At 50.6% G+C, this 71,196-nt stretch overlaps 3 long non-coding RNA genes across 6 annotated transcripts; all 3 read left to right on the top strand.

The window, feature by feature from the left end:
- The first annotated feature begins 34,673 nt into the window (after positions 1-34,673).
- On the top strand, positions 34,674-42,222 carry LOC117095276. 2 transcript variants are annotated; one of them, XR_004441888.1, is made up of 4 exons: positions 34,674-34,686; positions 38,844-38,847; positions 40,751-40,932; positions 42,131-42,222. It is a non-coding gene; the product is annotated as an uncharacterized LOC117095276 (long non-coding RNA). The 2 variants fall into 2 exon arrangements; XR_004441889.1 differs by lacking the exons at positions 34,674-34,686; positions 38,844-38,847 and adding an exon at positions 40,133-40,143.
- Positions 42,223-44,523: 2,301 nt separating this feature from the next.
- Positions 44,524-64,035, top strand: LOC117095280. The gene is made up of 3 exons (XR_004441893.1): positions 44,524-44,536; positions 61,725-61,732; positions 63,906-64,035. It is a non-coding gene; the product is annotated as an uncharacterized LOC117095280 (long non-coding RNA).
- On the top strand, positions 44,810-53,302 carry LOC117095275. 3 transcript variants are annotated; one of them, XR_004441886.1, is made up of 4 exons: positions 44,810-44,824; positions 46,853-47,049; positions 52,141-52,286; positions 52,664-53,302. It is a non-coding gene; the product is annotated as an uncharacterized LOC117095275 (long non-coding RNA). The 3 variants fall into 3 exon arrangements; XR_004441887.1 differs by lacking the exons at positions 44,810-44,824; positions 46,853-47,049 and adding an exon at positions 49,509-49,993 and having other exon boundaries at positions 52,664-53,301; XR_004441885.1 differs by lacking the exons at positions 44,810-44,824; positions 46,853-47,049 and adding an exon at positions 50,049-50,149 and having other exon boundaries at positions 52,664-53,301.
- Positions 64,036-71,196: the final 7,161 nt, after the last annotated feature.

Here is a 71,196-nt window from a genome sequence, read left to right as displayed (position 1 = left end):
GTACAATGAACATTAAATCTAGTAATGTTTCTATAGTTTGTAATAATTCGTGATAATTTTGTGGGTCTGCATTTTAGGAAACAAATGGTAAGACCAGAATATTGAAGATCACTTCGAGAAACCTGGGAAAGATGTAAGATAATTTGCACTGAGAAGAGGAAATGAAGTCCTCTGAAGGAATCTTAGCTTGTCATGAACTTAAAAACAAGCAATCAAAAGAAGTAAGAGTCACTTGAAATTCATTTCTTTTTAGAAGAATTTCACCGGAAATGTAATGTACTTCAGTGTAGCAGTCAGTGTTTGGAAAACCGTTTACTTGAAAATAGCACTACAAAATTGTGTACATGAATGTTACTAATTTGGTTATAGCCATGCAGATGGTAGCTGTGTTTTCAGTAGTAACCATTTACTTTCAATATTCAGTCATGGCAAAAAAAAAAAAAAAAAAAATGCATTTTCCTTGGTATTGGTAGAGTGTAAGTCCAAGACCAAGCAGAAAGTTATTAAACCAAGCAATAATAATGTGCTTGTCATTTTTGTTTTACAGAAATCATATGATACAGAGACTGTGTGAAAGCAAAGACGGTAGTCAGTATGGACAGTTGTCAGCCAAATTCCAAAGCTTGATCTGAATGAGAACATTTCTTCTGGATTAAAACAATGTGAATGCAGTATTTGTGGAAAAGTCTTTGTACGTCATTCCCTCCTTAATAGGCACGTCCTAGTTCATTCAGGATACAAACCATATGGAGAGAAGCAATATCAATGTGAACAGTGTGGCAAATTCTTCGTTTCTGTTCCAGGTGTTAGAAGACATATGATAATGCACAGTGGAAATCCAGTTATAAATGTAAGATATGTGGGAAATCTTTTCATTTTCTCAATTCATTTGAAAGACATCAGAGAACTCACACAGGAGAAAAATCCTATCAATGTAAACAATGTGGTAAAGTGTTCACTGCTTCCGGTTCTTGTCTAATACATGAACGAACTCACACTGGTGAGAAACTCTACGAATGTAAGGAATGTGGGAAAGCACTCAGATTTTCTTGTTCCTTTAAGACGCATGAAAGGACTCACACTGGAGAAACCCTATAAATGTACCAAATGTGATAAAGCCTTCAGCTGTTCCACTTCCCTTCGTGACCGTGGAAGCATTCATACTGGAGAGAGACCCTATGAATGTAAACAATGTGGCGAAGCCTTTAGTGGTTTGAGTTCCCTTTGTAACCATAGAAGTACTCATACAATGTGAACAAGCCTTCAGTCGTCTCAGTTCTCTTCACCTCCACGAAAGAATTCATACTGGAGAAAAACCCTATGAATGTAAGAGATGCATAAAGCCTACATTCATTCCAGTCACCTTATTCGCCATGAAAGAAGTCATGATATAGAGTCTGGGTGTAGTGACTCAGCCTATAATCCCAGCACTTTGGGAGGCCAAGGCGTGTGTATTGCTTGAGCCCAGGAGTTTATAACCAGCCTGGATTAAAACAATGTGAAACAACCTGGGCAACATGGTGAAACCCTGTCTCTACAAAAAATAAAATAATGCCAGGCGCGGTGGCTCACGCCAGCTACTCGGGAGGCTGAGGCAGGAGAATGGCGTGAACCCGGGAGGCGGAGATTGTAGTGAGCCGAGATCGCACCAGGGCACTCCAGCCTGGGTGACAGAGCGAGACTCCGTCTCAAAGCAAATAAGTAAATAAAAATAATTAGCTGGGCATGGTGGCACAATTCAGTTGTCTTGGTTCTTTTTCAAGGACACAAAAAGCCACGGGGGTTTGGGGGTAAGTGCTGTGCTTGTGGATCATGAGGTCAGGAGATCGAGACCATCCTGGCCAACATGGTGAAACCTCGTCTCTACTAAAAATATAAAAATTGGGTGTGGTAGCATATGGTTGTAATCCCAGCTACTTAGGAGGCTGAGGCAGGAGAATCACTTGAACCCAGGAGGCGGAGGTTACAGTGAACCGAGATTGTGCCACTGCACTCCAGCCTGGCGACAGAGTGAGACTCCATCTCAAAAATAAATAAATAAAGCCCCTTGAATGTAAGAAATGTGGTAAAACATTTACTCTTTCCCATTCCCTCATAAACATGAAAGAGCTCACACTGCACAGAAACCTTAAGAATGTAGGAAATGTGGTCAAGCCTTCAGATTTTCGTGTTTGTGAAAATTTGGGAGGCCTCAGACTGGAGAAAAGCCTTTTGAATTTAAATTTGTGGTAAGGCCTTCAGTTGTGTTAGTTCCTTTGGATGACATCAGCTCATTCCTGAGAAAAACCCTACGAATGTCCAGAATGTGGGAATGTTTCGTTTCTCTCATACCCACTCAAGGACATGTGAAAATGCACACTGTAGCTGGCTGGACCTTGTAAATACAAGAACGTACACAGGATTAAAACTCCAATAGTTTAGAAACTGCAAGAATATTTTCAGTTTTCACATTCACTTGAAAAGTCATGTGAAATCTCCCACTGGAAAGAAATTCTATAAGTGAAGCTTTTCTAATTTGGAAAGCCTGATGCAAATTAATGATAGTGCAGTGCTTGGAAAAAATGTATGAAATGTTACACAGGTTACACGTAGCCAGTGTGTGGGATTTTCTTATCACTGCTGCTCATCAGCATGCCAAAAGTCGAATCTTCGGACTCAAGTCTTGCCGGCCTTAGACATAATGGCCTTACTACATGTGGAGCTAACCCCAGGAAGATAGAGTGGCACTCTCTGGAGGATTAGGTGGTCTCCACCAATGTGGCTTGATGGGCTCCTGAACTCTTTCCTGTAACCATGCAGAGAGTCTACACTGCCAGTGATCGTGTGTCTCAACTCTTTAGATGTAGAAACTCAAAATATACAAAATATTCTGAAACAGTTTCCATTGAAAGGAAAGAGAAAAGAGGTCAGGTGCCACGCTGCGGTCAAGAGAACTAGTAGGTGGCTCACAAGAACACTCTGTCGCTACTGTCTGTGCCTCTGTCACAGCAAATATCCTGATCCTTTCGTTTTAAGGGTACAGGGCCATTTTCCTCCCTTTCTTACTGGTAGTTCTCAAGATAACTGTATAATATGCTGGGAATGCAATATCCTGATAATCAGGTGACATTGGTCAGAACAGCCCAGGCTCTGTTAGAGTCCCTGCTCAAAACAGAATGTCCTTTAACGCTTGTGTCCAGCAAACCACATCGTGTGAGAAAACCCAAGGTGGGTTCCTTTCTGGGGTCCCTCAGTTGTAGCGCAAGTGAAGCATTTACAGTCAAAACTCCATCCATCTGCTCTGGGTAGCTTTCCTGATCTTGCGGTAGCGGTTCATATTGAATCCCAGACTGCCGTTGTCTTCTGTTTGCTGTTTGTAAGTAATACATTCACTTCATGGAATTTATGTATGAATGTGTTTGGTCTCATTGTACTCAGAAATGTTGGTAGCCATTGCACAGTGAACCCACCTCATAATTGGTGAAAACACTTACAGCCCCCTTATGCCACAGCAAGGTTAATTCAATCAAACATAAACTTCGTGTTCATAAAACCCTGTAGCACAATTATTACCATGCGGGAGGCCTTTAACAATGGTGATGCTGATTTGAAGAACTCTGAAGGAAGAAATTGACACAAATGGGGTGGGTACATGGGAGTCCCTGATAACTTAAAGCAACCCTTACTCCCCTCAGCCTAAAAAATGTGGAGAGGCTGGGCGCGGTGGCTCAGGCCTGTAATCTGAGCACTTTGGGAGGCCGAGGTAGGCAGATCACAAGGTCAGGGGTTCAAGACCAGTCTGACCAACATAGGGAAGCCACATTTCTACTAAAAATACAAAAATTAGCTGGGCATGGTGGCGGGCACTTGTAATCCCAGCTACTTGGGAGGCTGAGGCAGGAGAATTGCTTGAACCTGGGAGGCGGAGGTTGCAGTGAGTCAAGAGCATGCCACTGCACTCTAGCCTGGGTGACAGGGCAAGACTCCGTCTCAGAAAAAAAAAAAAAAAAAAGTGGATAAGAACTGAAAGAGGTTTAAAGTTTCACCTAATTGGAAATGCAAAGTTTACAAAAATAATATTTAAAATAAAAGGTTAAGTGAGTGCTCATTAAAATTTATGCCTCCACAAAATAGGTTGTGATTAACTTCCACATTTGTTGAAAGCCACCAAAATTGGGAAGCCTCCGTGTCTGAAATTCACATGTGGCTCAAATAAGAATCATCCCTGGGGATACCCCAAAGTTTCAATATGGTATCCCCTGTGATATTATGAGGAATGACTGTACATAAAACAGGTTGTCTTCCTTTAACTCTGAAAATCATATTATCTTGCCTAAATTCTCCATAACGCATTGCTCTGCAGTATCCTATAGTGGACATAGGTTTCCTGACCAATGAATACTAAAATTAAATGTGTGCAGTTCCCCTATGTTCTTACCAAAATGGAAATCCCCGAATTCCACCAGTTAGAATAACATGACAGAATGTCAGATTTTGGGAATACGTAAGTTTTCTGTAAGGTTATTAGGTATTGATTCCATTTTATTAATAGATATGCATATATTTAGATGACCTATTTCTCCTGTGTTTTAGTCTTAATAGATTGTGTCTTTTAATTCATCCAGTTGATCTAAGTTACCAAGTTTGTGGGTTATGGAGATTGTAATATTCTTTATTATTTCATCATCCATGGGCTCTCTAATAGAAAGATCTCTTTTAATTCTTATGTTATTAGGTTGGTGCCCAAGTAATTGTGGTTTTGGACCATAAATTTTAAATTTTTATAACTAGGCTGCAACACATCTTTATGAACCCAAATACAACCCATTAGAACGGGTGGGGCGCAGTGGCTCACGCCCGTAATCCCAGCACTTTGGGAGGCTGAAGCAGGCGGATCAGGAGGTCAGGAGTTTGAGAACAGCCTGACCAAGATGGTGAAATCCCGTCTCTACTAAAAAGACAAAAAGTAGCCGGGCGTGGTGGCATGTGCCTGTAATCCCAGCTACCCCAGAGGCTGAGGCAGGAGAATCTCTTGAACCCAGGAGGCAGAGGTTGCATAAAAATGAAGGTCCTCTCTTGTCTGCCACTAATTGCCTGTGTGATTTTTGGCAAATATTTAGTCCTCGGGCCCAATTCTGCTTCCTTATAAGGCTCCTTCCAGCTCTGAAATTTTGTAACTCTGGTTTCTACTCAAAGCTTCGCTTTGCAACTCCCCACACTTGGCTGTTCTAAAACGTTTGTTTTGCCTCCTGATTTTACTTTCCATGCCTTTTTTGTTCTCCTCCACTTCTCATTACTATCCCATAGCCTTTTGGATTTAAGTCCTTCTAGAAAAGTTCCTCCTTTCTCAGCAATTATTTTTCAGCTTCCATTGTCTCTGAAAAAAAGATTACAAATGGTCGATTTTATCTTGGAAAGAAGATCCAGAATGTGTTGGCTTCCTGTTTTGTTGGTGAAATGTCTAGAGCTTGGAGATTGGATTTGGGTCAGGATTCCCCACTAAAGCTTCTATGAGATAGCTTCAGAGCTGCTGGGCGGGCCGCTATTTCTATCTCTCTCTGCTCTGCTTTATTAAACTCAAATAATTTTAAATATGCAGGATAGGCCAGATGTGGTGGCTCCAGCCTGTAATCCCAGCACTTCGGGAGGCCACGGCGGGTGGATCACGAGCTCAGGATATTGAGAATAGCCTGACCAACAAGGTAAAACTCCGTCTCTACTAAAAACACAAAATGTAGCGGGATGTGGTGGTGCGCAGCTCTAGTCCCAGCCACTCAGGAGGCTGAGGCAGGAGAATGGATAGAACCTGGAGGCAGAGGTTGCAGCGAGTTGAGATCCCGGGAGTGTTCTCCAGCCTGGGTGACAGAGCTTCACTCTGTCTCTCTCTCTCTTTCTCTCTTTCTCTCTCTCTCTCTCTATATATATATAAAAGAAAATATAAAAATATATATTCAGGAGGAGGGCATATCTAATTCATCTGCTTTTATGGCTCAGTTTGAACGTTTACATGGAAGCCGGAAATGAAACTTCTCGTTTTTCATCAGCTTGTAGTCCCAAGCTGATGGCGACCCCAGCAGCCACCACATCACGCCACCCGGGGGATCGGGGCCCCCGATCGCCGGGGAGTGAGGCACCACTCCCGATGCAGGCCCAGAGCAGCTGCCACGCCACGTCCCCCGGCGGCTGGGGGACGCCACGCCCAACCCACAGCCGTCGCCACGCCACGCCCATTAGGCCGGGGGGCGTGGCACGGCGGCTACTGGGGGACCGGATGGGGGGCGTGGGCCCCCGCCTACCGGCGATCGGGGGCCCCCAACCGCCGGGGGGCGTGGCGTGGCGGGTACCGGGGGCCCCGGATCGCCGGGGGTGAGTCCCCCAACCCCCGGCGATCGGGGGCACCCAGCCACCGGGGTGCGTGGCACGTCGGCTGCTGGGGGCCAGGATCGCCGGGAGCTGGGTCCCACTCCCGGTCATCGGGGTGCCCCAGGAGCCGCCAGCGGGTGTGGTGCGGCGTCTGCAGTGGGCCCAGAACGGGGGGCGTGGGTCCCCCTCCCCCCGGCTACCGGGGGCCGCCTGCCGCCGGGGTGCGGGGCGGGGCGGCGGCTGGGGGCCCCGGATCGCGCAGGGGTGGGTCTCCTAACCCCGGATATCCCGGGCCGCCAGCCGCCGGGGGGCGGGGCGCGGCGGCGGCTGGGTGCTCCGGGTACGTGTACACTGCCTGTGGTATTAGGAGTTCTAATATGGTTATTATACATCAATGATCCATTTTAATAATTATCAATGGTAGTAATAATAGGATACCATTGTTAATTTTGGAGAATTATTTGAAGTACCTGATTATGCACGCTTAATATTAATAACTAATATTAATGTCATTGAAGAATATTATTAGTCCCTAATATTAATCATTATTTTCTAATCAGCATCACTTTGTATTGATTTAAGTAACCTTCATTGCGGATATCATTATTTGATTATTAATGGTGATATTAATATTAATTACCATTCCAAATCGCTAAAATTTTAATCCACTATCAATTTTTATGAATTTTGTTGTGATCATTAATATCGATTATTAGTATTAATATATATTATATTTATTACTACTAGTAATTAATAGACTCGTTCCTGGTATCCACCGGGGAGAGGATGATACTACTTTAAACATCAAAAAACTTTAAACAGGCCGGGCGCGGTGGCTCAAGCCTGTAATCCCAGCACTTTGGGAGGCCGAGACGGGTGGATCACGAGGTCAGGAGATCGAGACCATCCTGGCTAACATGGTGAAACCCCGTCTCTACTAAAAAATACAAAAAACTAGCCGGGCGACGAGGCGGGCGCCTGTAGTCCAGCTATTGGAGGCTGAGACAGGAGAAGGCGTGAACCCGGGAGGCGGAGCTTGCAGTGAGCTGAGAGCCGGCCACTGCACTCCAGCCTGGGCGACAGAGCGAGACTCCGTCTCAAAAAAAAAAAAAAAAAAAAACTTTAAACATCAAAAAAGGTGTACACGCACCCAGTGAGATTGTTTGAAATTTCTGGCTGAGACGGGAGGATGAGACAGGCAATATGGCTTGGAGAAGAAACACACCTGGGATAATGTAATTAATATTCAGGGGGAAGAGTATGATATGACTCCCAAAACAGGCGAGGCGCGGGGGCGTCCGGCGGGCCCCGGATCGCGGGGGGCTGGGTACCCCGAACCCCGGCGATCGGGGGCCAGCCAGCTGCCGGGGGGCGAGGCGTGGCGGCGGCTGGGGACCCACAGGTACTTGCACACTGCCTGCGGTATCAGGAGTATTAATATGGTTATTACACATCAATGATCGATTTAAATAATTATCCCTGGTACTACAAATAGGATACCATTGTTAAATTTGGAGAATTATTTTAAGTACCTTAGTATCCATTATTAATACTAATGTGATTGAACAATATTATTAGACCCTAACACTAATCATTATTTTCTTTGTTTTGTTTTGTTTTTTTTGAGACGGAGTGTCACTCTGCCGCCCAGGCTGGAGTGCTGTGGCCGGATCTCAGCTCACTGCAAAATCCGCCTCGCGGGTTCACGCCATTCTTCTGCCTCAGCCTCCCGAGTAGCTGGGACTACAGGCGCCCACCACCTCGCCCGGCTAATCTTTTTGTATTTTTTAGTAGAGACGGGGTTTCACCGTGTTAGCCAGGATGGTCTCGATCTCCTGACCTCGTGATCTGCCCATCTCGGCCTCCCAAAGTGCTGGGATTACAGGCTTGAGCCACCGCGCCCGGCGCAGTAATCATGATTTTCTTACCAGCATTACTTTGTATTCCTTTAAGTAACATTCATGGCGGATAGGATTATTTGACGATCAATGCTGATACTAATATTAATTATCATTCCAAATCGTTAACATTTTAATCCACTATCAATTTTTACGAAGTTTATTGTGATCATTAACATCGATAACTAGTATTAATATTTATTATATTTAATAATATAAACCATTAATAGACTTGTTCCTGATATTCACGCGGTAGACGATGATATTACTTTAAACATCACAAAATGTGAACACACACCCAGTGACATTGTTTCAAATTTCTGCCCGAGAGGGGAGGATGAGAGCGGCAATATGGCTGGGAGTAGATACACACATGGGATGATATAATTAATATATATGGGGAAGAGTGTGATATGAGCCCCAATGCTGGGGCGGCGGCTGGCGGGCCCCGGATCGCGGGGGCCTGGGTCCCCCAGGCCCCGGCGGTCGGGGTCCGCCAGCCGCCGTGGGGGCGTGGCTGGGGCGGCGGCTGGGGGCCCCGGATCGCGGGGGCCTGGGTCCCCCAGGCCCCGGCGGTCGGGGTCCGCCAGCCGCCGTGGGGGCGTGGCTGGGGCGGCGGCTGGGGGCCCCGGATCGCGGGGGCCTGGGTCCCCCAGGCCCCGGCGGTCGGGGTCCGCCAGCCGCCGTGGGGGCGTGGCTGGGGCGGCGGCTGGGGGCCCCGGATCGCGGGGGCCGGGTCCCCCAGGCCCCGGCGGTCGGGGTCCGCCAGCCGCCGTGGGGGCGTGGCTGGGGCGGCGGCTGCGGGCCCCGGATCGCGGGGCCTGGGTCCCCCAGGCCCGGCGGTCGGGGTCCGCCAGCCGCCGTGGGGGCGTGGCTGGGGCGGCGGCTGGGGGGCCCGGATCGCGGGGGCCTGGGTCCCCCAGGCCCCGGCGGTCGGGGTCCGCCAGCCGCCGTGGGGGCGTGGCTGGGGCGGCGGCTGGCGGGCCCGGATCGCGGGGGCCCGGGTCCCCCAGGCCCGGCGGTCGGGGGCCCGCCGCCGCCGTGGGGGCGTGGCTGGGGCGGCGGCTGGGGGCCCCGGATCGCGGGGGCCTGGGTCCCCCAGGCCCGGCGGTCGGGGTCCGCCAGCCGCCGTGGGGGCGTGGCTGGGGCGGCGGCTGGGGGCCCGGATCGCGGGGGCCTGGGTCCCCAGGCCCCGGCGGTCGGGGGTCCGCCAGCCGCCGTGGGGGCGTGGCTGGGGCGGCGGCTGGCGGGCCCCGGATCGCGGGGGCCTGGGTCCCCCAGGCCCGGCGGTCGGGGTCCGCCAGCCGCCGTGGGGGCGTGGCTGGGGCGGCGGCTGGGGGCCCCGGATCGCGGGGGCCTGGGTCCCCAGGCCCGGCGGTCGGGGGTCCGCCAGCCGCCGTGGGGGGGGCTGGCTGGGGGCGGCGGCTGGCGGGCCGGATCGCGGGGGCCTGGGTCCCCCAGGCCCCGGCGGTCGGGGTCCGCCAGCCGCCGTGGGGGCGTGGCTGGGGCGGCGGCTGGCGGGCCCGGATCGCGGGGGCCGGGTCCCCCAGGCCCCGGCGGTCGGGGGTCCGCCAGCCGCCGTGGGGGCGTGGCTGGGGCGGCGGCTGGCGGGCCCCGGATCGCGGGGGCCTGGGTCCCCAGGCCCGGCGGTCGGGGGTCCGCCAGCCGCGTGGGGGCGTGGCTGGGGCGGCGGCGGGCCCCGGATCGCGGGGGCCTGGGTCCCCCAGGCCCGGCGGTCGGGGGTCCGCCAGCCGCCGTGGGGGCGTGGCTGGGGCGGCGGCTGGGGGCCCCGGATCGCGGGGGCCTGGGTCCCCCAGGCCCCGGCGGTCGGGGGTCCGCCAGCCGCCGTGGGGGCGTGGCTGGGGCGGCGGCTGGGGGCCCCGGATCGCGGGGGCCTGGGTCCCCCAGGCCCCGGCGGTCGGGGGTCCGCCAGCGCCGTGGGGGCGTGGCTGGGGCGGCGGCTGGCGGGCCCGGATCGCGGGGGCCTGGGTCCCCAGGCCCGGCGGTCGGGGTCCGCCAGCCGCGTGGGGGCGTGGCTGGGGCGGCGGCTGGCGGGCCCCGGATCGCGGGGGCCGGTCCCCAGGCCCCGGCGGTCGGGGGTCCGCCAGCCGCGTGGGGGCGTGGCTGGGGCGGCGGCTGGCGGGCCCCGGATCGCGGGGGCCTGGGTCCCCAGGCCCCGGCGGTCGGGGTCCGCCAGCCGCCGTGGGGGCGTGGCTGGGGCGGCGGTGGGGCCCCGGATCGCGGGGGCTGGGTCCCCAGGCCCCGGCGGTCGGGGGTCCGCCAGCCGCCGTGGGGGCGTGGCGGGCGGCGGCTGGGGGCCCGGATCGCGGGGGCCTGGGTCCCCAGGCCCCGGCGGTCGGGGGTCCGCCAGCCGCCGTGGGGGCGTGGCGGGCGGCGGTGGCGGGCCCCGGATCGCGGGGGCCTGGGTCCCCCAGGCCCGGCGGTCGGGGGTCCGCCAGCCGCCGTGGGGGCGTGGCTGGGGCGGCGGCTGGGGGCCCGGATCGCGGGGGCCTGGGTCCCCCAGGCCCGGCGGTCGGGGTCCGCCAGCCGCCGTGGGGGCGTGGCTGGGGCGGCGGCTGGCGGGCCCGGATCGCGGGGGCCTGGGTCCCCAGGCCCCGGCGGTCGGGGGTCCGCCAGCCGCCGTGGGGGCGTGGCTGGGGCGGCGGCTGGGGGCCCCGGATCGCGGGGGCCTGGGTCCCCAGGCCCGGCGGTCGGGGGTCCGCCAGCCGCCGTGGGGGCGTGGCTGGGGCGGCGGCTGGCGGGCCGGATCGCGGGGGCCTGGGTCCCCCAGGCCCCGGCGGTCGGGGGTCCGCCAGCCGCCGTGGGGGGTGGCTGGGGCGGCGGCTGGGGGCCCGGATCGCGGGGGCCTGGGTCCCCCAGGCCCCGGCGGTCGGGGTCTCCGCAGCCGCCGTGGGGGCGTGGCTGGGGCGGCGGCTGGGGGGCCCGGATCGCGGGGGCCTGGGTCCCCAGGCCCCGGCGGTCGGGGGTCCGCCAGCCGCCGTGGGGGCGTGGCTGGGGCGGCGGCTGGCGGGCCCCGGATCGCGGGGGCTGGGTCCCCCAGGCCCGGCGGTCGGGGGTCCGCCAGCCGCCGTGGGGGCGTGGCTGGGGCGGCGGCTGGCGGGCCCGGATCGCGGGGGCCTGGGTCCCCCAGGCCCGGCGGTCGGGGGTCCGCCAGCCGCCGTGGGGGCGGGGCTGGGCGGCGGCTGGCGGGCCCCGGATCGCGGGGGCCTGGGTCCCCCAGGCCCCGGCGGTCGGGGTCCGCCAGCCGCCGTGGGGGCGTGGCTGGGGCGGCGGCTGGCGGGCCCCGGATCGCGGGGGCCTGGGTCCCCCAGGCCCCGGCGGTCGGGGGTCCGCCAGCCGCCGTGGGGGCGTGGCTGGGGCGGCGGCTGGCGGGCCCCGGATCGCGGGGGCCTGGGTCCCCAGGCCCCGGCGGTCGGGGGTCCGCCAGCCGCCGTGGGGGCGTGGCTGGGGCGGCGGCTGGCGGGCCCCGGATCGCGGGGGCCTGGGTCCCCAGGCCCCGGCGGTCGGGGTCCGCCAGCCGCCGTGGGGCGTGGCTGGGGCGGCGGCGGCGGGCCCCGGATCGCGGGGGCCTGGGTCCCCCAGGCCCGGCGGTCGGGGGTCCGCCAGCCGCCGTGGGGGCGTGGCTGGGGCGGCGGCTGGCGGGCCCGGATCGCGGGGGCCTGGGTCCCCAGGCCCCGGCGGTCGGGGGTCCGCCAGCCGCCGTGGGGGCGTGGCTGGGGCGGCGGCTGGGCGGCCCGGATCGCGGGGGCCTGGGTCCCCCAGGCCCCGGCGGTCGGGGGTCCGCCAGCCGCCGTGGGGGCGTGGCTGGGGCGGCGGCTGGGGGGCCCGGATCGCGGGGGCCTGGGTCCCCCAGGCCCCGGCGGTCGGGGTCCGCCAGCCGCCGTGGGGGCGTGGCTGGGGCGGCGGCTGGGCGGCCCGGATCGCGGGGGCCTGGGTCCCCAGGCCCGGCGGTCGGGGGTCCGCCAGCGCCGTGGGGGCGTGGCTGGGGCGGCGGCTGGGGGCCCCGGATCGCGGGGGCCTGGGTCCCCAGGCCCGGCGGTCGGGGTCCGCAGCCGCCGTGGGGGCGTGGCTGGGACTGCGGCTGGGCGCCCGGATCGCGGGGGCTGGGTCCCCAGGCCCCCGCGGTCGGGGTCCGCCAGCCGCCGTGGGGGCGTGGCTGGGGCGGCGGCTGGGCGGCCCGGATCGCGGGGGCCTGGGTCCCCCAGGCCCCGGCGGTCGGGGTCCGCCAGCCGCCGTGGGGGCGTGGCTGGGGCGGCGGCTGGGCGGCCCGGATCGCGGGGGCCTGGGTCCCCCAGGCCCCGGCGGTCGGGGTCCGCCAGCCGCCGTGGGGGCGTGGCTGGGGCGGCGGCTGGGGGCCCCGGATCGCGGGGGCCTGGGTCCCCCAGGCCCCGGCGGTCGGGGTCCGCCAGCCGCCGTGGGGGCGTGGCTGGGGCGGCGGCTGGGCGGCCCGGATCGCGGGGGCCTGGGTCCCCCAGGCCCCGGCGGTCGGGGTCCGCCAGCCGCCGTGGGGGCGTGGCTGGGGCGGCGGCTGGGGGCCCGGATCGCGGGGGCCTGGGTCCCCCAGGCCCCGCGGTCGGGGTCCGCCAGCCGCCGTGGGGGCGTGGCTGGGGCGGCGGCTGGGCGGCCCGGATCGCGGGGGCCTGGGTCCCCAGGCCCCGGCGGTCGGGGTCCGCCAGCCGCCGTGGGGGCGTGGCTGGGGCGGCGGCTGGGCGGCCCGGATCGCGGGGGCCTGGGTCCCCCAGGCCCCGGCGGTCGGGGTCCGCCAGCCGCCGTGGGGGCGTGGCTGGGGCGGCGGCTGGGCGGCCCGGATCGCGGGGGCCTGTGTCCCCCAGGCCCCGGCCGTCGGGGACCGACATCCGCCGTGGAGGCGGGGCTGTGGCCGCGACTGCGGGCCCACCGGTACTTGTACACTGCCTGCGATATTAGGAGTAATAATGTGGTTATTACACATCAAGGATGCTTTTTAATAATTATTAATGGTACTAATAATAGTATACCATTGTTAATTTTGGAGAATTATATTAAGTACCTTATCATACACGCTTAATATTAATTATTAATATTAATGCCATTGGACAATATTATTAATCTGTAATACTAATCATTATTTTCTTACCGGCATCACTTTCTATTGTTTTAAGTAACATTCATGGCGGATATCGTTATTTGATTATTAATTGTGATATTAATATTAATTACCATTCCAAATCGTTAATATTTTACTCCACTATCAATTTTTACGAAGTTTATTGTGATCATTAATATCGATTATTAATATTAATATTCATTATATTTATTAATATCAATAATTAATAGACTTGTTCCTGATATCCACCAGGGAGAGGATGATATTACTTTAAACATCACCAAAGGTGTACACGCACCCAGTGACATTGTTTCAAATTTGTGCCCGAGAGGGTAGGATGAGACAGGCAATATGGCTGGGAGTAGACACACACCTGGAATAATGAAAATAATATTCAGGGGAAGCGTACGATATGACTCCCAATACAGGCGGGGCGTGGCAGCTGCTGGGGGCCCGGATCGCGGGAGGTGGGTGTTCCCCCGACGATCGGGGGCCCTCAGCCACCGAGGGGCGTATTGTGGCGCCTGCTTGGGCCCGGATCCTGGGGGGTGACCTCAGCCCAGCAGCTCTCTCCTGCAGCCCATGCAGGTGAAACCTTTCTCTCTAGTGTGCGAAGGTGATGAACTGTGATGGTGATATCCCTTTACTTTGCCAGGCTCTGTGGTTTAGAAGCCAGTCACCGGTTTTCTTCGTACCCAAGGTCAGGAAGACTATGTAAGGGCATAGGTCATTAGGGGAGTCAGTCACTTTAGGGTGTGGCTGCCACCACTGAACTTGGTGAGACTTTAAGGGTTGGTAGGAGCTGGCCAGTTACAGGGGTGAGGGTGTGTCAGGCAGGGGTTAGGGCATGGAGGAGGATGCAGAGGCCGGCACCCTGGAATGTCCTTTCACTCCTTGAGGTTTTGTTCTCCTGATCCCTGAGTACATCCCAGAACACGGTGGGGCCCTAGCAGGGGAGAGGTAGGGAAGCATGTGTTGTTCATCTGGGGACCTTGTTAGGCAAATCAAATTAGCGGCGAGGCTTTCAGTCGTGGGTGTGAGCGTGGGAGTGATGAGTGTGCAGGTGTGTGTGGAAAGAGCAATGGGGATGGGGTGAGCCCCAGCCACCATGAAGACCTTAACTGTCCATCCACCCATCCCAGCAGCCTCCCTGAGTGAGTGCCTTCAGGGTACAGGTCCTGTTTTACACATGGAAGTGAATCAGAGTGGGACACTGCCTTGCCTTAGAGAGGTCACACTACTACTTCTCCTTCTCCTCCCCCTCCTCCACCTCCTCCTCCTCCTCCTCCCTCTTCTTCTTCTGGTTTTTTTTTTTTAATTTGTGACAGAGGCTCGCTCTGTTGAGCAGGCTGGAGTTCAGTGGTGTGACCTTGGCTCACTGCAACCTCTGCCTCCCACGTTCAAGCAATTTTCCTGCCTCAGCCTCCTGGGTAGGGTAGCTGGGATGATAGGCATGTATTGCCATGCCTGGCTAATTGTCGTATTTTAGTTTCACCATATTGTCCTGGCTCGACCCAGTCTCCTGGGCTCAAGTGATATATCCGCCTCAGCCTCCCAAAGTGCTGTGACTACAGGCGTAAGCCACCACACCGGGCGAGAGGTCACACTTCATGCCAAGTGGGTGGCAGCCACTCAGACAGCACCCCAGCTAGCGCTGGGAGTGAGGAGTGCTCAGTGTCCTAGGAAGGCAGAGGGCTGCATGAGAGGTTCCGGGAGGAAGGACTGGAGGAGGATTTGAGATTTTCACCTCTGCAGGTGGGTGGATGGAGGAGCTGTTTACAGAGAATCACAAGTATATGGATGAGCAAGTTAGGGCACTAATAAAGCACTCTTTTGGCCCACGGAAAATTTGAGATTCTTCCCTGTGTCCAACTGGCGCTTTGGGAAAGGTGAGGGCTGGGCATCTAACTGGGATGGATGTCTCTGGCAGGCAGCAGAGCATGTGGATAGTTTGTGAAGCCCAGAAGGGCATGAGATTTCCTGTTGCAGTGCCCACTGCAAATGGAAGGGCATTTGGCCTGAGCCCAGACATATACAAGTTGGGAAGAGAAGGGGGTGGGTCCCCGGGACCCACAGAGGAGCAGCTATGGAGGTACAGGAAAACCAAGTGTGTGGAGTCACAGGATGCAGGAAGCTCAAAGAAGATGAGGAAAGAGGTTTTAAAGAGGATCAGGGCTGGGGACAGTGGTTCATGCCTGTAATCCCAACACTTTGAGAGGCTAGGACAAGAGGATAGCTTGAGGCCAGGAGTTTGAGATCAGCCTGGGCGATATAGTTAGACCTCATTTCTATAAATAAATGAATACGATTGGTAGTTGGCATTTCAGGCGCGGAACAGCAAACACATGAAAGCTCTGAGGCAGGAAAGGGAAGTGATTAGTTCTCACTCCTGGTTCCTTTATCAGACCTTAAAGAGATGCAGAGACATTTCAGGTACTCCTTGGCCGAGCTCCTTCAGGGAAGGCCTAAGTTCGCGTCTACTTCCCATCTATTATTATTATTATTTTTGTTTTTTTGGAGAGGAGTCTCACTCTGTCACCCAGGCTGGAGCGCATGCAATGGCACCATCTCAGCTCACTGTAACCTCCTCCTCCCGGGTTCAAACGATTCTCCTGCCTCAGCCTTCCCAGTAGCTGGGACCACAGGTACGCGCGACCACGATCGGCTAAGTTTTTGTATTTTTAGCAGAGATGGGGTTTCATCTTGTTGGCCAGGCTGGTTTCGAACTCCTGGCCTCAAGTGATCCACCTGCCTTGGCCCCACAAAGTGCTGGGATTACAGGTGCGAGCCACCGCGCCCAGCCCTACTTCACTCCTAACGCCTACCATACGTGCTTCCAAATGTTTGCTGAATGACAAGGTGAACGAGTGAATGGGACTACGTGACTTGGGCAGCAGGCAATCCTATTCCTTGGACCTCAGTTTCCCTTTTTGGAAAGCAAGCCTGTCTCTCCCTCTCTGGCCTAAAAGCCTGAGTTCTGGGCTTCAGATAAGCGTGTCCTGTGGAGCAGACTCCAGGTGGACGTTGAGCTGCGTCTTCTAGGAGGCCAGGATCCGGCCAGCTCTTGGCTCCGGTCCTCTCGCGAGACCCTGCATGCCCAGTCCCAGCGCCGCCCGACCCAACCTCCCTCTGTTACCTAAGGCCCCGCCCTCTCTGCACAGCTCGCTCCCCATTGGCCAGGGGGGAGTGTTTTGTCACTTATCTAGGTGGCTGCGTGGACCCGCGCGCGTGGGTCCTGGCTGCCCTGATAGTGGGGCTGTGCCCACCCCGTGACTCGTCTGGGTCGACCCCGCCTGGGACGCGCGTGTAGCGGGGGTCTGTGCGCGGGGTGCGCGGTTGCTGGGGGCGCACTGCCCCCGCCCCGTGATTTATCCTCTCACTTGCTGGGCGGGAGAAAGCGAAAGGCGCGGGCCCGGAGCTGTCGCGCAGCGGCCTCACTGACCTCTGCCCAGGCCGGCGGGTCCCGGGGGGCGAGGGGTTGTCACCGCGCGTCCCACAGCCGCACTTCCTGCTCTGGCCTTCGGCTGGGCTCTGATTGGTGGAAGCAGGGCCCTTCTGCCTGGCGCTTCTTGATTTCTTCCGTTAGTAATGGGAAGAAAAAAAAAATCTGGAAAGCCAGATTGAACTTTGTAGCTCTCAGCGCCTGGAGAGTGGAAGAAACTCTCCCAAGAATTTGGCGGGCTGAACATGCGTTTCACGCAGGAGCATCCACACCCACGGAATGAGGCCAAGGCAGTTACAGTTAGAGGTCAGATTTATGAGGGGGGAGCCAGGGTGAGGTCCATAGGTGGGGAGACTCCGACCTCAGCTTGATGGGGAGACCTGATGCTGCCCCTCAGACGCGTATTTCTCAGCCACCAGAGAAAGTGGAATCACTCCTTAGTGAATGCTTTCATTAAACTTTTGAAACACCTGTAATGTCCCAGGAAGCAAAATCGAACTGGACAGTTTTCCCCTTTTAAGAGTGTTAAACGTCCCGGAGACAAACAGCAGAAGGCTCAAGGAGTCCAAATACTCAACCTGAAGTTCTTTCTGAACAAGAGATGGTGTATAACTAACAGGCATATGAGACAAAACTGAACTAATCACCGCAACTGTGGCTCCTAGCCCTGTAGCGTGTCATGCAGGCCCTTTTGCCTTCTCTGCCCTCCGCTGTCCCAGACCCCAAGGCTTCAGCCCACCTCCAGTCATCACCTCCTGCCCACCCATTGCTATGAACTCTGTTTTGGTGGCTCCCTTCTCTCTGAAGTTTTGCTTGTTCTCCTGAAGTCCTGGTATTTAAGAGCTTATGATCTGCAGGGACAGATTGACTTTGGGCAGTACATAGTTAACTGCAGCACAGCTTGAAAAATGCTCTGATAGAGGTGGGCAGGCAGTTTGTACATGCGGGTAAGTGCGAGGTCCTTTCTCAATACCATGAATTCAAGTATTCATGCTATTTAAAATCTGCAATTCTTTGACTCTCCAGAGGGTTTTTAGATTAATTTTTTTTCTATTACTTCCTAGTGTTTGTTGCATAGTTCAGAGTACTTGATTAAAACTTACCAGGTCGGCTGGGTGCGGTGAGTCACGCCTGTAATCCGAGGACTTTGGGAGGTCTAGGCAGGCGGATCACTTGAGGTCAGGAGTTCGAGACCAACCTGGCCAACATAGTGCAACTCTGTCTCTACTAAAAATAGAAAAATTAGTTGGGCGTGGCGGTGGGCGCCTGTAATCGCAGCTACTCAGGAGACTGAGGCAGGAGAATAGCTTGAACCCAGGAGGCGGAGGTTGCAGTGAGTGAAATGGCTCCACTGCACTCCAGCCTGGGCCATAGAGTGAGACTTCCTCTCAAAACAAAAACAGAAACAATGTACTGGGTCTACCTCCGGCTCTGGAATTTTCCTGGAAGGTCTTCTCTTCTGGGCTTCATTTTTCTCACTTTTGAGGATCGTAAACGACATAATTTCCAAGAATTGTTGCCCTACACCTTTAATTCTTTCAAGCAAATATAGCAGAGAAAAATTCTCTTCCCCGCAATGGTGTAAGGAAGTCTCTCACAGAAGGGGACACTTGAGTATGGAGAAGACACACGGTTTATATATATATATGTGTGTGTGTGTGTGTGTGTGTGTGTGTGTGTGTGTTATATATATATATATATATTGGAGTCAGAGTTTTGCTCTGTTGATCAGGCTGGAGCGCACTGGCAGGATCTCCCCTCACTGCAAGCTCTGCCTCCTGGGTTCACTCCATTCTCCTACCTCAGCCTTCCAAGCAGCTGGGACTATAGGCGCCTGCCACCACGCCCGGCTAATTTTCTGTATTTTTAGTAGAAACAGGATTTCACTGTGCTAGCCAGGATGGTCTCCATCTCCTGACTTCGTGATCTGCCCGCCTCGACCTTCCAGAGTGCTGGGGATTACAGGTGTGAGCCACTGTGCCTGGCCGACAGAGGCTATATTTTTGAGCTCTACATTTCAGAGTTCTTTTCTCTAGCCCTGGCCTGGGTCCCAAACAGGGAACTTAATTCACTCTATCACTGAAGTATACTCTTGCTTTGATGCCATTGCTATGTTGTCCTAGAGATTTGCTGTGGCTGCCAGGAGTGTTTCATAGTTAAAACTGATGCAACCTCTCTTCTGTCAGTGTATGAGTCTATAAACCATCTTGTTTCCTTTAGTATTATCTCCCTGGAACTGGAAGGTCAGAGATGAAGTTTTCTTAGATTCTAAGTCTCAGTCTTTGGTATCTACCTTTGTCTGTCTCCCATGTCACCTGCTGTTTTTTTTTCCACCTGTTTTTCATTTTAATGTTTTTATTGGATAGATGTCTATTATTGCAGGCTACCTCAAAACATTTTTGCATGTTGACAGGATGTAAGTATGAATAATGTAAAAGATAACTTATTCTAGTTCTTTTGAGCAGAGGATTTGGTTTCGATATGTGGCCCTATTAAAGCTTTTGTTAAGTCCAAGTACTTTGTGAACTTCAGTTCCCTTACCTGTAAAATGGAGTTAGTTGTTACTGATACCTGTTCTGCCTAACTCAGGAGATTGTTTTGAGGATGAAATGAAATCATGAATGTAATGGAATTTTGTAATTTTAAATGAAATATTGTATTACCTAAGATTTTTTTTTTAAACGCCGTATTAAGAATGGAATGAATCTGGGTTTTCCTTTGAAATCCCAAATGTTCAATGTACAGAGAAGTTTTAATGTGTCTGTTGGGGAGCTTCATTAGGATTGTTTTCTATCTTTAATTGGCCGGTATTGTTTTATATTTTAGCATTTTTGGGGACCATCAACATTTGTGTTTCAGTTATCATTAATATTTTACAAAGTTATTGAATGTGCCTGATTTAGTCTTTAACAATCTCTTCTTCATATTTACATTCCCATGTAAAAAATGAAGTAATGAAGGTTCATGTAAATAACATTCCCATGCTTTAATGAAGCATAATTTCTTGACATTGCAGTTTCTAAGTGCTCTGTCTTGAGGTTGGGAAAGCTAAAGGACAGTTAAAGTGCAGTCAGAGGTCAAGGTCAGCAAAGCATCACCTTTGACATTTGAAATCCAGCAGCAGGTATCACAGTGAACCCCATTCCAGCATCCAGGAAGTTTCTCTGCCATGCCTCTCCTCCAGCCACCTCAGAATCTGTGTCTGCAGTGTTGGTCCTGCTTTCCTGTCTCTCCTCTGCCTTTCCTTTCTGTTCACCAACTTCTACCGAGTGCCTCTGATGTCCCAGACAGTGGCAGTGGGAGTACAAAGGGTAATAAACCCGGCCCTGGTCCTCAGAGAACTTATACTTTCTGTGCAGATATTAAGTTATACTGTCATATATAGTGTTGACAAACATTGATACAGATTTCCTGTGAAGTGCAGAAGCACCGTCGTAGAAGCAGAGATGCAGAGGCAGCACTGGTGACTCACACATGGAGAGCTGGAGTTCTTGGTCTAGTGGGAGAAACTGACCTGGACATCATTTCAGTGCAGCGGAGTGAGTGCTGGGATGGGCTCCCACGGGGCATCTAGGACTGGGTTTGTCTGATGTTTAGTCTCCTGCCTGCTCCTTAGAGTTTATCAGTAAGATGAGCATTGGGAGGTTTCTAAGTGAAAGGAAAGGCAATCACTTACCTGAAACGTGAAATTTGTAGGTGTTCTGGGCCATTTGTAATTCACTGAATCTGTTTTGTCAGAGCAAGTCTATCATCTCTTTTGGATGGAGTGTGACCAGCCCTGCCTTGCGATGTAAGGAAATCGGGAAACGCTTGTCAGGTGACAACACCGTGCCAGACACTCTTCTAGGGGTTTCCACGTAAATCACTGTATTCATTTCTGTTGCTGCTTTACCACATTTCCACATATTTCATGGCTTAAAACAATTGAAATTGTATCATCTCACAGTTCTGTAGGGCAGAAGTCTGACTTGGGTGTCAGTGGGCAAAAATCACCATGTGGACTGGACTGCATTCCTCATTGGAGAATTGTTTCCAAGTGCTTTTGGCCAAATCTAGTTCCTTGTGGTTGCAGGACTGAGGTGTCTGTTCCCTTGCTGGCCATCTGTTGGGGGCTGCCCTGAGCTCCTGAGGCCTCTACCTGGTCTTCACACGTGGTCCCATCAGCTCAGGACTAGCTGGGCCAGGGACCTGCTCAGGCTCTCCAGTTCCCCTGTGTGCATTTCTCTTCTTCCACTCAGAGAAAGTTCTATGCCCTATTTTAAAATATTTTTTTGAGATGGAGTCTCGCACTGCTAGCCATGCTGGAGCGCAGTGGCGTGATCTCAGCTCGCTGCAACCTCTACCTCCCGGGTTCAAGTGATTCTCCTGCTTCAGCCTCCTGAGTAGCTGAGACTACAGGTGCCCGCCACGATGCCCGACTAATTGTTGTACTTTTAGTAGAGATGGGGTTTCACCATTTTAACCAGGGTAGTCCCCATCTCTTGATCTCGTGATCCGCCTGCCTTAGCCTCTCAAAGTGCGGAGATTACAGGCGTGAGCCACCTTGCCTGGCCAGTTCTATGCTCTTAGAGGCTCATGGGATTAGATTGGACCTCCCTGGATAGCCCAGGATCCTTCTCCTAAGGCCTGTGGCAAAGCCCTTTTGCTGCGTGACATAGTCACAGGTCTCGGGGGTTGGATCCTCCCACCACAGTTACCGATCCACTTACTACAGCAGCCTGGGAGGTGCTTTCCATTGCCCCTGGTTAACAGATACCTTTTTTTTTTTTTTTTGCAAATTGGCAGGAACATGAAGATCCTTCTTTTTTTCTTTTTTTTTTTTTTGAGATGGAGTCTCATTCTGTTGCCCGGGCTGGAGAGCAGTGGTGCAATCTTGGGTCACCACAACTTCCACCTCCTGGGTTCATGCAGTTCTCCTGCCTCAGCCTCCTGAGTAGCTGGGACTACAGGCACGTGCCACCAAGCCCGGCTAATTTTTGTATTTTTAGTACAGACGGGGTTTCAGTATGTTGACCAGACTGGTCACAAACTCCTGACCTCGTGCTCCACCCACCTTGGCCTCCCAAAGTGATAGGATTACAGGCATGAGCCACCGCACCCAGCCATGAAGATCCTTCTGAAATGAAAAAACCGTTCCTCTGACTTGATGTGAGGCTGTTGGTGAGATTGATAGCAGTGGAGACAGGTCCGTCAGAAATGGAGCTAAACTTTGTGTTTTGGAGTATTTTGATGGCCTGCCCTGATGATGTAAGTTTTGCTAAGAAGTCATTAGAGTAATTCCTCTACTGGAAGAAACACCCATATGGGGAGTTTGGGACCTTGCCTTTTCAAGTTTTACACAAAGGACTCTCCATGGGTGAAAAGGACATGATTCCAGATCCATTTCTAGAATGGAAACAGCTGCATCAACCCAACAGCGATTCACATTCCTGAGTTTGAGAGAATCCCATTGTTTCAAGGCTGAAGCCAAAAGCCCAATAAACAATGTTTGTACCTTTTTTCATAGTTAGGAATTAGGTGCATCCTGTGGTCAAGAAAATAACTGATGGTGGTCACCAATTAGTTTAAAACCAAGCAGGACCTCATTTTATCATGTGGATGTTTTTGATTTTTTAAATGAAGTTTTTATTTTCCTGTGCAATAAATGACAAGCTCTGACTTGAAATACATTTCCTTTAATAAACCAGAATCTAGGGCCGGGCGCGGTCGCTCACACCTGTAATCCCAGACTTTGGGAGGCCGAGGAGGGCAGATCATGAGGTCAGGATATTGAGACCAACCTGGCTATAGTGAAACCCTGTCTCTACTAAAAATACAAAAAATCATCCGGGCATGGTGGCAGGCGCCTGTAGTCCCAGCTACTTGGGAGGCTGAGGAAGGAGAATGGCGTGAACCTGGGAGGCAGAGCTTGCAGTGAGCCGAGATCACACAGTGCATTCCAGCCTGGACGACAAAGCGAGACTCTGTCTCAAAAAAAAAAAAAAAGAAAAAAGAAATCAGAATCTATAATCCTAAGGTTCTTAACCCAGCTCTCAGAAATTTATGACGTCCCCAAAATCCTGTGCAACAATTTTGTGTATATGCATCCATGTGTTTATGGGGAGACGATTTATAGCTCTCCATACATTTTCAAAGTGGTTGGATTCCAAAAAATTTTAGAATACGCCACTTGGGCCTGGTGTGGTGGCTCAAACCTGTAATCCCAGCACTTAGGGAGGCTGAGGCAGTAGGATCCACTGAGGTCAGGAGTTTAAGACCAGCAACATAGCGAGACATCCAACTATACCAAAAAAAAAAAAAAAAAAAGCTGGACGTGGCGGTGCACCACCCTGGTTCTAGCTACTCGGGAGGTTGATCACCTGATCCCAATAATTTGAGACTGTAGTAAATTAGAATTGCACCACGGCACTCCAGCCTGGGCAACAGAGGAAGACCCTCTCTCAAACAAAAACAAAAAACCATATCACTTAGTATACTATTGTTGTTGTTCAAGTATCAGATTTTGTTTAAAATTAAATACTTTTTTTTTTTTTTTTGAGACGGAGTCTCGCTCTGTCACCCAGGCTGGAGTGCAGTGGCATGGTCTCAGCTCACTGCAAGCTCTGCCTCCTGGGTTCATACCATTCTCCTGCCTCAGCCTCCTAAGTAGCTGGGACTACAGGTGCCCGCCACCACGCCTGGCTAATATTTTGTATTTTTAGTAGAGATGGAGTTTCATCGTGTTAGCCAGGATGGTCTTGATCTCCTGACCTCGTGATCTGCCAACCTTGGCTTCCCAAAGTGCTGGGATTACAGATAAATACTCATTTCTAGCAAAGTTGTACAGGCGTACCGCTCTAAGAGTCAGAAATTAACAAGTCTTAGGACAATACCCAGCAATCCCCTACCTTACCCTTCTCTACTCTGATCCCTGCTCCTTGGAGGTTACTGTGTTTATGTTTTAGCTCGTTCTTCTAGATTGTGTGAAAGACAGGGAGATGTCCTACTGTGGAAGACAAGGATTCAGGTTGCTTACCCTTCCCGCTCCTCCTGTTGTCCACGTTTTTCTCCCCCATCCTCTCAGTATAATTATTGTGATAATGAGGCCAGGCATGGTGGCTCGTGACTTATCTCCGATTGTTGGGAGGCCGAGGCGGGCAGATCACTTGAAGCCAGGAGTTGAAGGCCAGCCTGGCCAACACAGTGAAACCCTGTCTCTACTAAAAAATGCCAAAATTAGTCAGTTGTAGTGTCGCACACCTGTAGTCCCAGCTACTCAGGAGGGTGAGGCACAGGAATTGCTTGAACCTGGGAGGTGGAGGTTGCAGTGAGCTGAGATCGCACCATGCGCTGAGACCGCACCACTGCACTCCAACCTGGGCAACAGAGGTAGATTCTGTCTCAAAAAAAATGATCATGATAGTGGGATACATAGTACAACAGTGTATCTATTTAGTATTCTTCCTGGTTTTTGGCCCGGAGCTTCTAAAACCATTGTAGCTTCCTGAGTGATAGGAACATCATTGGTTGTAATATTTGGTCTTAGGTTTCAATACCTGACACAAGAACTTCTAAGACTTTTGGAATCTCTGGGGTGATAGGAGTGTCTTTTGTATGATAATGAGATGGCAGGTGGCTTTGGGCCCCTGGACAGGTTCAGGGTCAGGGCTGGTTGCCAGAAAGATGAGTCATGATTAAAGAGTTGGAAGTATCAGCCTCACCCCTACCTCTGGGAGGGGAGACGAGACAGGCTGGAGATTGAGCTAGTCACGGGTGGCCAATGACTTAATCATGTCTGTTATGAAAACTCCATAAATCCCTGTAAATATTGGGTTTGGAGAGCTTCTGGTTTGGTGAACTCATTTGGTGCTGGGGAAGAGGCACTTCCAGGGATGGCATGGGAGCCCCGACCTCTCTGCCCCATGGTGTGCTCTGTGCGTCTCTTGCATTTGGCTGTTCCTGTGTTCTCTTCTTTGTAATAAACCGGAAAGAGTAAGTAAGTGCCAAGCACTTTGCGTCTGTCACCTCAGGTGTTGTGGGCAGTTGACCGGTTGAAGAATGCATTGCTATTATGTGAGGAACATTGGCCTTTGAAAAAGCAGAACTAGATCCACGTTCTTGCCTGGTAACTGTAACTATCATCTAGTTTGTAAAGGGGAATGCAGTTCACTGAAAACTTCTTATGACAGTGGGGAAAGGATTGGGGTGTCTGCATTGGTTTGTGTCATATAGGTCATATGAAAGAGCATTTAGGCTGGAGGGAGACTTTTCATCTCTCTAAGTTTACTTTCACAGGACAATTCCATCATGATTTGAAGATTTTTGAGTCAAAACTACATTGTTCTCCTATGTGTTTTGGGGCAAATTTATACATACAATTTGCTTAAATATTTCAGAGAATACAAGAATATATGTGTGGGGTAAAAATCTGAAATTTGCATTCCCCCTTCTCTAGAAGTAACCATTGTGAATAGTTAAGTCTGTATTCCAGCTATTTTGTATATTATAAATACACTGTGACTATATGAGTGTATGTATACATATATGTTTTATTTTTAGAGATAGAATATTGCTGTGTCGCCCATGCTAGTCTCAAACTCCTGGGCTCAAGTGACCCTCTCGCCTCAGCCTCCCAAAGTTTTGGAATTACAGGTGTGAGCCACTGCACCTGACCTGCATGAGTATATTTAGATATTGTTAAGTTACTCTGTTCAATACGTGTCTGTTGAACTCCCCCGTGTGCCAAGCATTGTACTAAATACCTTTTACCCACTAATTCACTTAATTTTTAGAGCAGCTCTATTATTGTGGCCCTTTTACAGTGAGGAAACTGAACCACAGAGAGGCTGGGGACGTTATCTAACATCACACAGCCAGTGCTGTTGGAATTGAGGTTTGAACCCAGACAGCTGGCTTCAGATCTCTTAGCTGTTATCGTAGATGACACACCCAAACCTTAGGGCCGCCTCCCAAGCCTTGCCTGAGCTCTGCCTGAGCTCTGTGAGAGCCATGTATGTGAGGTTTCTTTCCTTTTAAGGACACAAGTCTTGGAATTGTCCCAGACCCTGGTGGGACCTCTTGAGGACCAAAAACAGGGATTCTTCAAGCCTGCCCCAAGGCCAGATCTCTGATTCAGCTACTTGGAAGGTAGACGTGGAAGACAGTAATTTTGCCAGAACAAAAAGTCAGGATTGCTGGGCTGACTCGGCCAGATGCGGTGGCTCATGCCTGTAATCCCAGCACTTTGGGAGGCCAAGGCAGGTGGATCACCTGAGGTCGGGAGTTCGAGAGCAGCCTGGCCAACAAGTTGAAACTCTGTCTCTACTAAAAATATAAAAATTAGCTGGGCGTGGTGGTGGGTGCCTGTAATCTCAGGTACTTGGGAGGCTGAGGCAGGATAATTGTTTGAACCCGAGAGACAGAGGTGGCAGCGAGCTAAGATTGCACCACTGAACTCCCACTTAGGTGATAGAGTGAGACTCCGTCTCAAAACAAAAAAAAAAAAAGGGAAGGGGAATAGCTGGGCTGACTCATCCTAGGGAAGAGGCCCTATAGCAGCGGTAGGACCTTGGGCACTTGGGTGGAAAAGAAGGAAGGAAAAGATTCACCCATGGCGGTGACCTGGGCTGCAGAAATCACACTAAACAGTCCACGTCCTGGAGCCTGGCCACCCCTTTTGCTTCTCTTCTCCTTGGGTAGAGGGTGTGGGGAGCTTTCTACCCTGAAAGCTGAGCGCACAGCTTCTAACCAGAGTAGGCATTTGTCTGTCCCTGAGAATACAGACAGCATTCTCATAATCAGCCCAAATACTCCTTTTTGTAGGGTGTGGCGGGGCGGGGCAGAGGGTCATTTTGACTCATAGGTCCCTTTTCCACTTTCACTGCTGATAACCGTGTTACAGATTAAAGTTTTGTTTTTGATACTGAAGAGGGCTTAAGAGAGTGAGCTATTATAGCACATCTAAGTCTGCTAAAATAGAACCACGGGGTAGTGTAGGAAAATCTCTTCTAAATTATGGATCACATATGGTGAACGTTAGAAGCCATGTGTACCTAAGTTGAAAAATCAAAACGTGTCTTGTATTTGGGTGACCCCGGGAAGTCTGGATGCCATTGCACCTTGTGTGAACACAGGATGCTGAGGTGTAGGGATCAACAGGCTTTTTCTGGATGTCTTCGCTTCTCCTTTGGGGTAAAGTGGGGCGGCAGTAGGAGCGCACAGCTGTTGGGCCTCTAATATTTGTCAGCTGTTTTACATGTGGGATTCCATTTAATGCAATCTTGGAGGTAAAATTATTTTATTGAAGATGAAGATAGAGGCTTAGAGAAGTTAAGAAAATTGTTCAAGGTCACATCATTTGTTGTTGTTGCTGTTGCTGTTTTTTTTTTTTTTCGAGACATAGTTTTGCTCTTCTTGCCCAGGCTGCAGTGCAATGGCGCGATCTCGGCTCACCACAACCTCTGCTTCCCAGGTTGAAGTGATTCTCCTGCCTCAGCCTCCTGAGTAGTTGGGATGACAGGCATGTGCCACCACGCCAGGCTGATTTTGTATTTTAGTAGGGACGGGATTTTTCCATGTTGGTTATGCTGGTCTTGAACTCCCAACCTTGGGTGATCCGCCCAACTCGGCCTCCCCAAGTGCTGGGATTAGAGGTGTGAGCCACCACGCCTGGCCAAGGCCATGTGATTTCTTAAGTGGAAAGAAAAAGTACTTGATGAACTCAGAAGTTTGACTTCAAGGCCCTTGATCTTTCCATAACACTGGTTCTTTCCGAGGTTGGTCGGAGTGACTGAAGAACTCAAGGAAGCTGTGTTTTGTGGAAAGAAGACCTGAGGGGTGTATGGTCTTTCCAGGCTTGGAATCTGCCATGCTGGGCTTCTGAATTGTACAGCTTGGCCATATAGAGAGAAGCCTGTCATTTAAGATTTATTCTTTGGGGGAAATAAAGGAAGGCCGCCCACATGAGATGGGCAGAGGCGACTTTCTCAGAGCTGCTGGGGCAAGGGAGTCGGCACCGTCACTTGCGTGTGGCAGAGACTGACATGCAAGTGAGTGGCGGGTGAGGAGTGGGGAAGCTTCAGGATGGAAAAGAACGGCTCCCAGTAGAGGCTGTTGTGGGGGCTGGAGGCGGCTGTGCAGAAGTGGGGTGTCCTATGTGATTGGTTAGGGGTACATTTGGCTTTCTCTGAATGATCCTAACTGAAAATAGGGGCCAAAATTAGGGTGGCTGTCAGTTTTGAGTCAAGTCCTGGCCACGTGGGACAGAGTTGTGGTTTAGTTTCTGGGTTGTGGAGAGAGAGCAGTCTGGCTTCCTGTTTGATGTACTAGCCTGGCTAGCCTCCTGGCTGTTTCCTGTAGATAGGGGTTTGGTTTCCTGGGTGGGCAGCTACAGGTTGTGGTCTGAGTTCTGTCTTTATACATATGATCAGGCATGGTCTGTGTGTATATTCAGTCCCTCATTTTTCTTGTCAGTAAAAATATCAAATGACAAATTGGATACATTGGGAACTTTTTAGATATCTGTGTCCCCTGGAGGAAGTTTTCACGTTCACATTTAATCAGAATGAATATAAACAACTGGGCCATTTATCTTGAAGATTTAAAATAGGAAATCTTCAACAATACTACCTCAGCGCCATTGCCTCTCTGTCCATTGTTAGGGAATGTGTTTTTATCCACTGCCGGCTCATCATCCACCAGTTTGTGGTTGATCCACTTCTCTATACGTCTTGTCTTGTGTGCATCTCATTGTTTGCTAGTGTTAGCTTTCTCCTTCGTCAGTGTAGTTTATTTGTGTAGCATCTGTTGGTAGGAAGTTATTTGTGGAATTTGTGAATGGAAGGGACCTTGGAGGTCTGCCAGGTCAGCCCAGTGACTTTCAAGATAAATGGAAATACAGGGAACTGTTCCAGCTTCTTTGGTGGCCAAACCAGGAATAGAAAGCAGTGTTCTTTGTGCCACAATGTCATTGGAAGACAACTGAATGTAGGCCTAAAATGCAGAGTAACTAACTTTCATTTATCTCTGCTTCTGACTCTTGTTATCAGACATTTTAAATTGACTTTAATGTGTTAGCAGAAATATGAAAAGTCCTGACTTGTTTACATAGAAGGTACTTTGTCGCCTACTCATTCGGTTGCTTTTTCAACAGGATTGAAAAGACATTGTTATAAACTGAATGTTTATGTCTCCCCCAGATTCTTGTACTGGAGCCCTAAGTGTCAGTGTGATGGTAGTGGGGGATAGGACCTTTGGGAGGTAATTAGAGTTAGATGAGGTCATGAGCGTGGGCCCTGGTCTGACAGGATTAGTGCCCTTAGAAGAAGAGAAACCAGGCCGGGTGTGGTGCCTCACACCTGTAATCCCAGCACTTTGGGCGGCCGAGTAGACAGATCATAAGGTCAGGAGATTGAGACCATCCTGAAACCCTGTTTCTACTAAAAATACAAAAATCAGTTGCGTGTGGTGGCACGTGCCTGTAATCCCAGCTACTCGTGAGGCTGAGGCAGGAGAGTTGCTTGAACCAGGGAGTAGCAGGTTGCAGTGAGCTGAGATTGTGCCACTGCACTCCAGCCTGCTGACAGAGTGAGACTCTGTCTCAAAAAAAAAAAAAAAAAAAAAAAAGAGAAAGCAGAGAGCTCCCACTGCCCTGGTGTGAGGAAACGAGAGAAAGGTGGCTGTCTGCAAGCCAGGAAGAGGTCCCTGTCCCAGAACTGAGTTAGCTGACACCTTGATCTTGGACTTCCAGCCTCCAGAGCTGTGAGAAATAAACTAATGTTTAAACCACACAGCCTATGGTGTTTATTATGGCATTTGCCTATGGTATTATGGCCATCTGATTTGACTGATACAGAGATGGTTCCAGAATACTGTAGCCTGTGTTTAAGTTGGTGATGCCATGAAAATAAATGTGGTAGTTCCTTCCTTTATGTAAAGATAGCGCTGTGAACCCAGGGCCTTTTCTCACGTCTTAGTTGACTTGCTTTTTATAATAGCTTCCTAATTTCTCTTTTCCCCCTCTTACTTATATTATATATCTGGATTAAATCATATATGGTATGATTTTATACTTTATATCTATACAGACTTTTAGTGATTTTATTTCATTTTATTTGATTTTTGAGACATGCCCTTGCTCTGTTGCTCAGGCTGGAATGCAGGCGTGCCATCACAGCTCACTGTAACCCTAAATTCCTGGGCTCAAGTGATCCTCCCATCTCAGCCTCCTGAGTAGCTGGGACTACAGGTGTGCTATCCTGCCTAGCTAATTTTTAAAATTTTGTAAGGACAGAGTCTTGCTGTGTTGTCCAGGGTGGTTTCAAGCTCCTGGCCTCAAGCAGTCCTCTCACCTCAGCCTCTCAAAGCACTGGATTACAGGCATGAGCCTCCACACCCAGCCCAGTGATTTTTCGTTGTTAAGATCAAGGACGGGTTCCCTGGCTTGGCATTCAAGGCTCATGATCCGGGCGTGATATGCAAGTTTGGGTTTCAGTGTTTCCATTCCCGCCATCAGCCTTGCACTCCAGCTTGTTGCCTAAGCCCTGTTCTGAAGCCCAGCCTGAGAGCTGCACTTAGAATTTATACCTTCTCATCTCTTCATCGTCTTCGCCTATGTTCTTATCTCCATCTGGGACATCATCTCTACACTTCTGTCTCTTTAAATCTTCTCTATCCTTCAAGACTTGAAATACTCACTTCCTTTACATGATCCCCGCTCTGACATCCAAGCTAGAGTTAATCTTTTTCCTTTGAACTCTGATAGTGCTTAATGTTTTTCATCCTTTCATTATGCAACAGTCCTGTGTGTTATGATAATATTATATCTCCAGTTTTTCGTACTTTGAAAATATTTGCTGTAGTCATATATTTTGAATATATAATATAAGCGACATTCAAAAGGTCCTGGAGAGTGAAAGGCAGTCCTACTCCAGTCACTGCCCTGTGACCACTGCTGCCAGTTTTGTTTGTTTGTTTGTTTGTTTTTCCAAGATGGAGTCTTGCTCTGTCACCAGGCTGGCATGATCTCAGCTCACTGCAACCTCCGCCTCCGGGTTCAAGCGATTCTCCTGCCTCAACTCCTGAGTAGCTGAGACTACAGGCGTGTGCCACCTCGCCCAGATAATTTTTGTATTTTTCGTAGAGACAGGGTTTCACCATGTTGGCCAGGATGGTCTGGATATCTTGGCCTCGTGATCCACCTGCCTCAGCCTCTCAAAGTGCTGGCATTACACGTGTGAGCGACTGCGCCCAGCCTATGTATCTTCTTTTTAAAAACACAGATGTTGGCATAAGATAAACACTGTTGTCCACCAGTTCCCCACTGGTGAATATTTAGGTTGTTCCCAACCGTTTGGATTAATCAGTGCTGAGTTGTACGTAATTCTTCCATATTTGCATGAGTATGTTCATAGGATGCATTGCTAGAAATGGAATTGTGGGATCCAGTTGTGCACATTTTAAATGTTGATGGGTGTTGCTCGATTCCCTTCCGTTAGGGCCATACCGTTATCTCACTGTCAATGTGTAAGGGCGCCTATTTCTATTTCCTTGCCAACAGTTTCTTCTCAGCTGTTTTCTTTGACATCACACACACACAAATAGCCCTATTGTTCCAAAAACCATGGACATTCTACATTTCTACTTAAAGTGTGCGCACACTGACTGAAGCTCTGTGTTGCAGTGATGTGTGCTGCTAGGACTGTGGCTCTGTTTCGAATTTGCTAGCCCGGCTATGGCTTTCCAGTCAGGTATTTTTTGTTTTGTTCATGCTGTTGCTGCCGTTGGGCTGTGTGAATTTCCCTCCACTGCCCAGCCAGATTTCCTTTCCGGTAGATGGGCTTAGTGTCTCATCCAGCAGCCCTGTTTCCTGGTGACCTGGGCCGAGTGTCTCATCCGGTAGCCCTGTTTCCTGGTGAGCTGGGCCGAGTGTCTCATCCGGCAGTCCTGTTTCCTGGTGATCTGGGCTGAGTGCCTCCATGAGAAGTTGCACCCATCTTCTCCAGTAGTGCATCTTTTCACAGCAAGCAAAACATTTTCACCACGTTTCTAGTGGGACAGGCACTAGCTCTTTTCTGGGCATCAGGAGACCTGGCTTTGTTCTGGTTCAAGCAACAGCTGGTGAGTTAACAAAGACAAGTCACATCTGGCCCCTGGTCCTTTGCTTTATAAGTAGAATCACAGTACGAGTGGGCATCACCGCCCTGGCCTCTATGCGGTGCTGAGTGTTGTGGGGATGATGGCTAAGTGTCAGGGTGCATTTCCACCACTAGGGGATTACGGGCCAGCCAAAGACACAGGAGGAAAGCTAACAGCCCCGGGCAGGTGCACAGAACCAGAGGAGTTTGAAACGGTGGTTCCAAGCTCCTTGGTGTGATTGATGTGATCACAATAAACATTTTATCTCTAAGTCTTGGGCCATTGGACCAAGAGAAGAGAGCTGGTATTGAGTTGTAGTGAGAGGTGCGTGGTTCATGTGCCTGCTGAGCCTGGCTTGGACTCAATTCCATTGAGTCCCATTCCATTTTACCTTCTGTTTCCACCTTTTTCATGCTCCTGCTTGTTTCTCCAGAAAAAAAATGCAATAAATTCCTTTCAAAAACTTTACAAAAGCCATAGATGCTTATTGACAATAGTTCAAATGATGTGGAAGACAGAAAGATCGTGAGTGTTTCTCTGTTGTGTGTTTGGATGAATGTGTCTTTGGGGTAGTCACTGTTAACACTGGGTGTATTTCCTTGCAGATCTTTTCCAGTGTACCTACAAATATATATGTACACTTTGTAAAAAACAAAATAGTACCTGATAAACATTGAGTCCCCCTACTCCCACTGCGCAGTCTACATGGACATCCTTTCATGGTGATACGACGAGACCTGATCGACTCCTTTTGTTCGCTGGAGTGCTAGGTAATAATAGCCACAGAGAACTCACCTTGAGTGGGCATTTACCATGTGACAGGGTCTGTGCTCCAGGCAGGCTACATGAAGTGGGTCTTAAGGCTTTTTACAACATTTCTATGGGTTGTTAACATTTTGCAAATGATAGAATTGCAGTAGAGAGAAGCAAAGCTGCTTGCTGAAACTCATGGCACGATTCCCGAGAGAGAGAGAACACTTTTAAAACAATTGTTGTTATAGTCAGGTGATTTACGATCATTTGAAGAAATAGTGCATTCAGTGAATACATTTCAGGGTGTGGTACAGTCTGAGAGCTGTTCCTGAAAATGCACTGGGCTAGAGGCAAGGGAGTGGTCCATTGGCCCTGGGCCCCTAGTGCAAGGAGGGAGGTCCCTGGGAGAGGGGGCATGGAGAGGAGGTCTCGGAAGAAACCTTGCAACATCCATTTCTGCTGAGTCAGGTCTGGTTCTTGACATGTACACTTTTCAGATACTTGGTTTTGATTTTTATCATGGGTGACCTGAGCAGCCATGGTTTGAAACTGCCTGGAGATGTGGTCTGGCAGGCCAGTGCTATGCACATCCTTCCCGCTCCTGCAGGAGGGGAGTCATCCTGGGACTAGAGGGCTTCGCCTGTAATCAGCTACCTCATAATAAGTGGATTTGAAGCTGATTTCGCTAGGTCAGGAAATTTTCCATTTGGAAGGAAAACTGATACTTGTTTTTGAGTGTTGCTGAGGAGCCACAGGGTTTAGAGCAGGGACTGGAAGTTTGTTGAGACACACGTGAGTGCACTCAAACATCTTCCATGAAACGTGGAAATAAACACAGTGTTCCAGAGAGGTCCCTGGCTTTGGGATATAAATATTTCTGTAACAGAATGGCACTGGATGTCTGCTGTATTTTTTTCTCTGCTATTTTGGCAAGTTTTATTTGGGTGTATGTCTCCTGTACAGAAGGTATGACATCACTTTTTGCCACCAAATATTACAGCCATTGATGCCTCCTATGTGGGTCACTTTTGTGCCATGGTTTCTTTGGGGAAATTGTAGGTCTCCTACCCAAAGCACATTGCCCATTTCAAGGTGCTCCTGGTTTCTGAACACCTGTGGCAGTGCCTTTCATATGGGTGAAGCCAGCTGAGAAACTACCCCTCCCCAGGAGGTGGGGACTGGTGATTGCCTGAGTGAGGAGGCCGGGGATGAGCCCTGGACTAGAACTTGTGACCGACTGCTTTTCCTTCCCCTCCTCTCCCTCCTATTTTCCCACCACCCCCCCTTTTTAAAAATTTCTTATTAAAAATTAAAGAATTATTTTGGTTTCCATTATTCACTATTCCTTGCTAATCATATGCAGAGTGAGCCTGGGACAGTGGAAAGGAAAGTTGTGCTTGGCTTCAGATGATCCTACCAGCCCCGCATTGAGGGGCTTCCGCCAGGTGGCATTGTCAAGTGGTGTTGTGGAGGTTCTGCTTTGAGTCCTCAGCGTTAACTAGCAGAGGCAGATGGTATTTAGTCCTGGCTAATGTTGAGGAAGTTGAGCTCAAAGTAGCTAAGGGAACTTCCCAAAGTCACATAGGAAGTAGCAGAGTAGAACCAAACACAGATTGTCTCTGAATCAGGCAGGTTGTCTGATTCCAAAATGGGCTCTTCATTTTTGGAGGTCAAAAAGCTGAACAGACACAGACATTTCTTTGTTTGTTTGTTTTTTTTTTGAGTTAGAGTTTCGCTATGCTGCCTAGGCTGGTCTAGGCTCAAGCTGTCCTCCTGCCTTAGCGTTCTGAGTGCTGGACTTACAGGTTTGTGTCACCACACCCAACCGAACAGACATTTCTTGAAAGAAGACATACAAATGTCCAAAAAATATGTGAAAAAAATGCTCAGTATCACTTTTAATCATAAATGCCAATCAAAACCACAGTGAGGTATCATCTCACCTGTTAGGATGAGTATTATCAAAAAGACAAAAAATAACAAGTGCTGGCGAGGATATGGAGAAAAGGGAGCTCTTACACACTGTAGGGGTTTGTACACTAGAGCAGCTGGCTGGGCGCGTGGTGCACACTGACATCCCAGCACTTTAGGAGACCGAGGCAGGCAGATCACCTGATGCCAGGAGATTGAAACCAGCCTGGCCAACATGGTGAAACCCCGTCTCTACTAAAAACACAAAAATTAGCTGGGAGTGGTGGATCACACCTGTAATCCCAGCACTGTTGGGTGGCTGAGTTGGGTGGGTCACTTGAGTCTAGGAGTTCAAGACCAGCCTGGCCAAGGTGGTGAAACCCCATCTCTACTAAAAAATACAAAAATTTTCCCGGTGCAGAGGCGGGCACCTGTAATCCCAGTTACTCGGGAGGCCAAGGCAAGAGAACCACTGGAACCTGGGAGGCGGATGCTACAGTAAGCAAGCCGAGATTGCACCACTGTACTCCAGCCTGGGCAACAGTGAGACTCTGTCTCAAAGAGAAAAAAGAAAAAGAGTAAGAGTAAGCTAGGGCACCCACTATGGCAAACAGTATGGAGGTTCCTCAGAAAACTGCAAATGAAATTACAGTGTGATCCAGCAGTCCCACTACAGTGTAGATACCCAAAGAAAAGGAAATCAGTGTCGGAGGGGCATCTGCACCTCTGTGTTTCCTGCAGCACTGTTCACCATAGCCAAGACATGGAACCAGCCTTGGTGTCCAACAGCAGATGATGGATAGAGACTATGTGGTCTTGATACACAGTGGAGTACTATTCAGCCATAACACAGGATGAAGTCCTGTTATTCTCAGCAACGTGGATGGAACTGGAAGATATTATGAAATAAGCCAGGGACAGAAAGTTACACACCACATGTTCTCTTATGTGGAGGGCAAAAAAGAGTGGATCTCATGGAAGTTGGAAGTAGACAGAGGCTCCTAGAGGGTGAGAAAGGTGGGGGAAGAGAGAGATAGGGAGAAATTTGTGAAAGGATACAAAATTATAGCTGGATAGGAATAAGTTCTAGTGTTCTATAACATAGGATGACTATAGTTAACAAGAATATATAGTTTCAGGCTGGGCCCGGTGGCTCATGCCTGGAATCCTAGCACTTTGGGAGGCTGAGGTGGGTGGATCACCTGAGGTCAGGAGTTTGAGAGCAGCCTGGCCAAGGTGGTGAAACCTTGTCTCTACTAAAAATACAAAAATTAGCCGGGCATAGTGGTGGGTGCCTGTAACCCCAGCTACCAGGGAGGCCGAGGCAGGAGAATAGCTTGAACCTGGGAAGCAGATGTTCAGTGAGCTGAGATCACACCACTGCACTCCAGCCTGGGCAACAGAGCAAGGCTTTGTCTCAAAAAAAAAAAAAAAAAAAGAATCGATCCAGATAATTGGAGGAAGGGTGTTGAATGTTACCAACACAAAGAAATGATAAATGTTTGAGATGGCGGATATGCTAATTTCGCTGATCCCATACATTACATGTATTATAACATCACTATGTGTACTCCATACATATGTACAGTACACAATTATGTGTCAATTAAAAAAGAAAGAGCTGAACTTAGATTGGAATGGCTATGAAGTAGCTAACTTTTTCATATTTTCGATAGAGACCCTAGGCATTTATTTTAAGTAAACTACCCTTGGCTTCAGGAAATGTTTAGTATTTGAATTTTAGCCTTGCATTTTATAATACGGAGAGGTAAAACTGTAGGCTTGCTTTAGATCCAGTCACAGGGGTTTGCTGTGATGACTTTTTTATGTAATAAGGGGGAAATATACCTTAATTAATAGGTATACATGTTCATTTTTCTCCCTCGTACACATTTTTAGTTGTTGTCCAGGCATTGTGATACTTATGTAAACAGTATGCAATATCTTAGGTAGGAATCAGAATTTTAAGGTAAGAATACTTAGAGTTATATATTTTGCAAACTTTCAAACTGGACATTTTACATGTCCATTATATAACTGTAATTACATTTTCAAAAAGACAATATCTGTCTTTAATATGGATGATGCTCTAGCATTTTTTTTTTCTTTTTTTTTTTTTGGAGACAGGGTCTCACTTTCTCCCAGGCTGGAGTGAGTGGTGCAATCATGGCTCACTGCAGCCTCAGCGTCGTAGGTTTGAGAGATCCTCCCACTTCAGCCTCCCAAGTAGCTGGGACCACAGGTGTACAACACCATGCCCAGCTAACGTTTAAATTTTTTTGCAGAGACAGGACCTCCCTCTGTTGCTCAGGCTGGTCTGGAATTCCTGGGTTCAAGTGATTCTCCTGCTTCATCCTTCCAAAGTGCTGTGATTGTAGGCATGTGCCACTGCCTGGCCCCATATAAGTGGGATGATGACTTTAGCCTAGGAGTTCCACACCAGCTTGGGTAACACAGCACAAGATCCTGTCTCTACAAAAACTAAAAAATTAACTGGTCATGGTGACCCCTGCCTGTGGTCCCAGCTACTCCAGGAGGCTGAGGCAGGAGGATAACTTGAGCCCAGGAGTTGAGGCGGCAGTGAGCTCTGATCTTGTCATTACTTTCCAGCCTGGGTGACAGAGTGAGACCTTGTCTCTTAAAAAAAGTTACTGGCTACCTGATTATTCATAGGAAAAACACCTGAACTCTGATCTAAACCTCATACCCCGTACAAAAATTTACTCAAAATGGATCATGGACTAAAATGGAAAATGGAAAATAAAGATGAAGAGAGGAGCTAGAGACTGGGAGAAACTATTTGCAAATCACATGTCTGATAAAGAACTCATATCTATAATATATCAAGAACTATCCAAATTCAGCAGTGAAACCAAATCATCTACTTTGAAAATGAATAAAAGACCTGAAGAGACATTTCAGATAACATACAAGCACATGAAAAGATGTTCAACATCATGAGCCGTCAGAAAAAAATGCACACTAAAGCCACGTCACTATACACCTATCAGAATGCCTAAAATAAAAACTAGTAAGAAGACCAATGCTGGTGAGGATGCGGGGAAACAGGATCACTCACACTTGGCTGGTGGGAATGGAAGATGGTACAGTCATTCTGGAAAACAGCTTGACAGTTTCTTAAAAAACTAAACGTGCAATTGCCATAGGATGCAGCACTCACATTCATGGGCAGTTATCCCAGAGAAATGAAGACTTACGTTCACACAAAAGCCTTTATGTATCTGTTCATAGCGGCATTATTTATAAAGGCTAGAAACTGGAAACAGCCGGTGACTGCTCAGCAGGTGAATGGTTAAACACACTGGTGCACTCAGGCCCCAGATACCACTCTGCAGTAGTTCATGACATCCTTGTTCATCCGTCTTTCAAACTAGAAACCACCATCATCTTTAATCCCCTTTTCTCCATCCTGGGTCTGAGTGGACTTCATTTTGCATTTCTCTCCAATGCATTTCCCTCTGTCCTTCTGGTTGTGCCTCATGCCTCATTTGAACTGTTGTAAGAGCCACCGAATTATTTCTCTGTCCTCATCATGGAATCCTTTCTACACTTCATGCCCCGCATTGCCATTGGAACAATCTTTCCAAAACATGAACAAACTAACTTAAAAGAAATATCCCAGGTAGCTTCCAAAGAAGTCTAAGCTTTCTGTTAGAAGTTTTACTTCTTGTCTATAGGGAACCCCAGGACTGTAGAGAGGTGAATTTGCTGTCTGCATTTTAAGATCAGGCAGAAATCCCTGGAGGGGCCCATGTGGAATAGTGGTACAAATACTGGTTCTGGAATCAGAAGCCCTCATATCCTGGTTCTAACACTAGCTGGATGTTCTTCGGAAAGTTTTGGTTTCAAACCTCAGTGTGAGGAAGTATAGTCAAGGGATCACACAAGACTGCTGGGAGGACCTTCTGAGATGGAGTTTCACTCTTGTCACCCAGGCTGCAGTGCAATGGCACGAACTCGGCTCACTCTAACCTCTGCCTTCTGAGTTCAAGTGATTCTCCTGCTTCAGCCTCCCGAATAGCTGGGATTACAGGCACCCACCACCATGCTCAGCTAATTTTTTGTATTTTTAGTAGAGGGGTTTCACCACGTTGTCCAGGCTGGTCTTGAACTCCTGACGTCTGATGATCCACCTGCCTTGGCCTACCAAAGTGCTTGGGATTACAGGCATGAGCCACTGTGTCTGGCGACTGGGAGGCTTTTGCAGTAACCCAGAGCGCTATGATGAGGGCTGGACCTGGTTGGAAATGATGAGGAAGGTGAGAAGTGGTTAGGTCTGGCATATATTTTGAAAGGAGAGTTTAAATGGGTTGGATGACAAGAGAGAGAAAAAGAAGTTTTAAGGATGATGTCAAGGATTTTGGCCTGAGTAACTGGAAGACGAGAGATGCTGTTATTGGGATCAGGAAGAGTATGGGAGGAGTGGGTAATAGCAGGGATTATCGAATACGTGTTTTGGTCATGCTAAATTTGAGGTCTAAAAAGAGATGTCAAGAAGTGTTGGCTGGGCGTGGTGGCTCATGCCTGTAATTCCAGCACTTTGGGAGGCTGAGGCAGGCAGATCACCTGAGGTCAAGAGTTCGAGACCAGCCTGATAATTATTAAAATCCATCATTGATGTTTACTAATTAATCATATTATTACTCCTAATACCGCAGAGGGTGTACACCTACCTGTGATGTCGTTCCTCATATCCAGGGACAGAGAGCATGATTTTAGTTTTAATATTGCAGTAGGTGTACACTCACCCTGTGACACTGATCCTAATATCCAGGGGGATAGAGGATGACATGACTCTCAACATAGCAATGAACGGACAGCCACCCGGTGATATTGCTCCTCATATTCACGGAAGAAGCCTATGCTATTACTCCCAATATCGCAGGGTGGACACAGCTCTTCTGTGATGTGGTTCCTAGTATCCGGAGGGGGAGAGGATGATAACAATTCCAGTATCGCAGGCTGTGTTCCCCTGCCCTGTGATATTGTTCTTAATATCCTGGAAGGGAGAGGATGATATGACTCCCCGTAGAGCAGGAGGCGTACATCCAGCCTGGGATATTGTTCCTAATATCCATGGAAAGGAGAGGCTGATATTACTCCCAATACGGCAGGGGGTGAACATCCACCCTGTGATATTCTTCTTCATATTCCAAGTCTGAGAGGTTGATATGACTCCCAGTATCGCAGACACTGTACACCCCGTGTGATACTCTTCCTGATATCCGGAAGGGGAGAAGATGGTATTAATCCCCATATCGCAGGAGGTGAACACCCACTCTGTGATATCTTTCCTAGTATGCAGGGGGAGAGGGGATAATATTATTCCAATATTGCAGAAGCTGTACACGCTCCCCCCGTGATATTGTCCTTAATATTCCAAGGCACAGAAGACGATGTTACTCCCACTATCCCAGAAAGTGTACACCCCCCAGTGATGTTGTTCCCATGATCCAAGAGGGAAGAGGATGATATGACTTTCAACCCCTGCCCCCTGCAATGCTCTTCTCACCCTGCAACACCGACACCCAGCTCAACCTGACGTAGGACCAGAAGTGCTGGCTGGGGGTGTTCATTGCTTCTCTTTTCTCTCTTGCCAGACTCAGTAGAGGAAGCTGAGACCGCTTCTGGCTTTGGGAGAGGCCAGGGAGCCTGTGGGTTTGGAGCCTGGTTGCATGAGAGAAGCATGTGTGGGAACGCCAGGGCCTGGCTTTGAACCCCATTCTCCCAACATGATGCTGAGTGTGGCAGACATGACACTTGGCTTTGCTCTCAGGGTTCCATCTGCGACAGGGGCTACTTGTGCCCCTGGCCTCATCAACTCAGGCTGAAGGCGGCCCTGGTACTGGGCAGAGGGGCTTTGTGAAGCAGAAATAGATGGCCTGGTACAGGGGGCGAGCCTGGCTAGGACCTTGGCCCTGGGAGTTGTAAAGAAGGCCGGCGTCTACCATGAGCATCTGCACCAAGCTGTGTCCATGTCACAGTGTGCTCGGTGTCTGCCCTGGCACAGGTGCATGGCCTGTCTGCGCTCAGGCTCCCCACCTATGGGGCCCAGGTTCACAGAGGTGTGAAAGAGACAAGCACAGCGCAGGGGCCTCCGAGCCCAGCCAGCCTCGCTTCGATGCTGGGAGGCTGACATCTTCCATTTTGTCTTCTGCCCAGGCAGGCTGCGGGCCGTCCAGCGGCTGTGCTACTTCTACAGCGTCGTCATGCCCAGCGAGGCCCAGTGTGTCCTCTACCACGAGCTCCAGCTCTCCCTGGCCCTCAAGGTGACCGACAAAGTGCTGGGGGGGGCAGTTCCTGGAGACAATTAGTCAGCTCTACCTGTTCCTGGGCACCGAGCGGTGAGGGCTGGCTTTGCAGTGGTGGGAGTGGGGAGCGGGGAAAGGGGGCTGGGGGGTGCAGAGCAGGGAAGAGGGCACAGGGAAGCTGGCCCAGGGCCCCATCAGCCCCTTCCCTTTGGATCATTTGGTTCCTTGGCATCAGATGCTTTGAGCTGGTGGGCCTGGGGTCGTCCCAGGGCTGCTGCTAGCCCGTGAGTCCCAGCTTGAGCCTCTCTTGTTGGGTCAAAGGTTATCTCAACCCCAGCAGAGGCAATACGTGCACTCTAGGCTGTTCTTCCTACTATGGTGGCTTTTGTCATCTGACCTCTGCCTGCCCCGAGTCTTCACTCCTGGCCTTCATCTGTCCCCTTAAATGTGACCACAGCAGCCACCTGTGGCTTCTCTCCTACAGAAGACAGAGCCAGTTGTGTCACCTGCTTCCCTGGGGCGCAGGGTTTCAAGGTCTCAAGTCCCATAAGTGGCCCACTCGGCTTCCCCCGAGCATTCTGACCTGGTGGGGTAACCATGGCCCTGGCCACCCCACACACAGCTCCCGGTGACATTGCTGCAGTCATACCCCTTCTAGTGTCAGACTTACCGAGAGAGCAGGGAAGGAGCCAGATTCCATGGGGACCCGGGAGACTGGCTCCAGTCTTGGCCTCAGGTTCACAGAAGGAAAATGGGCCAGTGTGCTGGAGCCATGTTTCTCAAAGTGTAGTCCTTGGACCAGCAGAGCAGCATCTATGTCACCTAGGAGCTTGTGGCAAGTGGGAGTTCTAGGTCCTGCCCCAGGCCTGTGGAGCCGGAAGCTCTGGGGGCAGGGCAAGCAAGCTCTACAGACAGGCCTCCGAGTGACTGTGATGCCTTCACACCTTGAGAACCATCGGCCTAGATAGCCTCTGAACACTAGTGGCTCCTGGTGCATCTGGAGAAGACACAGGCCATGTCTGGGAGGCAGGGGAGATGGACTAGCACACTCCTCCTGCCACAGGGCAGCATGATGCTCGATTCCCTCAGAAGGATGTCCTTCATCTTTTCCATGCCGTGTGTGTTCACCCTGGCCCTCCCAGCAGCCTGGGAAGGGCAGAACACTGCACACACAAGAGGGCCGTTCCCAGTCCCCACATTCCAGATTCATCTGTCACCAGACCCACGGGAGGAGGCAGACTGGTTCCAGGAGGATGAGAGCCCTTGTTCTGACACCTGTGTCTGATTCCAGGACCTGCAGATCCACTCTGGACTACACCAAACAAAGTCCGGGGATTCTCATTCACCTCCAGAAGAAAGAGGAGGCGCATGCCTGGCTGCAAGTAGTGAAGGGCTTCTACATCCTGCGGCAGAGCGAGCTGGTGGACCTGTACATCCAGGTGAGTGGCAAGGGAGGCAGGAGGGCCTCTGTGCTGTTCACTCTCTGTCCATCCATCCATCCATTCATCCTTCCAACATCTATTTACCTGTTCATCCTTCCATCCATCCATCCATCATCCATCCATCTGTCCATTCATCCATCCATCATTCATCCATTCTTTTATCATCCATCTATTCACCCGTCTATCCATCCATTCACCTGTCCATCCACCCATCCATTCATCCTTCCATCATCTATCTGTTTACCTGTTCATCCTTCCATCCATCCATCCATTATCCATTCATCCATCCATCCATTCTTCCATCATCTTCACATACACCTGTGGGTCCTTCCATCCATCCATCCATCCATCCATCCATCCATCCTTCCATCATCCATTCGTTCACCTGTTCGTCTTTCCACCCACCCATCCATCCATCAATCCATCCATCCACCCATCATCCATCCCTCCATCCATCCATCCATCCATCATCCATCCATCCTTTTATCATCCATCCATTCACCTGTCCATCCATCCATTCACTTGTTGGTCCATCCATTTACCAGTTCGTCCATCCATCCATCCTTCCATCTGTCTTTCCATCATCTATCCAACTATTTATCCTTCTATCCATCCATCATCCATCCATCCTTCATCTGTTCATCTCTTCATCCATCCATTCACCTGTTTGTCCATCCATCCATCCATCCTTAAATCCATCTTTCCATTATCCATACATTCAGCTGTTCATCCTTCTATCCATCCAACCATCTTCCATCCATCCATGATCATCCATTCACCTGCCCATCCATCCATCCATTCATTCATCATCCATCCTTTTATCATCCATCCATTCACCCGTCCATCCATCCGTTCACCTGTTCATCCATCCTTCCATCCATCCTTCCATCCATCCTTCCATCATCCATCCATTCAACTGTTCATTCATCCATCCATCCTTCCATCATTCATCCACTCGCCTGCTCATCCTTCCATTCATCCATCATCCATCCATCCATTCACCTGTTCATCTTTCCATTCATCCATCCATCATCCATCCATCCATCCGTCCGTCCATTCATCATTCATCCATTCTTTTATCATCCATCCATTCAGCCACCATCCATCCACCTGTTCGTCTGTCTATCCATTCATCCAACCATTCTTCCATCATCTATCCATTCACCTATTCATCCTTCCATCCATCCATCATCCATCCACCCATCTATTCATCCATCCATCCAACATCCATCCATCCTTCCATCATCCATCCTTTCACCTATCCATCCACTCACCTATTCTTCCATCCATGCATCATTCATCCATCCACCCACCAATCTATCTATTAATCCATCCCTCCATTCATCTGTTTATCCATTTGTTTATCCATACATTCATCTATCCACCATCTATCCATCCATATGTACATACATCATCTACCCTCCACCCATCCATACATTATCTACACACCCATACATACAGACATACACACATCATTCCAACCATGCACCCACCCATCCATCCACACATCCATCCACCCATCCGTCCATCCATCAATCTGTCCATCCATCCATCTGTCCATCCATCCATCCAAGCATTCATCTATCCACACAGCCCTCCATACATCCATGTGTCTATACATCTGCTCGTCCATTCATCCATCCATCTACTCATTCTTAAGCCACTGCTGAGCACCTGTTGTGTGCTTTTTCCCTCCCTCCAACTGGTTTCCTCACATCCTCCCCCAGTGGCCAGCATCTTTTTCCTGAGGGCAGAGGTGTGGCCCCTCACAGTGCCTAGCACCTGCTGGTATACAGCACATGCTCAAAGAATGGGACCACTCAGTTAACACACAGAAGAACTTGCTCCAAGCGACACGTGGCACATCTCCTTACAAAATGAATCTATCATAGCGGCTGTTTTCAGAGGCTTTCCCTAACAGTGTGATCTGGAACAAATTGTAAAGCCCACGAGCCTGGTGAAGCTTTCATTATTGAGCACCTGCTGTATACCTGCTTGAGCTGAGGAGAAGGATCAAGAGCTCATGGCCAAGAAGGGACCAGGCCCACCCACAAACACTGTTGATGTGTGGCCCTGAGCTGCGACAGGGATGTGGCAACGCAGAAAGGAACCAGGTGATGGGCTGCCAGCAATCTGGGGGCCACGGAGATTGTTTGAGTGCTGCGGGGGGAGTGGGCTAGGGCTATCCCTGGTGGTAGGATTCACAGGTGTCGGGCTCCTGGGCTGCAGCTGCTCAGTCACCTCCTGGCACTCAGGTGCATCAGTTCATTGTCCTCATGCCAGTGGTGGGGCAGCCCTAATGCACAGGTCTGAAAAATGCTCAGGTGTACCTGCAGTGTGTGAGAGGAAGGAGGCTGGCGGACGTGGGTGTGGCCACCTCACCAGGTGTGGGTGTTGAGGGAACTTCTGCCTCCTTTCAAGTGGCACAGAATGTGGTCCTGTACACAGGCGACACCAACCTGGGGCTGGAGCTGTTTGAGGCAGCTGGAGACATCTCCTTCAATGGGGCCTGGGAGCGGGAGAAAGCCGTGCCCTTCTACCAGGTGAGCTGGCCTGTGGGCTGATGTGGGTGGGCCTCAGGGGGGCCACCTGGAGGGCTGAGGCACAGGTGTGGCAGGGCAGAGGCCTCCCACCTGGAGGCAGGGCCACCCATGCACATGCTTAGTTTCCCAGTGGTCTCACCGGGAATGATACTGACAGTGCCCCTGCCCGGGACAAACGCTTGGGGCCTGGACATGACTGTGGCCCTACCCTTGCCTAGTGATCTCACCGGGAATGATATTGACCATGCCCCTGCCAGGGACAAACGCTCGGGTCTGGACATGACAGTGGCTCTACCCTTTGCACCTGATGATCTCAAGCAACCATGAGCGGGAAGTCCTGTCCCCATCTTCCAGATGAGGAAGCTGAGGCTCAGAGAGGCACAAGGACATGTCAAGGACACACAGCATGTCAGTGGGAGACCCAGGGCCAGGGCCCAGATCTGCATGCACCCCGAAATGGGGACGGCTTCTCCCTTCCTCTGAGCTCAAGGTGTGGCTCAGTTCTGAGCACAGAAAAAGGTGTTTTTAGAGCAGAGAAGAGTGCTGGCTCCCCCCAGTCAGACCCCCGGTGCACAGGTGGGAGAGGCTGGTCTGAGGCTGCCAGGTGTAGCTGGATGGGCCTCAGATGACTCTTCAGCCCCCAACTTGGGTGTCTGAACCGTGCGTTATCCCAGAGCACAGAGCTCTGTGGAGGTGCACGGGTAACTGGGGCGTGGGAAGCTCCAAGCACATGTTTGAGCTCTGAGGACGGCGCTGGGCAAGGTGGGTGCTGTGGGAAGCCTGACCCCACCTGCCTGTGTGGTAGGACCGGGTCCTGCCCCTGGCAGTGACTACGGGCAACTACAAGGTGAGCCGCAGCTGTGCATCAAGCCGGTGGCACTGCTGGCAATGCTGGGGGAGCCCCAGGAGGGTTTGGAATTTGCCCACATGGCCCTAGCACTCAGGATCACTCTGGGTAAGTCCCCTGAGCGCCCACCCTGCCAGGTCCCACACTTTGCCAGAGCCGAGCCTCCATGTCTGCAGGGCAGGAGCTGAAACAGCTGCTGGATTTTCCCGGTCTCCTGTCCAGGCAGGCAGATCTGCCCAGCTGGCTTCCCTGTCTGGCCGTGGGGCACAGCCCGAGGTCTCTCACGTAGCGCAGAGCTCCCTGCCTGGCTGAGCTCTGTTTCCTCTGTCTCTTCCCGCTGCTGATCACAAGGGCCGCCCAGTGTGCCCTCTGCCTTCCAGACATGCCAGGCATCTCGGTCCCTGTATGTGCCAGGCCGAGTGGCACATTCCCTTTGTCTTGTGCCCTTTCCACCCTCATCAACCACACAACTCGCTGGCTGATGAAATCCCAGTTCCCCTTCCAGCAGCCTGCCCCTTAAGGCCGGGCATCCCCTGGTGCTGTGCCAGGTCGTCTGTCCTCCTCCAGAGACAGGGAACCCTGGGCAGGCCGCATGCCCCAGCGCCTTGTGCCCTGGAGCCCAGTACAGAGTAGGTGTGCAGCTGTGTGGGAATGCATCGAATGCAGGCTCCACGGCACTCGCCCTGCAAAGGGGAGGACATCAGAGACAGCCTAGCTGGGTTTGCGCAACTGTGGGGGGACCTGAAGCTCAGGCATGCAGTGACTCCCCAAGGTAAGGGGCTCTGATCGTGACACACCCAGGAGGAGTCGGATGTCACGTCTGTGGGTTGCATGGAGCCGGGGTGCCCGGGAGCACCTGGACTGTATGGGTTTTGGACTCCTCTCGTTAAAACAGTGAGCAAAGGCAGGTGGCTATGTGTAGGCACAGAGCTGGGCCATCCAAGCCCGACTTTGCCAAAGCCTCACAGTAGACAGGGGCAGGCCTTATTAGTTCTGCTTTACAGATGGGAAAGTGAGTCTGGGAACCCGGAAGGGACTGGCCAGAGCTGCCCAGGTGACCACAGGTGCCTGGAGGCAAGCCAGGTGCTGCCCGGGCTCTGTATACCTGCTCCTGAGGGACCTGTGCCTGACTGTCCCAGGGAGCCACGTCCTCACACCTGCCCCTTTGGCCTCCACCCCAGGGGACCGGTTGAATGAGCGCGTGGCCTACTACCGGCTGGCCGCCCTGCACCACCGGCTGGGCCATGGCACGCTGGCGGAGCACTTCTACCTCAAGGCCCTGTAGCTCTGCAACTCGCCGCTGGAGTTCGACGAGGAGACCCTCTACTCCGTGAAGGTGTACCTGGTGCTCGGTGACATCATCGTCTACGACATGAAGGTGGGTGGGGAGGTACAGGGCTGAAGGTGGGTGGGGAGGGGCAGGGCTCTGGATGTTCCCGGCCCCCTTGGAGTGGGATCTCCACAGACCCCAGGGGTCTGGGTTCCAGCCTTCCTTAGGAATGGCCCAGTGGCTTCCCTGGAGCTCTGCACCCAGCTAGAGGAGCCGGCAAGGTTCGCAGATACAACCCAGCTCCCAAGCTGGCCAGGCCCCACCCTCAAGAACTCAGTCTCAACCAGGGAGGCTGACACATGAGCGGGCAATGGTGGCCTCTGGGTAAAGAAGGGGGATTGTAGTCAGGGGGACCCTCCTGGAGGAGGTGACACCAAACTGCGTCTTGACAGTCAAGTGTCAAGTTGCATTTAACAAAGAAAACTGGGTCGGGAGAAGGATATTTTGGAGGACGGCATCATCCTCACATTGAATCCACGTTGCAAGATCCAATCCAAATCCCGGTACCTCCTCTAGGAAGCCTGCCCAGGGTGCCAGCCTGCACTGAGCAACTCCTTCCTAGAGTGCTGAGACACTTTGAATCTTCACATCACCCAGGAAGGGTGGGGTGGGACCGGTGTCTTACCATCGGGTTCACAGACAGGGGAATCCCAGCTCACGGCAGGTGCAATGGGGCGGGGCCCCAGCCAGACAGGCTGAGACCTTGCTGGGTCAGGTCTGTCTCGAGGGGAGGTGCTGTGCTCCCTCTGCCCCCAGTCCTGCAGGGGTGGAGAGCTGGGACTGGCAGACTCAGACCTGGGGTGTCTCCACCCTCTGCCCAGCAGGCACCCGCCCCTCCTCCGCATCGCACCGGCACCGTGTCAGTGCTCCTTATGGGCTGAGGGGCCAGGGCGCTCCAGTCCAGGGACCGAGATCTTGGGGGCCTTAGAACAACAAGAGGAGCTGGGGCAGCCCTAAGACCCCGCCCCGTATCCCTCACCACAGGCCTGGGGCTGCCCGGGAGGCCCCCGCCCAGTGCTGGCAACACCTGGTGGTCAGAAGCGGTCCCTGTGGTCTCCCAAGTCCCAGCCAGACAGAGAGGTGCCAGGTGTCAGGCCCAGAGGGACGCTGCTCACCGCTCGGGGGCTCACCTGGGACCCACGGGACGGGCCTCCCAGAAGTGGCCCTTTATCTCTCTTGGTCAAGCCTGCCGCCCACTCCGCCTGTCCAGGAGGAAGGAAAGGGCCACGTAGTACCTGAGAGGCCAAAGTCCATGGTTGGGGTCGAGGGGCAGAGGCCTCCTTCACCTCCTTCTCGTGCACAGCCCTCTGGGCCTCATCGTGACGGTGCTGTCAGCCCAGGCCAGCTTCCCACAGGGAGGCCCCCTCGGAATTCCCCAAGGGCGGCTGTCTTTCCAAGGCCACACCCTCCTCCTTGTATAGGAGGCTCTGGACCTGGGGCCCAGAGGAGTAGGAGAGAAAGCTGGGCTGGATGGGGCCTGGAAGGCTGGCGGAGAGGCAGGGGTAAATGGGCATCCTTGCCGATTGCCTCTAAACTGGGGTCCCCTTTAGTCGATACGTGAGAGTGAGCCCTGGAATGGGGTGGATTAGGTGTGTCCTGGCTCAGCCTGCCACTCACTAGCTGCTGCACACACTACAGGCACATGAGGACATTACGCCGAATCTCCCAAAAGGTATACACCTATTGTGTGATATGGTTCCTAATATCCGGAGGTGCAGAGGATGGTATTCTTTGTCCTGTCGCAGGCTGTGTACACGCAACCTGTGAAATTGTTCCTAATATCCTGAACAAAAGAGACTGCTAATAATGGACACACATTGCAGGGGGGAGTAATTGGCTCTTACGATCCACATCGCAGGGGGTGAGGCACTCCCCACGATGTGGGGAGTCATAGCAACCCCCTGTCCCCCCAGGCTATTACGATCCACATCGCAGGGCAGTTCAGGACACCAGCCCTGCCCCAACCTTGACCCAGACAGTGGGTGTCATGGGACCACCTCAGGGTGGGTGGCAGCTCAGCTCGAAGGTATCCCTGCTGCCAAAGATCAACTGTTCCTGCTAGTTTGAATCTGGCCACAGGGTCTCTGTTGGTGACACAGGTGACCATGAGGCAGACACCCTGAAATCTAGCACGACAGAGCTCAACGCCCCCATGAGAGGCACCATAGCACGCAGACTTTGCAGACATACTAGTGAAGGCCACAGCAGGTCCCGAGTGACGAACAAGCTGACCAAGATCCTGGGGTCCTGCCACACAGCCCTTAAACCAGGGACTGGAAACTGTTTCCCTAAAGAGCCAAGAGTCAGTATTTTCAGCTTTCCCAACTGATCGTTGTCTCAAGGACGCAACTCTGCCATGGCTGCACCACAGCAGCCTTCTGCAGGTGGCCTGTGAAGAGATGGGCATGACTGCAGCCCCCATCAAACTTTACTTATGGACATGGAAGCTTCTCAGTGTCATGACGTGTTAGTTTTTGATTTGTTCAACCATTTGTAAATATAAAATCCATTCTTGATTCACGGACCACAAGAGCAGGTAGGGACAGACTGCCCCTGGCCGACCTCTGGAATGAGCTTAGAGAAGGAAATGACAGGCTGGGCCAGCGTAGCCTCCTCACAGCAGATTCGCTGCAGGAGGGTCCTTCTTAGCAGCCACTTCTCATCCTTCATCTTGGCTTCAGATGCAGTTCAGGTGGAGAAAGAGAGAACAGAACTGGCCTCAGCAACAAGAAGGAAGGAGATGCAGGGTCAAGTAGCCACGTGGATCCATCACACTCAACACTCACACCAAGCGGAGCACAGGCAGGACCAGCCCGGGGGCGCCAAAGTGGAGGCTCTCTGGGATGGGGGACCTCTGGCTGGGCAAGATTCTCTACCTAAAACTCATATAGAAGATCTACACGGCAGTAGTTACAGAAAACACACACTAAGAAAGAGCCCAAGATAAACACAGCACACCAAGTTTGGCCAACTGGCTGTCACAAGCCAGTAGGTAAGAAAGCCCAGGAGAGCCCAGCAGAGGAGCTGGGGGTGGGTTCCTGCCTGCAGGGGCCTGGGACACCCCATTCCCACAGACGAGGACCCATGTTTTGGGGAGGAAGCTGTCAGAGTCACCAGTGAGCTGTTCAGAGCTGGAGCCACAGAGCAGGTGAGGAGCCCTGGCCATGTTGCCGTGCGAGCTGAGAAGCTGGGGTGGGGGCACACCCCCAGGGGCGCATGCAAACAGTGGACCGTGGGCCCTCCTCCTGCCCAGAGGATGCTCAGTTCCCAAGGGTCCACCAAAGTCTGGAACCCAGGGACACACCCCCTGACCCACATGCCCAGGCCTCCTGGACCAGGCAATGTCCAGTACAGGCAGGCAGTCTGGGCTTGGGGCCAGGACAGGGGTGGATGGTCCTGCTAGGCAGGCCTCCTTCTCCCTACCAGCTGGGCTGGTTGCACTGTAGTTTTGTTCTGGCAACATATTGCTACCCACTTAGGCCACACCAGTCCCTGGCTCCCTGGCTAGGCCCAGTGCTGTCCAACGCACCTACACAGGCCCCACACACCCGATGTCCACCAGGCTCCCGTCAGCCAGGACCCATGCTCACCCCCTGAAGTATCCGTGGGAACCTGCATCCCACAGGGACCCACAGCTCAGGGCCAACCTCCATGGGGGCCTCTTGGTTGTGGTGGCAGGGGCGGGGGGGAGTTGACCTCCAGCCCTCCCATCCTGGCCACTGTGTTTTATGGGGATCATTCAGTCCTGGGAGCTTCCTGGGGATCCCAGAAGGAAGAGAACAGGGTGATCACGGCAGCCTCAGCCCCAGGCTCTGGGTCCAAGTGCAACAGTCTTCCGGTTCTGGTTTCATCTGGGCGGTAACAACAGGTCAAGTCATTCACACAAGGATTGGCTTCAATATAATGCATCAAGGGACTGTGGAGGACACAGATCAGCCTCCAGGCCAGTTACACCTGGTGACAGCCAGTGCAGGCTAGGGAGTGGAAAAGCTGACCCATGACCTCCCCACCTACCCTGCCCACCAGATGCCAGCAGCGGCCAGGGATCCCTGACTTCAGACAGAGGCAGGTAGCACAGTTGCTGCCTCCTTTAATCCCATCCCAGGGCCCACAGGGCTTGGAGAAACCTGTCAGGGGCTGAGTTGGGAGAATCAGGCAGAGAGATGCCAAGTGAAGAATGTGAGGGACTGGATATGAGGGACACTAGGGCACAGGGCCTGCTTCCCCTGGGGAAGTGGCAGGGAGACATACAGTAGCCAAGCCTCCGCAGGCACCACCCTGCTGCCAGGCACGTGTGGTGCCCATACCCACCCCAATGGCTGCAGGAAGGTTCTTCATCAACAAAAGGGGAGGACGCACCCACACCCACATAGGCATTGGTGCCCACACACATCAGAGAAGAATATTGCTGCTGTGCCCAAGGTGTGGGGAAAGGGTCAATGTCCCCTTCCTCCCCATGGTGGGTCCAAAATTACCAGCTCTTGCCAACACCCCCTCCCCCAACTCCACAAGCTGCTGACCTCCACACCAGTGCCATGCCACGTGCCAGGAATAGCTCAACGGTACATCCCAAAGGGTGCCATCCTGGAGCGGCTGTGCTGGGCAAGTGACACGTTTCCTAGTCAGAGAGGTTTTCTTTCTTTACTGCTCACTGGCCCTGTGCCTCGGTTTCCCCCACTGTGGCACAGTGAAGAAATCCCGTCTTGAAGGCTAAGAACCCAGAAATGTCACCACACCTGGTGAAATGGGGGGTGAAACTCCCTGCCTTGGACCTCTTGCTCCAGGACTGATGTCCATTGGGACATGGCCAGGCCAGCATCCTGGGGAGGGCTGCATTCCTTGCCTGGGGAACCTTGCTCCCAGTTAGGGATCACTGGGTTTGAGGCCCCTAATGGATTGGGGGAGGCATAGGGTAGAATGGAGGTAGCCCCATCATACGGGCCTGTGTAGACCTCAGAAAACAAGCATTGAGTTCAGACTCTTGTCTGAAGCTGGCCACCTGAAAGTATTTGGGCTTTGGGGTGTGATGAGCGCCCGGGGTCAGGGAACAAAGTGTTCTGGTTTGGACACACAGGAGGTTCTCTGCAGCTCTCTCAGGTACAGGGTATGTTGCTAAGTATATGCGTTTAAAAACCCTAGGAGGAGGGGGCACCCAGAAGGGGCCCTGAAGTCAAGGGCATCGTCCAACCTTTCTACCTCCCCAGCTGAAGACAGGCTGGAGGACAATTCTCCAGAGTTTCATAACAAAGAAGAGAAAAAAGAAATCAAAAAGACCTGGAGGATAGGTAAGCTACTGAGGACTGACTGGGACTACCCTGCCTAATCCTCAAAACAAGCCTTCCCTATCTGTCCTCCGGGCCAGGTGAGGAAACAGGTCACAGTAGGACATTCAGACCCTGGACAGGTAGCTGGCAGCCTGGAGTCCAGGACGTGCAAACACATTTTGACTAAGGCACATCCTGCACAGCCCTAAATCCATTAAAACTTGAGTCAATACAGCACATGCTTCTGTGAGCACAGGGTTGGGTCTAGGGTTACAGATTGGCAGCATCTCAAGGCAGAAGAATTTTTCCTAGTACAGATCAAAATGGACTTTCTTATGTCTTCTTCTTTCTCCATAGACACAATAACATTCTGATCTCTCTTTCTTTCCCCCACACAGGGAGTGTCATCACTGTAGGTCAGCCACTGTGGGACAGGCTTCAGCTTACAACCACCTTCCAAATTTCACCCTCTCATCTTGGCAGAAGCTGGCCAGGCATTGGGGCCAATGGATGGGTGGGGTCTGCAAAGGACACCGTATTCTGGTCCCCATGACGGCCTCACACAAAAGTGGTGGCCCTGCAGTTCCAGGTGCCACACACACGCCAGCCCCTGCTCGGGCCCTGATCTTTGAGGAGGGGGAGCAGCAGAACCCGGGCACTGACCCCACAGTGCCACTCACACCCACAGACGATTCTCCACAGAGGCATCAGGTCTCGGTCCTGGCCACCTCCCCCTGCAGGGCCTCAGCTGTTTCCTGGGACTCACGTGGTCCTTCCTCACATGCAGCTCTGGTAAGATGCATTGATCTGTACCCAGGGGCTCTGAGGTGACAACGGTCACGCTCATGCAGAGTGCAAGGGCAGAGGCTGGGTGCCCATTATGGGGACCCTGACTGCAGCACTCCTAGACTATCATCGGGCCTGTTGGCCCCCAGTCTTAGCTAGGGCACCAGCGGTAGGAGTGCACTGCTCTGGACTCTGCAGGAGGAGGACAACTGTCACCGCATCTTTATGTTCTCCTACTGGTGTCACTCTGTGCTTCTCATCTCCTGGTTGTAGGATTCAGGGCAGACTCTCTGAAGACCTTGTGGGAAACAGCAGAGTCCAGCAGAGAAGACAAGAAAAGCCCAGCTGCAAAGATGAAAAAATGGCAGGTGTGACATGGGTCCCCCATTCTGATTCTGTATTTAGATGAGGTCTTCCGGAACACCTGCTCTCATTGGATAAAACTTCAAATATATATATATATACATACATATATATGTTTTTTTTTTTTTTTGAGACAAAATCTCAGTCTGTTGCCCACGCTGGAGTGCAGTGGCGTGATCGCGGCTCACTGCGACCTCCACCTGCCAGGTCCTGGTTCAAGCAATTCTCCTGCCTCAGCCTCCTGAATAGGTGAGATCACAGACATGCACCCCCATTCCGAGCTAATCTTTTGTACTTTTAGTAGAGACGGAGTTTCACCAAGTTGGCAAAGTAGGTCTTGAAGCCCTGGCCTCGGGTGATTCACCCACCTTGCCCTCCTAAAGTGCTAAGATTACAGGCATGAGCCACCTTACCCGGCCCATTGTGGCAGCTTAATCACAGAGGAAAAGAAGGCCTGGACCCAGCATGAAGATGGTGGAAAGGGGTAAGAGTAGCTCTCTACATACGGTGTTGCCAGCTTCCAATTTTCAACATAAGGGACACTAAATAGCTTTCCCAACAAAAACAACTGAGATGTTGGGTAAAACCTATAAAAATGCATCTTTGTAAGTGCATTACTGAGCTGGCATTGAAGGATGGAATCCACAGCAGTCAATAAAGAATTGGCAGGAACCAAAGTGGAATTTTTTTTCTGTTTGGACAGTTGCACAGAGGAGGGGGCATCAGAAACAAAACCGGATGTCTCTCCAAAATGAGGTCAGAAATCTGACATCTTAGACTTCAAATAAAAGCCCACCTCAGAGCAGGAGCAGCAAGGAGAGCACCTGTCCCTGCATTGGTGCTGGGTGGAGGGAAAACCACTGACCCTGAGAACCGATGAGAAACAGTCCTCCAGGAGTTCATGCTGGAAGGCCTGGAGAGCATGGGTCAAATCGACGTGGCACCGGGCGGCTGCTAACTTCACTCTACCCCATGTGAGTGAATATCTTTGCTGAAACAATGCAATCCTGTCCTCAAAATATCTCCGCACATAAAATTCCAAGGAAGATAAGTCCACGTGCAAAAAGTTACAAAACATAAGTAAACATAGTACTGTGGATACATCCAATAATTCAAGAAACAAATTCAGCAGAGCCACAAAAATCCCAAAGTTGGAAAAGATCAACTACTGGCAAAGTATCTACTGCTGTCGCTCCTGTTAAGAAACGGTAATTTGGCCGGGTGTGGTGGCTCACGCCTGTAATCCCAGCACCTTGGGAGGCTGAGAGGGCTGGATGACGAGGTCAGGAGATCGAGACCATCCTGGCTAACATGATGAAACCCCATCTCTACTAAAAATCCAAAAAAATGAGCCGGGCGTGGTGGTGGGTACCTGTAGTCCCGGCTACTTGGGATGCTGAGGCAGGAGAATGGCATGAACCTGTGAGGCGGAGCTTGCAGTGAGCCGAGATGAAGCCACTGCACTCCAGCCTGGGCGACAGAACAAGACTCCGTCTCAAAAAAAAAAAAGAAAAGAAAAGAAACTGTGCTTCATAAAAAGCTAGGCACGCCCCTCTGTGGCCTCACACTTGCCTTCTCAGGCATGTCTGCCCCAGAAATGCCCTTGCACTATCTTCTCCAAGAGACACATACGGGGCAAGAATATTTAGGCGGTGATTGTAGAAATAGAAACCACTTGAAAGCCATCCAAATACACCTGTATCAAAGAAAAAGACTGCCATAGTCACATTGTGGAATATGATACAGCTGTGAAAATGAACTGCGGTTAGAAGCATCAACAATGAAAAATTACAGTGAACAAAGGAAATTGCTGAAAAATACGCTGCTACTCCATATATAGTTCACAAACCATTATATATGTCACTGCTTAATAATATACACAGAAATGATAAACCTTATGAAAAGCAAGACAAACATTAACACGTTAGTCCTATGTCTGGGTGAAGAAGGGAGATCCAGATGATCAAGGAGGGGCATATTGTAGTTTTTCAAAACACTCGATGCGAATGGATAATGACATCAGTGCAATTATTAATCTATCGGATTATGCATTCAGTTTTGTTTATTTTTTTTGTTTTTGAAGTGGAGTTTTGCTCAGGTAGCCCAGGCTAGAGTGTAACGGCACGATCTCGGCTCACTGCAACTTCTGTCTCCTGGGTTCAAACAACTCTCCCACCTCAGCCTCCTGAGTGGCTAGGATCACAGGTACCTGTCATGATGTTCAGTTCACTTTTTGTATTTTTGTAGTAGAGACGGGTTTCACCACATTGGCCAGGCTGGTCTTGTACACCTGACCTGAAATGATCCACCCGCCTCAGCCTCCGAAAATGCTGGGATTACAGGCATGGGCCACCGTGCCCACCCAAATTTTATAGACACTTATGTGTCATATATTTCATAATTAAATATAAAAAATAAAATATTTACTGTAGTTTGTAAATGAAAGAGTAATAAAGAATGTTGCGGCCGGGCGCGGTGGCTCAAGCCTGTAATCCCAGCACTTTGGGAGGCCGAGACGGGCGGATCACGAGGTCAGGAGATCGAGACCATCCTGGCTAACACGGTGAAACCCCGTCTCTACTAAAATATACAAAAAATTAGCCGGGCGAGATGGCGGGCGCCTGTAGTCCCAGCTACTCGGGAGGCTGAGGCGAGAGATGGCGTAAACCGGGAGGCGGAGCTTGCAGTGAGCTGAGATCGGCCACGGCACTCCAGCCTGGGCGACAGAGCGAGACTCCGTCTCAAAAAAAAAAAAAAAAAAAAAAAAAAAGAATGTTGCAAACTTTTAACATCAAACCTGTTGTATAGCTCATAGTGACCCTCGTATTAAGCTGTGGTAAGTTCTAAGTTGTGTTTCATTGTCATTTTCTAAAAACTAGGTGAACAGATGAAAAGCAGAATTCAGTTTTAAAACAAGATATTAAGATAATGTGGCCGGGCGCGGTGGCTCAAGCCTGTAATCCCAGCACTTTGGGAGGCCGAGACGGGCGGATCACGAGGTCAGGAGATCGAGCCCATCCTGGCTAACATGGTGAAACCCCGTCTCTAGTAAAAAATACAAAAAACCAGCCAGGCGAAGTGGCAGGCGTCTGTAGTCCCAGCTACTGGGGAGGCTGAGGCAGGAGAATGGCGGGAACCCGGGAGGCGGAGCTTGCGGTGAGCTGAGATCCGGCCACTACACTACAGCCTGGGCTGCAGAGCGAGACTCTGTCTCAAAATAATAATAATAATAATAATAATAATGTTACTGGTTGAAGGTGTCGCAGTTCTTGATGCCTTGAACCAAGAATTGGACACACCACAAAAATGGAGCAAGGAAAGAATGAAGCAGCAAAGCAGAGATTGACGCAAAATGAAAGCACCCTCCACAAGGTGGGAGCACCTGAGCACAGGGAGCCTGTTACTGAAGTTTCTGGGGTTCAGATCCCCTCTAGAGCTTTCCATTGGTTACCTGGTGTGCACCCTATGTAAATGAAGAGGATGAAGTCAAATGACAAAGTCATGGACTCGGTGGACGCCCTGTGGAAATGGAGAGGATATTTCCTGTCATAGCCCAAGAGTTTCCATTTGATTTAGTTCTCCAAAGTCAGGGTGACTCGGCCTTATGTTCCTGCCTCCAGACCCCTTTCTCCTGCCTCCGTGGAATGAATGGCAGGACATGGAACAGTGTTTTGTCCAAATGACATGTCCCAGGACACTGGCAGCTGAGGACAAGAGGGAACCAGTTGGTGCCACTGAGGAGCGCTCACCCTTGTCTCCACACCACACAGAACAAAGTGAGTGTCCTTGTCTTGAACCCTCTGAGGTGAGTATCTCGCCTCAGGGCTTTCCTGTAACCCCTTTTTGGAGAGGTTCCTTCTCTCTCCTTCTGCAGCCACAAGACAGCAGGCATAGCCCCTCTCACGCTGAAGTTCTTCTAAAAAATACAAAGAGAATAAAATAATAGAATTAATGTAATGAAAAATAATGAAAATGAAACTATTTTTTACAGAAACAGTTCTGGACTTTCATGTATTGGTGGCATTAAAAGCAGAAAATGGGCCTATAGGCCTGGCAGGGTGGCTCACGCCTGTAAACCCAGCGCTTTGGGAGGCTGAGGCAGGCGGATCGTGAGGTCAGGAGATCGAGACCATCCTGGCTAACACGGTGAAACCCCGTCTCTACTAAAAATACAAAAAATTAGCCAGGCATGGTGGCGGGCCCCTGTAGTCCCAGCTACTCGGGAGGCTGAGGCAGGATGATGGCATAAACCCGGGAGGTGGAGCTTGCAGTGAGCCGAGATCGCATCACTGCCCTCCAGCCTGGGCAACACAAAGAAAAAGAAAAAAGAAAATGGGCATATTCAGCTCAATTTAATGACAAAAAACTAAGAAAAGAAGAAAAAGATTCTGCTAATAATGGTGACATGAGTTGTTCATATTGTCATTTTCTCTGGGACCTAATATTAGGGAGGAGGTGGGACCACCTGCCACCAGGCTCCAGGTGATTTTCAGGCTGTTCCCCCAAATGACTGCAGCCTCTTCCCTGCTGGTCCCTTGATCTTGCTGCTGTGCCGGGCGTCCTGTGTGGCAGGAGGCACCTCGGCAGCTTCCAGTGGGATAGGCCTGCAGCATTCTGAGCCTGAATGCCGTGATCACTAGGAAGTGAGGAGACACAAGCAGGAAGGGTTCAGGGATGGAGCGGCCGCTTCTAAGGATCAGTCTCAGGCCCGAGCTGGGAAGAATCCCTTTCAGGACAATGGCTCCAGGCTGAGGTCAACGCTGTTTCTGTGCGTATGATGACTGACCTGCATCCACAGGGAAGCGCATTCGGGCTCCTTTTTCCCAGGCGATGTGGGAACACCTTGAAAGGGCCCTGGTGGATTTCAATTCCAGCCTTCCAGAAGCCACTCCAAATGGAAATTGAGCTAAGGGATGTAGCTGGAGTAAGTAAACAACTTTAGATCCCGAACAACAATTTTCACATACAATAGAGTTTGCAGGGAAGAATAAAGCCTCAGGAGCCCAATTCTCAGCCAAAAAGAAAAAAAAAACATTAAGCTGGAAGGTGAATCATGCAAGAAACTGCCTTTCCTTTTGTTCCTAAGCAGATAGCTACAGATAAAGGGTTACATATCTCCACAGGAAGCTGGTCTATGTTCACCTTATCTTATGTAAAGGACTGATTTACCACATGTGAGATGAAGACATAACTGATGATTCCCCATCTGCTCTCTCGCAACCTGAGGAAGACCACAGGCTCCCTCTCTTCCCTCCAGCCCGCCCTTCCCCTCCAGCCCGCCCTTCCTCTCCAGCCCGCCCTCCCTCCCCGCCCTCCCTCCCAGCCAGCCCTTCCCTCCAGCCCGCCCCCTCCCCAGCCCACCCTTCCCTCCAGCCACATTTCCCATCCAGCCCACCTTCCTCCAGCCCACGCTTCCTCCAGCCTACCCTTCTCCTCCAGCCCACCGTTCCTTCAGCCCACCTTCCCTCCAGTCACGCTTCCCTCCAGTCCACCCTCCCCTCCAGTCCACCCTTTCCTCCAGCCACCCTTCCTCAGCCCACCCTCCTTTCAGCCCACCCTTCCCTTTCACTACTGAAGCCCTCAAAATCATCTTGGGAGGAAGGCACAGACCACAGACTGTTTCTGTGATTCCGTGTTTTTTTCTTCCAAGCATGGCCTTAACCTTGGCAGAATTAACTTTACATGGATTGAGATCAGTCTCAGGTATCTTTTGGTTTACACTCGCATGCCTCAGCCATCGCACTGCTTTGGCTTTGTCCTCTTGTACCAAAGGAGGAGGGTGGATTCCAAGATCCTAAAACCCTTCAGCTCTCCATAGGTTCTGGGGGGACACAATTACCTAAGAGGTTAGAGAGAGCATCATAAAATATAAGTAGATGGTGTGTGGCAGTTAAGGTTAAGTTTGGCTGCATAAAACAGAAGACACAAGCTAACAGAGGCTCAGACATATAAAGGTCTGTCTTTTCACATGAAAGGAATCTGAAGGCAGGCAATCCTCCCCTGGGCACTGGATCTGTGATCTTATCAGAGAGTCCAGCTTCTCCTATCATTCCCTCAGGCACTTTGACTGAAGGTGGTTGTATCTTCTAGATCACCTCATGCCCAAAGAGAGTAGCTTTGTTCCTGCAATCACAGCTGCATTCAAAGCAGCAGGAAAAAGAAAAAAAAAAAAGCCATACTCAGTAGTTTGGCTCCTTTTAAGGAGTCCTTTGGACGTCTGCTGCTCAACAATTCTACTTATATCACATGGGCCAGAGTGGACCCACATGGCCACATGGGTGCACAAAGACAGCTGGGAATGAAGAATTAGTGCGGAGCCTTATTCAGAAGAGGAGGAGGAGATAGATGTGAACCGACTGTTTCTGTCACATGGCGTTTTAGTTGAGCTTGGAAGGATGAGTGGGTTATTCACAGACAGGCTTGGAGAGAGACAAGCAAGGATCGTGTGTGGAAGAACCACGCCGGGAATTCGCAAATAAAAAGGGTCCCCCCTCACTGCAGAGTTTTCTCGCTAAAAATCAAGGGCTTCTGAATTATTTCCATACTCTTTCTTTTGAATTTAGAAGATTTACAATTCAACTATATATAATGATAAGACATCACTTCCTGGGGATTGTTTAAAAACAAGTCTGTTTGGGTTTGGAAAGAGAACCTAAGACCACGTGGAGGGAGGGAGTTTCAAGGTTCCTGGAACACAATGCTGGAAGGAATCGGGCAAAATATTCCGTGGACTTCAGACCGCTCTCTGGGCTGTTGTGAAGTCTAAAACGCTGTGATGCTCCCCAGGAATGGCTATGTTCTGAAAGCTTTTCCAAGAAAGTGTCTTGAGCTGGGCTACATTGTTAGCTCTCTGGTTCACAGAAAGAGCCTTTCAGTCCAGAGGGCACTTAGATAAGACAGACTACATGACACTTGAGGTTTCCTCCGGTTTTCTTCGAGAGGTCTCTGAGGCATCAGAAGCAAAGGTCAACGTCAGGCCTCTGAACCCAAACCAAACCATCGCATCCCCTGTGACTTGCACATATATGTATGCCCAGATGGCCTGAAGTAACTGAAGAATCACAAAAGAAGTGTAAATGCCGTGCCACCCTTAACTGATGACCTTCCACCCCAAAAGAAGTGAAAATGGCCGGTCCTTGCCTTAAGGAATGATAGTATCTTGTGAAATTCCTTTTCCTGGCTCATCGTGGCTCAAAAATTCCCCCACTGAGCACCTTGTGACCCCCACTCCTACCCGCCAGAGAACAACCCCCCTTTGACTATAATTTTCCTTTACCCAAATCCGATAAAACGGCCCCACCCTTATCTCCCGTCGATGACTCTCTTTCCAGACTCAGTCCGCCTGCACCCAGGTGATTAAAAAGCTTTATTGCTCACACAAAGCCTGTTTGGTGGTCTCTGCACACGGACGCACATGACAGTCAATAACTCAGTGTAACAGAAATTTTAAAATGAATCAAATATTTGGATGGAAAGAGAAACCGTCAAAATTATGCCTACTATTTAGCATTCTATCTTCCACAAAGCAAAACAACCTATAAACTTCTCATTGCAACTGTGAGGGAAGAGGATCCTAAAACATTTTTCTTCGCCTGTTTTCTGCTTCTCTTAACAGAGTGCCTGAGACTGGGTAATTTACAAAAACAGAGATTCACTTCTCACAGTCCTGGAAGTGGGAACTACAAGGTTAAGGGTGTTGGGCATCTGGCAAGGACCTTTGTGCTGTGTCATCCCACAGGAAGGTGGAAGGGTAAGAGCATGAAGGAGTAAGAGGGGTCAAACTCACCTTTGTAACAGACCAACCCTTGTGATAAGGAACCCACTCCCCCAATAACAACATTAGTCCACTCACGAGGTTGAAACGCTCATGACCTGATCACCCCTTAAAGATCCCTCCCCTCAGCACTACTGCATGGGGGATTCAGTTTCCAACAGTTGAAATTTGGGGGACACTTTCAAACCATAGTAAGAAAGAAATGACAAAAATAAATTACTTATACAGTGTTTATCACTAATAATAAGGTATGCACAAAACATCATGTAGAGTCTATATTCACTATAATATGTGCTCTATTTTCATTTGAATTCATGCAAAGAGATAAAAAACAAAGATTTTCGAGAGAAGTGTTAAGAAACAGCACCATAACCGTTAGTAAAACTGAGTAACTGGTGGAAGTCATTGTTTTAAAAACCTTTTTTATTGGCTGGTTGTTTGGAAGTCAGTGGTGACATTTCAAGGAGGAGTTGTCATTGGGAAGGCAGATTTCAGGAGGTTTTAGTAAGAGTGCGTGAGGAAGTTGAGGAAGGAAGGAGGACAGGTGACTTAGAAAGATTCCTGGTGGCGACTGGAAGTGCAGAAATAGAACGGTGACTTCAGGGAGAAGCAATTCAAGGAATGTTGTGCTTTTGCTTCTCTCTTTCCGTCCCTCTCCCCATCTCTTTCCATCTCTCTCTGCCTCTCACTTTGTCTGTCTCTGTTTCTCCCTCTCAGTGTCTCTCTCCTGGTTGCTCTCTCTCTCTCTGTCTCTTTTTAGGACTCTGTGTGTGTCTCTGTTTCTCTCTTCCTCTCATCTCTTTCTCCATCTTTCTATGTCTCTGTGTCTCTGCTTCTCTGACTTTTTTTCTCTTTCTCTCTCTGTCCCTCTCACTCTCCCTCTTTCTTTCTCTGTGTGTGTGTGTGTGTGTGTGTGTGTGTGGTGTGTATCTCACTCTCTTGGTTTCTCACTCTCACTCTCCATCTCGCGGCTCTCTTTGGTTTCACTATGCAAGCTGACTCTCCCCACCTGATGATCCAGTGGGATTAGCAGGAACCGGGTGGACTACCCCCACCACCTGCATCCTGTGCCCATCCATGAACTGGGGCAGAGGAGAGGACTGATCTCGCTACTTGGCCTGACTGGACGTGCTGACCCTCAGGATCACAGGCAGTGGAAGGGCAGCTCCTGGAAGGTCAGAGTGGGTCCTGTGATGGAGGATAGAAGTGACAAGTACGTTGAGCAAAAAATGATCAGCACTTGGTCTATGGCAGCAGGAGCTCAGAAGTGAGGAATCCTAGGGCCCTAAATGAGTGGCCCATCGTGGCAAAAACTTTTTTAAACAAAAAAATAGCCCCTAAAGAGTGTTCCAATGACCATCTCTTAAGCAATACAATTGACCCATGAACAATGCAGAGATTAAGGGCACCAACCCGACACACAGTTGAAATTCGGACAATAACTTTTGACTAGCCAAAAGGAACTTACTAATCGCCTATTCTTGGGTGGAATCCTCAGTGATCACGCAGATAGTCAGTTAACACACATTTTGTGTGTTATATGTATTGTATAGTGTATTCTTACGTAAAGTAAGCTAGAGGAAAGCAATCATAACAAAAATGTGTTTACTATTCATAAAGTGGCTCATCATAGAGGTTCTTCTCATTTTTGCATTGAGTAGGCTGAGGAGGAAGAGGTGGGAGGAGAGGAGGAGGGGTTGGTCTTGCTGTCTAAGTGGTGGCAGAAGTGAAAGAAAATCCATGTGTAAGTAAGTGACCCACGCGGTTTAAACCCTGTTGTTCAAGGGTCAACTGTTTGAACAGGGAAGTTTTGAAGTGATCTCTTTTTTTTTTTTTCTTGAGACAGAGTCTCACTCTGTTGCGTAGGCTGGAGTGCAGTGGATCCATCTTGGCTCACTGAAATGGAAGTGACCTCTTTTCAAATAAGGCATGGCAGGGAAAGGGGGAGGAAAATGACAAGAGTCTGCCCCACAAACTCAGGACCAAGATCCCCAATTTCTTCCCCTGGTGAATGTGTCTCTCATTCCCTAGACCACAAAGTCTGTTTGGGTTCAAAGACCACCTAGGCTCTGGGCTTGGCCTTCCAAGAGAAGAGGGTATCTGGGCCCTCCCAAGAATGCAGAGCTGTCCACCCCTGGATGAGTGACCGCAGCTCTGACCCTGTCCCTGGTCTAGGCTTCACTCCTCCTCCTGTAGGTGGACGCAGCTGTAGGCTCAGGAGTTCTCTAAACCAGTCAACAGGTGGTTGTGGGTGGGTGTTCTTGCAGGCAGAGGAAGAGGTCTGTGGCTTACATCAGAATCTCAAAGTGGACACCCAAAGAAGGTAAAAGCTCCTGCGAGATGCTGGCGTATACAACTAACAAGATAACTCTCTGAGGTCGGGCGCGGTGGCTCACACCTGTAATCCCAGCACTTTAGGAGGCCGAGACGGGTGGATCACAAGGTCAGGAAATCGAGACTATCTTGGTTCACACGGTGAAACCCCGTCTCTACTAAAAATACAAAAATTAGCCGGGTGCTGGGTCGGGCGCCTGTAGTCCCAGCTACACGGGAGGCTGAGGCAGGAGAATGACATGAACCCGGGAGGCGGAGCTTGCAGTGAGTGGAGATCGCAGCATTGCACTCCAGCCTGGGAGACAGAATGAGACTCCATCTACAAAAAAAAAAAAGAAAGAAAAGAAAATAAAAACGCTCTGCGTGTGGATCCGGGCACACAGGAAGAGCATTCTTGTTGATGGCGGTGGTTTCAAATATTTCAGTGAGTTTCCCCTTGAATACCTCAGTCGGGAGCCACTTCAGTCCAGCCTGGGCAGCAAGGGAGCTTCAAGGGCTGGTAGTTATGAATTCAAGCTTGTACACAGCGACAGGTCACAGGCTGTGGAAGATACCTGTTAATCGATATTCAGAGGTAACATTCCATCACTGAAGCATAGGGCATATCTGACCTCATCTGACATGGCTAAAATCATGATTGTCTTTCTAACTGGGAAATTTGGGTAACTTATTTGCCAGTAAAGAACTATCTCTCTCCGCTTATTTTCTGACATAACGCTAGTCATTAGGGAAATGTTCCGATGACGTTCGTGAAAGAACAAACCAATGTCTTCGCTGTAACCACCTGTTTCACACAGATGACTCTCGGTGTTTCCATGTGACACTAAAAGTATCAGCAGTGCCAGGAAGTCTCTTTAACCATCGTTCTCCAACGTGCTCAGGAGATGAAGTCATTCTGTGAAGTGGACTTCAGTTGACACCACTGAGAAAATGTCCTAGAGAAAGTAAAACTTGTAATGGCCTCATACTTTACAGAAATAATGCAACTTTCTTCTTTCATTTCTTTCCAGTTTTTAGATACTAATTTTAATTGGTTCAGGGCAACTTGTTTCCGCATCAAAGTCTTGGGAAGCTTCCACCTGTTTTATTTAATTTAATTTAATTATTTATTTAGTTAGTTACTTACTTATTTAGAAATAGAGTCTCACTGTGTCACCCAGGCCAAAATGTAGTGGTATGATCACAGCTCACTGCAGTCTCAACCTTTTAGGGTCGAACCAATCCTCAGGCTTCCCACCTGAGTAGCTGGGACTACAGGTGCCATGTCCTGCTAATGTTTTCTTTTATTTTTTTATTTTTTGTAGAGACAGGATCTCGTTATGTGGCCAAAGCCGGTCTCAAACTCCTGATCTCAAGCAATCCTTATGTCAGCCTCCTTAAGCGCTGAGATTATAGACATGAGCCACGGCACACAGCTGATTTATTTATTTATTTTCTCAGAACTCTATGAAACGTGATTCTTAATACATAAAGAAGGAGAAGCCAGACAAAGGTGGAAGTAGTTACACACAATGGGAGTGTCATTTGGCACTTAGACAAGAGAGGAGGATTATAAAAATAAAAGATCCACATGTCGCAATTGACTGTGGGCTTGGATATGGACTCCAGCACTTTTTATTTTTATTTTCTTAGGGGACAGTCTCTCACTCTCTTACTCAAGCTGGAGTGCAATGAGATAATCGTAACTCAGTGTAATCTCAAACTCCTGAGTTCAAGTGATCCCTCTGCCTCAGCCTCCCAAGTAGTTGGGACTACAGATGTGCCATCGCTCCGGGCTAATTTTTCTTTTTTTTTGAATTTTGTAGAGACGAGGTCTCCCTGTGTTGCTCAGGCTAGTCTCAAACATGTGACCTCAAGCACTCTTTCCACCTTAGCCTTCAAAGTGCTGGGATTATAGGTGTGAGCCACTGTACTCGGCCGAGAAATCAACTCCACCTGTTTTCTATATAAAGCTTAGCATCTAGATACAAAGCAAAATAATTTTGAAAGATCAAGGAATCTGAAGGGAAGCTGGTGGGAGGGGAATGGGCTGAAGGCAGTGCTTTCTGGTCTACGATTTTGCTTATTCTTGGACTTTCCAAAGTCCCAAAAGAAGCAGAAGGCAAGTGGGAACAGAGGAAGAGGCAGGAGGAAAGGAGGAGGGCTGCGCCTCTGAGGTTGCAGATTAGCCCAAGGCGGCTCAGTGGCTGGAAGGAAGGGAGGAACCCCCAAGGCGAAGGTGGAGTCAGAGTCCTGGTCCAGCAGAGACTGCAGGGGAGGAGGGTGCCGGGAGCCAAAGACCTTCCTGCTAGCACTGCAACCTCTTCAACTGCTTAGGCTTTTATCCAAATTTGATATGTCCGCATTTTGTAGACCTCCAAACCAAGTCACTCAGGGTAACCCAAGCAGGAAGGGGAGGATGATAGGAGAAGCTGCCCCATCTGATGATGCCCTTCTGGCTTTTATCCATTCCTGGGAATGACTCTTTCTCCAACTCGGGGGATGCCCCTTTGTGAGAAAACAGTGGCGTGGACCAGCAGTGGAGAATTCCAAGTCCAAAAAACGATTGGCCTTTTAAAGGAAAGAAAGAAATCATCCTGCATATATGAAATATTGAGAAAAAAGGTTCTTACCAATAATTCTCAAGAGACCACTCTGGTGAGATTGGGTTTCTTTGGGGATGTGTGGAGCAGGGTATATGTACCGAGTGGGCACATCCCACCCTTCAGACTCCTCCTTCAGCTCCTGTCTACTGTAGCAGTCAGAGGGCAGCTCCGGTCCTCATCTCCTCTGAGCGACCTACTCACTCATTCACTCACTTATTCATTCACTAGTTAACTCATTCACTCACTCACTCATTCACTCACTCAGTCGTTTACTCATTCACTCACCCTTTTACTCACTCACTCATTCACTTACTCATTCACTCACCCATTCACTCACTCACCCATTGACTCGCTCATTCACTAAGCCATTCACTCTCTCATTCACTCAGCCATTCACTCACTCATTCATTCCCTCATTCACTCGCTCAGCCATTCACTAACTCACTCTTTCACTCACTCACCCATTCACTCATTCACTCACTTATTCACTCACTCACTCATTTCCTCATTAATTCACTCATTCACTCATTCACTCACTCATTCACCTCGTCACTCATTCACTCACTCACTCACTCATTCACTCACCCTTTACTCACACACTCACTCATTTATTGACTCATTCACTCACTCATTCGTTCATTCACTCACTCACTTCTTCACTCACTCATTCACTTGTTCGCTCACTGACTCATTCACTCACTCTTTCCCTCACCCATTCACTCACTCACCCACTCATTTGTTCACTCACTCATTCACCCACTCATCCATTCACTAAGTCATTCATTCACTCACTCATTCATTCACTCGCTCACTCATCACTCATTTATTCCCTCGGTCACTCACTCATTCACTCATTCACTCACTCAGTCACTCACTCAGTCGTTTACTCATTCACTCACCCTTTTACTCACTCACTCATTCACTTACTCATTCACTCACCCATTCAGTCACTCACCCATTGACTCACTCACCCATTCACTCGCTCATTCACTAAACCATTCACTCACTCAATCACTCACTCATTCACTAAGCCATTCACTCTCTAATTCACTCACCCATTCACTCACTCATTCATTCCCTCATTCACTCACTCAGCCATTCACTAACTCACTCTTTCACTCACTCACCCATTCACTCATTCACTCATTTATTCACTCACTCATTTCCTTATTAATTCACTCATTCACTCACTCAATCATTCACTCACTCATTCACCTCTTCACTCATTCACTCACTCACTCACTCATTCACTCACCCTTTACTCACACACTCACTCATTTATTGACTCATTCACTCACTCATTCGTTCATTCACTCACTTCTTCACTCACTCATTCACTTGTTCGCTCATTGACTCATTCACTCACTCTTTCCCTCACCCATTCACTCACTCATTCACTCATTTGTTCACTCACTCATTCACCCACTCATCCATTCACTAAGTCATTCATTCACTCACTCATTCATTCCCTCACTCACTCATCACTCATTTATTCCTTCGGTCACTCACTCAATCACTCATTCACTCACTCACTTATTCACCCACTCATTCACTAAGTCACTCATTCATTCACTTACTCACTTATTCATTCACCCATTCACTCACTCACTCACTCATTCACTCATTCACTCACTCAGCAATTCACTCACTCACTCACGTTCACTCATTCACTCATTTACCTACTCACTCACTCATTTACTCCTTCCCTCATCCACTCGCTCACTCATTCACTGACTGACTCACTCACCCATTCACTCATTTACTCACTCATTTGCTCCTTCACTCACTCACTCGCTCACTCACTCAGTCCTTCATTCCTTCCTTCCTTCATTCATTCAGCAGCACCCATGATAGGTTCACTCTGTCCTGCCCTGGGCGTGCAGCAGGGAATAGTCAAAGATCTCTGAATCCACCGCATTCAGAGTTCAGCAGGGGGACCTCTGGAGAAGCCCAGCAGATAGGTGAAATCCCCCATGTGTGACATGGATGAAGATGTTTGAAGAGAAGCAGGGAGGGAACAGGAGTGTGCATGGAGCCCAAAATGTCTAAGAGAGTGATTTGCGGACGCCTCACCATGCAGGAGACGTTGCAGGACAGACCTGAGGAAGGTGGACAGAGTGGGTCGGGAGAGAGGGTCTGGGCTGAGGAAAGAGCAGGCTGGGCCTGAGGTTGTCGGGTGCCTGCATGGGCCTCTGGGCAGCACCAGGATCTGAAGGGAGCAGAGGACAGGCCAGTGTGCCATGTGTGGGGCCTGTGACTCCGAGTCAGCAGAGAAGATGCCTGAATTACATCCTGATAGGTGCACCCTGACTTTGAAGTTGAGGACACCTGAGGCATGGAGGAGGGGTGGAGGTCGGGGCAGAGCAGGGGAAGGGGAGGGAGCCGTTCCGGTCCAGGTCAGAGTGGTGGCTTGGCCCCAGTGGCTCCAGATGCAACGAAGAGTCAAGAGGGACTTTCCTGAGGGACTTAGATGCCGGGGTGGAGGAGAACTGCAAGGCTTCAGCCTGAGCCCCTGGGAAGATGGAGTCACCAGGAGCTGAGCTGAGGAAGACTGAGCGGTGGGGGATGATGCGGGGGTGCAGAGGCCTGAGCTCAGTTTGGCCTCTGCAGATTTGAGACGCCCACTCCATGCACAGGCAGAGACAGCAGGGAAGGGGAAGAGGCTGCAGCTCAGGTAGCCCTGAAATGTGCAGCCCGACATGCTGGGGCGCTGGGTCATGGTGCCCTCATGGCTGGGAGCTGCTTCCCTCCTGGGATGCCACAACTCCTTTAGGGCACATCCGCAACTCCTGCACTCACCACAGAGGGGCAGTGGGAAGGGCGTCTGTCCCTAGGCATGTTCTCCTTCACCTTGTCTTAGGCAGGTCCCAGGCAGCACCTCCCCTCCCAAGTGGCTCCCCTTGGTCCCTGCCCCTAGTGTTCACAGCCAGACCCTCGAAGAGGGCTGGACTCAGCGGCTCACTTCTAATGAATAGAACTAGGCAAAAGAGATGGCGGTCTCTCCTGAGATTGGATTGGGAGGGGCTGCAGGTTCCATCCACTGGAACTCTCCCCCTGCCTCTTGATAGGTGCTAGTTCTGGCAAAGCCAGTCACCTGCCCAGGGCAGAGGGTAGCCTGAAGCTGATGCTACGGAGAGACTGGGGTCTTCAGTCCAACAGCCTGCAAGCAATAGAATTCTGCCAGCAACACAGAAGCGAGCGTGGAAGCAGCTCCTACCCTGATGAGCCTGAGCCTTCAGAAGACATGGAAGCCCTGAGCAGACACCTGCTGCAGCCGCGGAGAGCCCCTGGGGCAGAGGGCCCAGTGAAGCCTGCACTCCTGGCCAAGGAGTAATCATTCCTGGGGTATAACTGTGTGCTGGTGTGGGCCACAGTTTGGAGTCATCTGTCAGGGGACAAGAAAGAACAAACACACACCTCAGGCCCTACTGGGTAGAAGCTGTAGGGTCAGCAGGGCATGTAGTATCTGTAAGGCCTCTGAGCCCAAGCCAAGCCATAGCATCACCTGTGACTTGCAAGTATACGCCCAGACGGCCTGAAGTCACTGAAGAATCACAAAAGAATTGCAAATGCCCTCCCTCGCCTTAACTGATGACATTCCACACAGAAAAGAAGTGAAAATGGCCAGTCCTTGCCTTAAGCGATGATAGTATCTTGTGAAATTCCTTTTCCTGGCTCACCCTGGCTCACAAAGCTCCCCCACTGAGCAACTTGTGACCTCCACTCCTGCCCACCAGAGAACAACCCCCGTTTGACTGTAATTTTCCTTTACCTACCCAAATGCTATAAAACAGCCCCACCCTTATCTCCCTTTGCTGACTCTCTTTTCGGACTCAGCCCACCTGCACCCAGGTGAAATAAACAGCCATGTTGCTCACACAAAGGCTATTTGGTGGTCTCTTCACACGGACGCACATGAGAATATCTTCCTGTTGAATTAGAGGATTCGTTGCTAAGGCCAAGTATGTAAAAAAAAAAAAAAAAAAAAAAAAAGCAAACCTCTAGTTTTAGCACCATTAAAATACATGACTTGTGAAAAAAAAAAAAAAGAGTCATAGCTATTCTTTTCCATCTTACGTACAGGTATATATTAATATATGTTAACTCCCTGACTGACTGAGCAATGGGCCAAACTCATAAGAACAGATGTGTGAGGACCGTCAGTGAGCATCCTGACCCAAGCCCTTATATACAGACAAACTTTTGAACGAAATCCGTAACCTTGGGGGTCTTGACACTCTAAATTTTATTGTTTTTAATTAACTATTTTTATTCCCTAAACAATACCTGTTCATCGGAGAGAAAAATGGCATTACCTATACTAAACAAAAGAAAAAATAAATGCTCAGAAACATTTACACATGTATACAGACTCATACACACACACACTCGCACGCACAGGCTCGCACTGTGTCTAGGCCTGCCTTTTCACTTATTTATATGTCCTGAACACATTTCCATGTCAGTAGACACTTATCTTCGTAGCGGTAACAGCACTAAATATTATTGTAGCGTCTATTTTTACCATTATTTATTTAACTCATCATGTTTGAACTGTTAGGTTGTGTCTATCATTTTCTGTATTATAGACAATCTGATGACAAATGACCCATCCCCTAATGTTCAATATAAAAATATCAATTGTATAAGGAGATAAGGGGTATTTGGTTGAAATAAAACTCAGTGTGCCCCACCTTCTCCACATGTAATATGCTCTAAAAAGGCATGAATAATTAAATTAGCCCTTCTATTCTCCAGCACAGATCCTGAGCCCAGCGGTGGGTGCAGGTGCTTAGAGCCTCGGTCTGCTTTTCTGCCCGCCAGAAGGCAAAGGCCACTCAACTGCCACCTTAAGACACCCAGAGGCCAGGCGCGGTGGCTCAAGCCTGTAATCCCAGCACTTTGGGAGGCCGAGACGGGCAGATCACGAGGTCAGGAGATCGAGACCATCCTGGCTAACACGGTGAAACCCCGTCTCTACTAAAAAATACAAAAAACTAGCCGGGCGAGGTGGCGGGCGCCTGTAGTCCCAGCTACTCCGGAGGCTGAGGCAGGAGAATGGCTTAAACCCGGGAGGCGGAGCTTGCAG

Source organism: Trachypithecus francoisi, unplaced genomic scaffold, assembly GCF_009764315.1.
Source record: "Trachypithecus francoisi isolate TF-2019V2 unplaced genomic scaffold, Tfra_2.0 Lachesis_group13, whole genome shotgun sequence".
In the NCBI taxonomy this organism is placed as follows: domain Eukaryota; kingdom Metazoa; phylum Chordata; class Mammalia; order Primates; family Cercopithecidae; genus Trachypithecus; species Trachypithecus francoisi.
The sequence above is the reverse complement of the archived record's forward strand: the minus strand, read 5'-3'. Positions and strand labels throughout refer to the sequence as shown.